Source organism: Nerophis lumbriciformis, linkage group LG15, assembly GCF_033978685.3.
Source record: "Nerophis lumbriciformis linkage group LG15, RoL_Nlum_v2.1, whole genome shotgun sequence".
Lineage (NCBI taxonomy): Eukaryota > Metazoa > Chordata > Actinopteri > Syngnathiformes > Syngnathidae > Nerophis > Nerophis lumbriciformis.
In genome coordinates, this window is record NC_084562.2 from 14,314,915 (window position 1) to 14,385,000 (window position 70,086).

Here is a 70,086-nt window from a genome sequence, read left to right on the forward strand (position 1 = left end):
ACGTATTTGGGTGTTACCATTTAGTGGTCAATTGTATGGAATATGTACTGTACTGTGCAATCTACTAATAAAAGTTTCAATCAATCAATCAAAAGGCCTAGGTGAGAAACGCACGGCCCGCCACTGATTGGGCTAAAGAAATCAGAGAAGGGGTTTACCGATACTTCTCTGTTTTGGATGGGTAAATCCTCATGTTTGTCTTTATTTAGGGATTTTCAATGGAGAATGAACCACACTGCCCACATGTCCTAGGACCCATTAGCTCCAGAGGACTCTTTAGCTGCCCAACAAAAACCTTATTTTATCTCCTATACTAAACAACACAATTATACTCGGGAATTTACAACAGTCACAACGAGACACAGTCAGCTCTTTGACCTCCGTTTATACCGTTCTATTTTTATGCCTAAAGTTCAAATAAAGGACTAATCTCACGCACTCACACCAACCGAGGAAGCATCCCCCCTTTCACCAATAAACACTGTCCCTGCTTTGATGGTAAAATGTGCATAAACAAGGCATCAATTGGCACACAGTTCAGTTAATACAGATGTGCAAGTAACCCGATTAAAAACAAGGCTGCCAGATCTCCACTGGATGTATCCAATCACGTTAAGTATGAAACACATGGTTGGGATATGCAAATATTTCAACAGCGATAGCAGAGATATGCATGGCTGCATCACTTCGTCTTGCGGTTGATGTCTTGGAGCAGTGATGTTTGCCAAAAAGAAACTAAGACCCGTGCAAATCCATTCATCGCAAATGGTTGTCATCCCTCCAATCCATTCAAATTTGATTTGGCAAACATTTGTTTTTTTTGCATGACAAAACCTTGAGCTCAAGTTCAGGGGAAGTGAGAGTGAAGACAGTGACACACCAAGCTAAATGAGCACTGCCGGAGCACCAACAATATACTTGAAGGGAACAGACAGTTCATTTAGAAACTGCACTTTACGTAATTCACAACAACCTAAGACAGGGGTCGGCAACCCAAAATGTTGAAAGAGCAATATTGGACCAAAAATACAAAAAAATAATCTGTCCGGCACCACAAAAAAAATAAAAGTCTTATATAAGTGTTATAATGATGGCAACACATGACATAAGTGACAAATTAGCTATATTAGCCTACTATCAAAATTACTATGTGTCGTAGGCTGACGCAAATCTTCGTTGACAGAAATGCCGAAATGTCAATCAATCAATCAATGTTTATTTATACAGCCCTAAATCACAAGTGTCTCAAAGGGCTGCACAAGCCACAACGACATCCTCGGTACAAAGCCCACATAAGGGCAAGGAAAAACTCACCTCAGTGGGACGTCGATGTGAATGACTATGATAAACCTTGGAGAGGACCGCATATGTGGGTAACCCCCCCCCCCTCTAGGGGAAAAATGTAATATTTATTCTACACCAGGGGTGTCAAACTCAAATACAGAGTGGGCCAAAATTTAAAACTGAACAAAGCCACGGGCCAAGGTTGAACAAATGAACCTTAAACGTACTCTACGAACTATCGTCACGTCCGCTTTTCATCCATTCTAACATCGTTCAGACCCAGTTACAAGATATGTGCGGCTTCTGTATACACACATGAGCGAATGCAACGCATACTTCATCAACAGCGATACAGGTTACACTGAGGGTGCCAGCATAAAAAAACTTTAACACTGTTAGAAATATACGCCACACTGTGAACCCACACCAAACAAAAATGACAAACACATTTCGGGAGAACATCCGCACCGTAACACAACATAAACACAACAGGACAAATACCCAGAATCCTTTGCAGCACTAACTCTTCCGGGACGCTACAAAATACACCCCCGCTACCACCAAACCTCCCCTCCACACACACACACCTTGTAGCGTCCCGGAAGAGTTAGTGCTGCAAAGGGTTTTGGTTTGGTGTGGATTCACAGTGTGGCGTATATTTTTTTAACAGTGTTAAAGTTTTTTATTCGGCTACCCTCAGTGTAACCTGTATCGCTGTTGATGAAGTATGCGTTGCATTCTAATGTTTGTGTGTGGAGGAGCCGCACATGTTATATGACTGGGCCGGCACTCGTTTGGCAGGCTGGCGTTTGGAAGACTCCTGGGAGGATCGGCGGGCCAGCTTTAGTGTTAATTTGTTATCGTCTCAAGGGCCAAGTGAAATTACACTGCGCGCCAAATTTGGCCCGAGGGCCAGAGTTTGACACCCATGCCTTAGTCGATAAGCTTTTCGTTTTCACTATCTTCTTGTTATGGGACATCCTCCCTCTGATTCTACCATTTGTAACAAAGTAGTGTAAAGTTCTAACTTATATCTCGCTATGGAAGCGCTAAAAACTACCGGTGTAGTGGGTTTACATAATTCAGACATAGACATATTATCTGGCGTTTTGTTTCACAATATTATACAAAACCAACTTTTTTTTGTTACCTTCTGGTACCTGCTGATCTGTATTTGGGATCTGCATGAATCCTGAAAAATTGTGCGCGTCCGCCTTTGTAGTCCGTGCCCACGCTGTAGTCGATAAGCTTCTTCTTTTTCACTATCTTCTTGTTATGGCACAGAAAACACAAGTACAATTTATTCAAAAAGTTACTTAGGTAACTGTAACGCGTTTGTTCCCACCTCCTTACATCTTCCAATTCTGCACAAAATAAACGGGCAGATGCATTCTGATGGTGAGAGTTCATTCCCAGTTCAAGTAATTTTGGAGAAATATTTTCAAAGCTGCTTCTTGTGCAAAATTGTCTTTTTAATTAAAACAGTAATACGTGTCCTTGGAGTCTGTTTATGGTCGCCAAATGTGAGAACAATCCACAGATGTAATTTGGTTGCAAGAAGGGGAAAAAAAAAATACAGACTAGTCAAGCGTGGACGAACACAGCTAGTATTAAAGCTACAGCGTGTTTTCAGTAGGGCTTGCGTCTTTAAATTCCAGCATTAAAGTCACATTTAAAAAAACAAAACAGACTTCCAATATTGTAGGACATATTTAAAAATAGCACGGAAATCTAATCATTTTCCATACAGTTAATTATCTAATTTAATGGTTGAGCTGCTCCTTTGTACAAACTGTCCTTTTTTTTAGGCACTGAGCTCCTGCTGGATATTTTATACCATTATTACACCTTTCTGGCAACACATTATTCCTACAAAGCAGTGGCACAGTAGGCCCAGCTGCACATGTAAAATGAGGCTCATAATTTCCCAGAAATATGCTGACCTTTCAGCATTGGAGCTAACTCCATTGTGCACAGGAATGTGTTGTATCCACAGGTCAGACAACAAGTGCGTTGGGGAAGACATTCCGAGGTGGGGGACGACGCAGAAATTGGACAAGAGCGAATTCTGGGATACGCCACCACTGGAGGTGTAGCTTTGATCAGTCCACTATATCAAAAATCGAACAGGTCTAATTCCACTATGAACATCTTTCATTGAAAACTGCTTTAGTTGTCATTATAATAATAATAAAAATGCACAAACACATTTTCAACGACAAAAAGGATACCAATAATGTATCCAATTATCTATTATTTTATTAATTTAGATTGAACTAGATTGTGCACACCCTTTTTTTGCGGCAGATTTTGGGGCATTTTCTTTAGCGTTTCAGGTGGCTGACAAGGTTCGATGTGTTAAAGTGTGATGTTTGCAGAACATTTGGTGCGAATAGCACGCAAAATGTCTTCCTCTGAAAAGTCGCCTATTGAAGGCATGTTTGTTTACAATGATCTCGGAGGACGTTTACCATAGGTCATTTACGGCACGCACAGGAAAGAGAAAAAGGAGCGCTTAATTTGCCCACCCTAACCACTACAGTACATTGCAGGTAATCTAACCTTTTTATTGAAGCTATGTTTTTTTTAATGTCATCGGATTTACCGGAATGACGGATTTATTAGTCTGATGTAATATAATCTTAGTATTAACATGATATTCTAGTTGCGTCATTTGTGCGGCCATTTATACTTTAATTGGGGGCAAAGAATGGAGGTATTATTTAGGAACACATCTTTATTATAATCCCAAAACAGGATACTTTTAAGTCGATAACTTAACAGTTTGTCATGATCCGTGGTCCGGATCATGTTTTTGTTATTTTCTGTTAGCTTTGGACTCTTTTAGTTCCTGGGGGAGGGAGGTTTTTTGGGTTGGTGCACTAATTGTAAGTGTATCTTGTGTTTTTTATGTTGATTTAATAACAAAATAATACCGATACGATACCGATAATAAAGAAAACGATACCGATAATTTACGATATTGCATTTTAAAGCATTTATCGGCTGATAATATCGGACATCTCTAATAAAAATATAGAAAAAACTACCGGCAGCGGTAAAGTTTAGATCCATGAAGGAAAGAAGAAAGTGAATGAATGTTTATAACTGAATACATTTACATAAGCATACACATTTATTTCCTTTTGTATTATTTTTTTTTCAATGAATTAAGTAACGTTTATGACAACTTTTTTCCTAAACACAATAGAATGTGAGATATAACAGGATAATGCATACATGTATCATTTGTTTTCAAAACGGTTACAAACAAGTGGGACACCAAAAATGTATTGTGGGACCCCATTTTTATGACTTGATGGGGTTCCAGGGGCCCCATCAAGTCATTCCTAAGCGCCAACACTGATGGAGTATTGGTGTTGCAAAACTGCGGTGCGGTTCTAATACTAATCAAATATCAATATAATTCATTCGTGTGCCAGATCTGGCCCGCGGGCCATGACTTTGACACCCCTGGTCTAATCCAACTTTGTACTTACTGGTCAATGCTAATAAAACAGTGTAATTAACACCGAATTATTTATTCCACTGTAACACGCAATATAAATATGAGGGTTGTATGTATGTGAATTTTTTTACGACTGTTATACCGTATTTTTCGGACTATAAGTCGCAGTTTTTTTTCATAATTTTCATAGTTTACGACTGTTATACCGTATTTTTCGGACTATAAATCGCAGTTTTTTTCATAGTTTGGCCGGGCTCCAGTGCGATTTATATATGTTTTTTTCCTTCTTTGTTATGCATTTTTGGCAGGTGCGACTTATACTCCGGTTCGACTTATACTCCGAAAAATACGGTGATTGTAGTTTTTATTTGTGCAGCACTGATGGATGGCACCTAATTCTGTTGTTAACCAGAACAATGAAGGGATTATATTCTATTCAAATAATTATTAATAAACGTGTTTGGTATTAGGACTTTTTCTGAGCTTTCACAGGTAATAGGTAGGAAGCACTTCAATCATTAGTCCTAATTAACCAAATGATTGACAGTAATGCAAAAGAGATATGACAATTATTTCTGTCTTTGTGCAAGACCTTCACACAAATGTGATACATATTTGAAACTTAGTCTGAATATTAAAAGGTTTGTTTTCAAAACAAACTGCCTACATTACATAAAGTTGAGGGGAAAATAATTGAATGCGGGTTTTTCCAGGAATGTGTTGATAGCGCTTCTTTCGCACCCCCCCCCCCCCCCCCCTTCATTTTTTTTTCTTACATTTCTATCAGCAAAGTCAGAGCATGAAAGAAAACAAAGTATGGTCTGGGTGAAAGGATTAAAGGAAGAAGAAGGCCTAGAGCAAAGAGCTGCAGCTAGTGTGATAAGCGCGCATAAGAGGCTGATTCACATTGGAAGTTGGCAGACATCAAACCATTACCGCTTTGCCGAGGACACGAGCAAACGATACATCTTTCTCAGGGCGCGGCTACGAACCTGTGGCGGCGGCGGTGTGCACCATAGACAAGCCCTGGAAATGTGAGCTGACATGTAGCCTGGCACTACGGTGCACCAATTACTCACGATCCTTGTTTTGGTTTGGTTTGTAAAGAAGTGGCTGCAAAAGCCTTTATTTGTTCATTTACTACATGCTTCATTTATTAAAGGGGAACATTATCCCAATCTCAGAAGGGTTAAAACCATTAAAAATCAGTTCCCAGTGGCTTATTTTATTTTTCGAAGTTTTTTTTCAAAATTTTACCCATCACGCAATATCCCTAAAAAAAGCTTCAAAGTGCCTGATTTTAACCATCGTTATATACACCCGTCCATTTTCCTGTGACGTCACATAGTGATGCCAACAAAAACAAACATGGCGTATAGAAAAGCAAGCTATAGCGACATTAGCTCGGATTCAGACTTGGATTTCAGCGGCTTAAGCGATTCAACAGATGACGCATGTATTGAAACGGATGGTTGTAGTGTGGAGGCAGGTAGCGAAAACGAAATTAAAGAAGAAACTGAAGCTATTGAGCCATATCGGTTTGAACCGTATGCAAGCGAAACCGACGAAAACGACACGACAGCCAGCGACACGGGAGAAAGCGAGGACGAATTCGGCGATCGCCTTCTAACCAACGATTGGTATGTGTTTGTTTGGCATTAAAGGAAACTAACAACTATGAACTAGGTTTACAGCATATGAAATACTTTTGGCAACAACATGCACTTTGAGAGTGCAGACAGCCCAGTTTTCATCAATTAATATATTCTGTAAACATACCCTCATCCGCTCTCTTTTCCTGAAAGCTGATCTGTCCAGTTTTGGAGTTGATGTCAGCAGGCCAGGGAAGCTAGGGTCGATATTCTTCTCTTGATCACCTTCGGTGGCATAAGGGACAGTAGAAGCGGTGTGAGCCAAGACATCCAGGGGGTTTAGCTCGCTCGTCTGCGGGAACATTGCTTGCCGTGCTACCAAGGTCCTTTGTCCCTGAAATGCTCACACACTCTGGGAAATTCAATGGGGGTCTGGCGGCAGATTTCTTTGACTTTATCGTTGGAAATGCATCTGCTTTGAGTGTCGCAGGATATCCACACATTCTTGCCATCTCTGTCGTAGCATAGCTTTCGTCGGTAAAGTGTGCCGAACAAACGTCCAATTTCTTGCCACTTTCGCATCTTTGGGCCACTGGTGCAACTTGAATCCGTCCCTGTTCGTGTTGTTACACCCTCCGACAACACACCGACGAGGCATGATGTCTCCAAGGTAAGGAAAACAGTCGAAAAAACGGAAAATAACAGAGCTGATTTGACTCGGTGTTTGAGAAAATGGCGGATTGCTTCCCGATGTGACGTCACGTTGTGACGTCATCACTCCGAGAGCGAATAATAGAAAGGCGTTTAATTCGCCAAAATTCACCCATTTAGAGTTCGGAAATCGGTTAAAAAAATATATGGTCTTTTTTCTGCAACATCAAGGTATATATTGACGCTTATATAGGTCTGGTGATAATGTTCCCCTTTAAAGTCATTATCGATTTGCATCTGATAGAAATGTACGTGTTTATTGGGCATTCAAAATTAATGCTATTAATCCAATTCATCATATTCATCACTACTATTAATCGGACTAAAAGTCCCAAACTCAATCAACCCATCTGCAGCACATAGCAACTCAAAATCCCGAAAACATACACTATATTGCCAAAAGTATTTGGCCACCTGCCTTGACTCACATATGAACTTGAAGTGCCATCCCATTTTGAACCCATAGGGTTCAAATTCACCTTTTGCAGCTATTACAGCTTCTCGATTGTGGTAGTTGACAATCGCACATTATTAGTATCACTAGGGATGATGTTTGATAAGAAATTATCGAGTTCGAGCCTATTATCGAATCTTCTTATCGAACCGATTCCTTATCGATTCTCTTATCGAGTCCAGATAGATTGTTGTATGTGGAAAAAAACACACAATATTTGGTTTAAAGGGGAACATTATCACCAGACCTATGTAAGCGTCAATATATCCCTTGATGTTGCAGAAAAAAGACCATATATTTTTTTAACCGATTTCCGAACTCTAAATGGGTGTATTTTGGCGAATTAAATGCCTTTCTATTATTCGCTCTCGGAGCAATGACGTCACAACGTGACGTCACATCGGGAAGCAATCCGCCATTTTCTCAAACACCGAGTCAAATCAGCTCTGTTATTTTCCGTTTTTTCGACTGTTTTCCGTACCTTGGAGACATTATGCCTCATCGGTGTGTTGTCGGAGGGTGTAACAACACGAACAGGGACGGATTCAAGTTGCACCAGTGGCCCAAAGATGCGAAAGTGGCAAGAAATTGGACGTTTGTTCCACACACTTTACCGACGAAAGCTATGCTACGACAGAGATGGCAAGAATGTGTGGATATCCTGCGACACTCAAAGCAGATGCATTTCCAACGATAAAGTCAAAGAAATCTGCCGCCAGACCCCCATTGAATCTGCCGGAGTGTGTGAGCAATTCAGGGACAAAGGACCTCGGTAGCACGGCAAGCAATGGCGGCAGTTAGTTCCCGCAGACGAGCGAGCTAAACCTCCTGGATGTCTTGGCTTACACCGTCCCGAAGATGATCAAGAGAAGAATATCGGCCCTAGCTTCCCTGGCCTGCTGACATGAGGGTATGTCTACAGAATATATTAATTGATGAAAATTGGGCTGTCTGCACTCTCAAAGTGCATGTTGTTGCCAAATATATTTCATACGCTGTAAACCTAGTTCATAGTTGTTAGTTTCCTTTAATGCCAAACAAACACATACCAATCGTTGGTTAGAAGGCGATCGCCGAATTTGTGCTCGCTTTCTCCCGTGTCGCTGGCTGTCGTGTCGTTTTCGCTTGCATACGGTTCAAACCGATATGGCTCAATAGCTTCAGTTTCTTCTTCAATTTCGTTTTCGCTACCTGCCTCCACACTTCAACCATCCGTTTCAATACATGCATAATCTGTTGAATCGCTTAAGCCGCTGAAATCCGAGTCTGAATCCGAGCTAATGTCGCTATTCCTTGCTGTTCTATCCGCCATGTTTGTTTGTATTGGCATCACTGTGTGACGTCACAGGAAAATGGACGGGTGTTTATAACGATGGTTAAAATCAGGCACTTTGAAGGTTTTTTTTAGGGATATTGCGTGATGGGTAACATTTTGAAAAAAACTTCGAAAAATATAATAAGCCACTGGGAACTGATTTTTAATGGTTTCAACCCTTCTGAAATTGTGATAATGTTCCCCTTTAATGTGGGGAAATGTCTGTTTAGAAAAACAGTTTTTTGTTAACATAAACATGATGACTAGTGAGCATCCTGGATGATGCCAGTCACCCTCTGCATACCGTTACCAGTAGCCAGAGGAGCCTGTTCAGTGCTAGACTGCTTCATCCCAAGTGCAGGACTAATAGACTAAAAAACTCCTTTGTCCCACACGCCATTAGACAGTACAACTCCTCTCTGGGGGGGTACTAGGATGACAGGGGATGCAAAACAATAACAGTGCAATACTTTTTCATAACATGGTCACTACTGCTTAGTTTCTCTTGTTATATTCTTATTTTACTGTTATATTTGTATTCTCATTGTAATATTTTTCTATTTTGTTTCCATTTATACCCCCATTATTTACTTAAAAATTCGATCTCAATTCTGTACACTGCTGCTGGAATTTAAATTTTCCTGAGGGAACTCTCCTGAAGGAATCAATAAAGTACTATCTATCTATCTATCTATGATGTTGATTCTGTAAATTCCCTTCTTTCTTCCGTCTCTTTGCTCACGCAAAACGGAACACCGTTAATATGTGGTTAATTAAAAGGAATCCACAGCAACCCTGTGATTGATCGGATTAAACATTTTAATAACACTGATGTTTATTTAAAAATGTATAGTGTAAAAGTCTGGAAGAAGAACCATACAGTCGCCCCCAGATAGAATGAAAATGGCCTCCTAGACCAGTGTTTTTCAACCTTTTCTGAGCCAAGGCACATTTTTTTCATTGAACAAATCCTGAGGCACTCCACCGGCAGAAAACATAAAAAAATGAAACTCAGCGGCCGATATTGACAGTAGAAAGTCATTCTCGCAATTGTTGGATATGAATTCAAACCATAACCAACCATGCATCACTATAGCTCTTGTCTCAAAGTAGGTGTACTGTCACGACCCGTCACATCACCCCGTGACTTATTTGGATTTTTTTGGGTGTGTGTAGTGTTTTAGTTCTTGTCTTGCGCTCCTATTTTGGTGTTGATTGTCATGGCATGTTCGCATGTACTTTGTGGACGCCGTCTGCTCCACACACTGTAAGTCTTTGCTGTCGTCCAGCATTCTGTTTTTCTTTACTTTGCAGCCAGTTCAGTTTTAGCTTCGTTTTACTTCAATGCCTTTACTTAGCGGCACTCGTCTATTGTTTATTTTCGGTTTAAGCGTTAAATACCTTTTTACATGCAAACCATCGTCGTCGTTCTCGACATCTACAAAGTAATTAGCAACCTGCTGCCACCTACTGATATGTAAGAGTATTACTCGGTTACTCTGTCGAGCTCTGGACAGCAGCGACACTCAACAACGGCACATTTGCGGATTATAATTACCGGTTTGTAAAAAAATATTTTTAACCCAATTAGGTGATATTACATAATCTCCCACGGCACACCAGACTGTATCTCACAGCACACTGGCACAGTGGTTGAAAAACACTGTCCTAGACTATACTGTGAAGTGGGAAACTGCTGCAAGATCAGTGTGATTGTCCACAGCCGCTGATAGATCACATCCCCACCGACTGAGAAGGTGCCGGACGAGTAAAAAAAAAAAAGAAACGACATAGTCAAGCTCAACTGAACACTGCAGCAACTGTTAAGCAAGGTGGTGCCTTTGTTGCTGCCAGTGGTACTGAGACATTGTATAGAACGGGTGGGATCACAAAGAAGGACATGTGTTCCATTTGGACAAATTACGTTTCTGGATTGGCCTTCACAAAGCCCCTACAGACTTGCTAAGGGATATTTAACTAAGGGGGAGGTTTATATTTATATTGAACCTGGAAGTACAGGGTGTCCATAAAGTCTATTTAACCATTTAAAAAATACATTACAAAAGGCAGTTGACTAGATTTGTTCGAATGTAATCAGTGGTTGTCAAAGTTTTTTGTTTAACCTCATTAAATACACGTCTATACGGGCACCTCTAGTTGCACGAAGCACACCAAGACGGTACTCAATTTCTCGCCGTGTTCGCAGTAGCGTAGCCTCGTCAATGGTGGCGATGGAATGGAAAACTGAAAGACAAAAGTGATCACAAACTTTAATGACACGCTGATTCAAATAGAACAAATCTGGTTAAGACATCTTGTCAACTGACATTGTGACACATTTTTTTAAATTGTAAAGAGACTTTAAGGACCATCCATCCATCCATCTTCTTAACCGCTTAACCGAGGTCGGGTCGCGGGGGCAGCAGCCTAAGCAGGGAAGCCCAGACTTCCCTCTCCCCAGCCACTTCGTCCAGCTCTTCCTGTGGGACCCCGAGACATTCCCAGGCCAGCCGGGAGACATAGTCTTCCCAACGTGTCCTGGGTCTTCCCCGCGGCCTCCTACCGGTCGGACGTGCCCTAAACACCTCCCTAGGGAGGCGTTCGGGTGGCATCCTGACCAGATGCCCGAACCACCTCATCTGGCTCCTCTCGATGTGGAGGAGCAGCGGCTTTACTTTGAGCTCCCCCCGGATGGCAGAGCTTCTCACCCTATCTCTAAGGGAGAGCCCCGCCACCCGGCGGAGGAAACTCATTTCGGCCGCTTGTACCCGTGATCTTGTCCTTTCGGTCATAACCCAAAGCTCATAACCATAGGTGAGGATGGGAACGTAGACCGACCGGTAAATTGAGAGCTTTGCCTTCCGGCTCAGCTCCTTCTTCACCACAACGGATCGATACAGCGTCCGCATTACTGAAGACGCCGCACCGATCCGCCTGTCGATCTCACGATCCACTCTTCCCTCACTCGTGAACAAGACTCCGAGGTACTTGAACTCCTCCACTTGGGGCAAGATCTCCCCCCCAACCCGGAGATGGCACTCCACCCTTTTCCGGGAGAGAACCATGGACTCCAGTGAGAGCTGAAGATCCTGGCCAGATGAAGCCATCAGGACCACATCATCTGCAAAAAGCAGAGACCTAATCCTGCAGCCACCAAACCAGATCCCCTCAACGCCTTGACTGCGCCTAGAAATTCTGTCCATAAAAGTTATGAACAGAATCGGTGACAAAGGGCAGCCTTGGCGGAGTCCAACCCTCACTGGAAAAGTCTCCGATTTACTGCCGGCAATGCGGACCAAGCTCTGGCACTGAGCATACAGGGAGCGGACTGCCACAATCAGACAGTCCGATACCCCATACTCTCTGAGCACTCCCCACAGGACTTCCCGAGGGACACGGTCGAATGCCTTCTCCAAGTCCACAAAACACATGTAGACTGGTTGGGCAAACTCCCATGCACCCTCAAGGACCCTGCCGAGAGTATAGAGCTGGTCCACAGTTCCACGACCAGGACGAAAACCACACTGTTCCTTTAAGGACACCATGTGTTATTTCAGTCTTGCTTAAAGGCCTACTGAAATGCGATTTTCTTATTCAAACAGGGATAGCAGGTCCATTCTATGTGTCATACTTGATAATTTCGCGATATTGCCATTTTGCTGAAAGGATTTAGTAGAGAACATCGACGATTAAGTTCGCAACTTTTGGTCGCTGGTAAAAAAGCCTTGCCTGTACCGGAAGTAGCAGACGATATGCGCGTGACGTCACAGGTTGTGGAGCTCCTCACATCTGCACATTGTTTACAATCATGGCCACCAGCAGCGAGAGCGATTCGGACCGAGAAAGCGACGATTTCCCCATTAATTTGAGCGAGGATGAAAGATTTGTGGATGAGGAAAGTGAGAGTGAAGGACTAGAGGGCAGTGGGAGCGATTCAGATAGGGAAGATGCTGTGAGAGGCGGGTGGGACCTGATATTCAGCTGGGAATGACTAAAACAGTAAATAAACACAAGACATATACATACTCTATTAGCCACAACACAAACAGGCTTATATTTAATATGCCATAAATTAATCCTGCATAACAAACACCTCCCCCCTCCCGTCCATATAACCCGCCAATACAACTCAAACACCTGCACAACACACTCAATCCCACAGCCCAAAGTACCGTTCACCTCCCAACAGTTCATACAGCACATATATTTCCCCAAAGTCCCCAAAGTTACGTACGTGACATGCACATAGCGGCACGCACGTACGGGCAAGCAACCAAATGTTTGGAAGCCGCAGCTGCATGCGTACTCACGGTACCGCCTCTGCGCATCCAACTCAAAGTCCTCCTGGTAAGAGTCTCTGTTGTCCCAGTTCTCCACAGGCCAATGGTAAAGCTTGACTGTCATCTTTCGGGAATGTAAACAATGAAACACCGGCTGTGTTATCCGGCACAACAGTCAGGGGGTGCATTCTACGGCGGGGATGCGTTTTACGCCACGACACCTGCCGCAATACACCGCTACCCACCTACAGCTTTCTTCTTTGCTGTCTCCATTGTTCATTGAACAAATTGCAAAAGATTCACCAACACAGATGTCCAGATTACTGTGGAATTTTGCGATGAAAACAGACGACTTAATAGCTGGCCACCATGCTGTCCCAAAATGTCCTCTACAATCCGTGATGTCACGCGCAGATGTCATCATACCGAGACGTTTTCAGCAGGATATTTCGCGCAAAATTGAAAATTGCACTTTAGTAAGCTAACCCGGCCGTATTGGCATGTGTTGCAATGTTAAGATGTCATCATTGATATATAAACTATCAGACTGCGTGGTCGGTAGTAGTGGGTTTCAGTAGGCCTTTAAGGACACCATGTGCTATTTTAGTCGTGCTTAAGTAAGAGGAAGTTCATAACAAATTCAAACTTGTGCATCCACTTTACAAATGGTATAATGATTTCGGGCTTGATTGGAAAAAAAGCTTCAAATTATATTCCGCTGCTTTGATTAATCGTTTAGTGAGTTCTGTGGTTTGACGGGTCCACATTTCAAATTGTTTTTGGAAACTGTGGACGTCGTGTTCTCCGGAACAAAGAGGAAAAGAAACATCCGGATTGTTATAGGCACAACGTTCAAAAGCCAGCATCTGTGATGGTATGGGGGTGTATTACTTTTGACCCAGCAGATTTGCTCACATTTTCAGTAGATCCATAATAAATTCATAAAAGATCCAAACTTCATGAATGTTTTTTTGTGACCAACAAGTATGTGCTCCAATCACTCTATCACAAAAAAATAAGAGTTGTAGAAATCATTGGAAAATCAAGACGGTGGACTAAAAGAGCAAACAGGTGTAATAAAAAAGTTGAAATGTTGATGCAAATAACACAAAACAGATATGCGGGCTTTTTTTTTCCTTCCTTACAAAAAATATATTTTGACTTTGGCTTGAAAATTATGAATATCAAAATAGCCCCTGTATCCTTTGCTTTTTCAATGTGCGGCCCTCAGTGGAAAAAGATTGGACAACTCTGATATATATGTTTTTCAAAATAAAGTGTAAGACACACAAAGTACCTGTACAAAGCTATTGTCTGTGAAATGACGTCACCACAAACACCACCACAAGTCTTTTGGTCTACATAAAGTTATATACGCGTCCGCAGCGGAATCAGTTTCTCTGAAAATAAGATGCGGCAGTGAGAGTTCTCTTCTCTCCTGAGACATCAGCGGCAAACACATTAATGCGACTTGAAGAGTAATTTATGGGTTGAGTGGTGCCACTACAGCTCTTGTCATACATCTCTTACCTAATTGAAAACACTTGGGAAAAATAAGAATTTCTCCAGTGCACATGATGCGTACAGCGCCAATTAATGAGCACTACCAAACACGTACACAGAGCAGAGAGTGTAAGGATAAAAAAAAAAAAAATCCAAATTTTTTAAGAAATTAGCTTTTTGAGGGAGTTCAAATAGAGAGCAAACGTGAAGGGAGGAATTTAAGACTGCGTCATTGAAGGCTTACAGGCTTTTTTTTTGTTTGTTTGCTTAAGAAAACAGACAAATACGTTAGTTGAGTCATGATTTTAGCTCACATAAGTGTTGGGTTTGACCTACTTTTTTTGCAATCGCAGCCCCCGTGCTTTATGATTATGCACTACTTGTGCAATAGGTGGTATAGAGTAAAATGTCCAATGGTCACGACTTTTTGCACAGCTTGTTCTCTAACAAGGAACTGAACGACAACATTCACAAAGGAGGTGTGATGGTGCCTCCTGATCCTTTATTCACATTGGTCCGATACCAGCAAAAAAAAAAAAAAAACATGTATCGGATGATATAAGCGCAGACACGTACAGTCCTGCAGTGCTTGTGTAAAGCTGGATAGCTTGTTAAGATCTAAATGTCCTCCAATAAGCACACAAGTGCATGGTACCTGGGCAAAATACGGCCCATTAAGATTTTCAATCCGGCATGCCGGACGTTCTACATAATTTTTTTAGACCTTTAACTAGAGAGGTCCGATAATGGCTATTTTGCCGATATCCGATATTGTCCAACTCTTAATTACCGATTCCGATATCAACCGATACCGATATATACAGTCGTGGAATTAACACATTATTATGCCTAATTTTGTTGTGATGCCCCGCTGGATGCATTAAACAATGTAACAAGGTTTTCTAAAATAAATCAATTCAAGTTATGGAAAAAAATGCCAACATGGCACTGTCATATTTATTATTGAAGTCACAAAGTGCATTATTTCTTTTAACATGCCTCAAAACAGCAACTTGGAATTTGGGACATGCTTTCCCTGAGACAGCATGAGGAGGTTGAGGTGGGGGGTGTATGGGGTAGCGGGGGGTGTATAGTGTAGCGTCCCGGAAGAGTTAGTGCTGCAAGGGCTTCTGGGTATTTGTTCTGTTGTGTTTATGTTGTGTTACGGTGCGGATGTTCTCCCGAAATGTGTTTGTCATTCTTGTTTGGTGTGGGTTCACAGTGTGGCGCATATTTGTAACAGTGTTAAAGTTGTTTATACGGCCACCCTCAGTGTGACCTGTATGGCTGTTGACCAAGTATGGATTGCATTCACTTGTGTGTGTGTCAAGCCGTAGATATTATGTGACTGGGCTGTCTTTAAGGTTTATTGGCGCTCTGTACTTCTCTCTACGTCCGTGTACACAGCGGTGTTTTAAAAAGTCATGAATTTTACTTTTTGAAACCGATACCGATAATTTTGAAACCGATACCGATAATTTCCGATATTACATTTTAAAGCATTTATCGGCCGATAATATCGGCAGTCCGATATTATCGGACATCTCTACCTTTAACATCAAAACTGTAGCCGCCATTATGATGTTCAGTGCTGTTTTTCAATGACCGTATGTCTCGGACTATAGAAAATATTTAAATCTGCACTTTTGAGCATACTTGCCAACCTTGAGACCTCCGATTTCGGGAGGTGGGGGGTGGGAACGTGGTCGGGGGTGGGGCGGGGCGTGGTTGGGGGCGTGGTTAAGAGGGGAGGAGTATATTGACAGCTAGAATTCACCAAGTCAAGTATTTCATACATATATATATATAGAGAGAGAGAGAGAGATATATAGATATAGATATCTACATCCTGAAAATATGCAAACAAAACTGTGTTTAGATCATTGATACTTCAAACTTGCATAAATAAATATTAAGGAATATAACATAACTTGGCTTCTGAGAGTTTCAAAATGTAATCAATAAAATGCTAAAGTTGTTGATAAACAATCAATTATTTTAATAATTAAATATGGTCATTTTAAATGAATTATAATGATAATTTAAAATCAATTATTTGAAATATGTTTATTTTAATGTATAATTCTATGGCTGGATGTAATAAGGAGTCACGAAAAAATACAAATAAAAATACAATTAATTTTGATGTTTTTAGCAAAATATCGTAAAAATGTATTTAGTTGTTTTTTTTTTAAATTAATAAATATATTTATTTTTCGGTAAAATAAACATAATAATACAATTTATCTCTAGTCTGGATGATTTAGTTCTTGTCACCCTGTTGTCCTACCGTCATGAAAAAAAGCTGTCCTCACTCAGGTCCGCATGGAGCTGGAGGGGGCGTGCCTTCCAGCTCCGGCTGAAAATCGGGAGATTTTCGGGAGAATATTTGTCCCGGGAGCTTTTCGGGAGAGGCGCTGAATTCGGGAGGGTTGGCAAGTATGCTTTTGAGTGTTATAGTTATCACGGTAATCTACGTCACAGCAGCTCAGACGAGGAACAACGCAGTTTGTATTCAGAGCAGCCAGCCTAAACGCATGTGTCAGGAACAGAGTACAACAAATTTCTGTATAAAAGTGGTAATATATCATATTGTAGGTGTTTATTACACTTTGCATTCATATTGTGCTGTTTTTTTTTTTTTTTTCGTTGTGTTTTGTTGGTCTGAGAAGTAAAAGAGGAGCGATGTTCATATGTTGTTAATATTCAGTGTTTTATTGTTCATAGTTAATATTGTGAATCCCACTTTCCTTTATTTTAATGGACATTTTGGGTGTCCCATTCAGTAAAAAACTGTAAAATCCCATTCCGTTTTTTTGAGGTGGTCTGTCATAACCTTTTTAGAACTCTATCGGACATTGTGACTTTTGGTATTAGTGTTCCTGGAAAAAAGGGACCAAAACACATACTGTACAACAGATTTTTACAGATAAATGTATATATACCTGTATAATTTATACACACATACACATTGGCCCTCCCAGACACATTTTATCTCTCAATGTGGCCCCCCGAGTCAAAATATTTGCCCAACTCTGCGGTAGACAATAAGAGCGAGCAGCTACACAACAGCTAAGTACACAATATCACACAAGCCATACATACGGAATAAGTAGGGCTGTGAATCTTTGGGGACCTGACGATTCTATCTGAGTCCAATTCCTGGGGTGACGTTTCGATTCAGAATCGATTCTCCATTGGACACGATTTTTGATTCAAACTGATTCCCGCAATGTATTATTTGGTATAATAATTATAATGAAACTTTTTCATAACAGGTTCCAGGTTAGAAAAGCTCTTGGACTAAAAACATATTTTTATTTAAAAAGTTATTCTGATTTGCCTGAGAAGCTGGACAGGACACACAAAAAAAAAAAAAAAAAAAAAAAAAAAAAAAAAGTGATTCTTATAAAAAAAATTATAAACTTTTTTTCAAATCGATTTTTGAAAATTATGAGTTGATTTTATAATCTGGGTGAATAAGAATCCCAATTCGGATTTTAATTGATTCTTTGTGCAACCCTTAAATGTCCTTAATTGAACAGTAATACACATTTGTCAATGTAAACAAGTATCAAAAAATGATCGTTTGATTATTACTTACGCATACAAGTAGAGGTGGGAATATTTGGGAACCTCACAATTTGATTACAATTCAAGAGCTAAGATTCGATAAAAAAAAAAGATTGTTGATGCATCTTTAATTTATCAGGCATGTGATTTGTCCACAATGAAAAAGACTGAAAACATTTCCGGGGGTCTGGGGGATGAAGGCAGGTCCAGGGCGGTGCCCTGGCAGGGGGACAAGGGGGGCGATGCCCCCCGAAGCTCCTGGTTTTTCACCAATTTAACATGCTAAAATTAACAAAGACAGCATCATTTGAAGAAAATATTTTAGTGTTTAAAGACATGAAAACATCATTAATAGAACATACATAACCCAATTATCCTGATGAATCACTGTATATGGTTTAGTCCCAACAGTATTTAGTCACTAATATTTACATCTTGTGTTCATTTCACATCCACAGGTGTCACATTGATCAGTGTTATTATCTACAGTTTATTTACAGTAATACCACATTACTTCAGTTCACTTCACACATTAGCTTTCTCGGAGAGCCCTAACATGAGCTTTCCTTGCAAATTTCTGAGCAGCCTGCATTTTCCTTTTGTAGCTTCTTACAGAATATGGGTCATTCTCAAAATTTGCCTAGGTTTTGGTAATAAGCAGATTGCGCTAAAATAAAATTTCCTTTCATATTTGAAATCATTCTATCATTACTATTAGTCAGATATTGTATATATATGGGGTAAAAAAAATTATCAGTGGTGTAACTGGTTTGCCAAGATTTATTATTATACAAAATATATTTTAAAGTTAAGACTATTACATGATATATGCTATCAGAAAGTAGCATTAATTGTAAAATACATAACCACTAATAACAATTCACAGTTTTAATGTATATGCCTAATTGCCCACAAGTTTAGTTATAACTATAACAAAATACCAAATGTAAACATTTCATTCTTTTCGCCAAAATAGGATATCCATTTATGAAAATAATTAAACATGTTTAGTATTGTTTACTCATATTTGAAAATAGAAAATAATAATGATGTGAGGACACTGACATATTGCATGAAACAAGTGTGAAAATATTTACCTTCAAGATTGTTACACCACTGACACCGACTCAGTGGCCTAGTGGTTAGAGTGTCCGCCCTGAGATCGGTAGGTTGTGGGTTCAAACCCCGGCCGAGTCATACCAAAGACTATAAAAATGGGACCCATTACCTCCCTGCTTGTCACTCAGCATCAAGGGTTGGAATTGGGGGTTAAATCACCAAAAATGATTCCCGGGCGCGGCCACTGCTGCTGCCCACTGCTCCCAGGGGGTGATCAAGGGTGATGGGTCAAATGCAGAGAATAATTTCGCCACACCTAGTGTGTGTGTGACAATCATTGGTACTTTAACTTTAACTTTAATATTGTTTCAAGAGACTACATAAGAACTTAATATTACAAAATAGTATTATATGCAAATTTATTTCAAATAAATTGTTAACTGGAATCAATAATGCGACTCTTTGAATTTCTGTAATTTCTTAATATATTTTCACGTGGCTTTTTATTTTTAGAAAAACCCATTTATATTTCGCAAAGCAATAATTGGTTAATATTTAAAACAAACATGTGTATTTCGCAAGCAAATATGTTTTAGCTTACCTCATTATTAACAACCCTGTCTTATGAGAGTAAGGTGCAACACCTGTCTGCAACTGAAATGGGTTGTTTGGGTGGATCTTTCCTCTCGATGTCTACGGCAGTTGTCGAAGTAAACAAAGGATGAAGTCCGTAAGGTTTGCTCACTTTCGGTTGACATCCAAAAGTACCAGCTGGTGAAAAGTTTGTTTTCCTTGCTTCAAGTTGTTTCATATGTTCTTGGCGTTTCGCATGTACTTCCAAAGCCTTGAAACCTCGTGATCCATAGTCAATATTATCATGACACCACGTGCACAAAACCTTTCCGGGACGATCGAATAAAATCACCGAACAAAGTCGTAACTTCCTTCTTCCCAACAGTATCAGTGATTTCCCTTTCCATCCAGTCCCATCGAAACTTATTTTAAACATGTTTATCAATTTCTTTTACTCGTAAAGCGTCCTTTCTCTCGAGAACCGACATCGTTTACATATGGTACATGGCGGTAATAACCATTATGAATGATGACGTTATTAACGTCATTGTTAAGTCTTGGCGAAAATGAGGACTCAGGTGCAGAAGAGAGACAATAGACTCAGACTTTATTTAAATGGTTTTCTTTGCTATCTCTTGGACAGAGTGATTAAACAAAGTGGCTACAAAATCTATCTATGATATACTCGAGCAACAAGAGGATGTGTAGCATAGGACATAAGGCAATAAACAGAAAATCACTCAATAAGGTGGAAAAGGGCAATAGCAAAACTTTTGCTATTGCCCTTTTCCTCCTTATGTTTTTGTTATTAGACTCGTATAGAACTTTTGAAAAGTTCTATACGAGTCTAATAACAAAAAACCAACAATCTATGATAATCTACAAAAAGGTAATTTCACTCATGAAAAGAAGTCGAGAAGCTATAAACAGAAAATATGTTATAAAGAGTAGAGAAGCCTGCAAACTAAAAGCGCTCCAGAAGGAGGAAAAAAAAGGAAGACAAGGCACTATGAAAATTGATACAAAAAGACTTGACCGAAAAAACTTTAGCAAAAGAAAATCACTCTCTCAGAGGAAACAAAGAAATCAATAAATAAAGCGAGACAATACTTATCAAACTTGGTTCAAGGCTGTGGACAAGGCTGGAGGTACATAGCGAGACGATATACTCTGGCAACAAGACAGGGGAAGACGAGGACTATATAGACATGAGGAAGGGTGACACAGGTGGGCACAATCAGGCAATCAGGAGAGACATCAGACCAGTGACACAGGAGGAAGAGCAAGTGGCCTGAAACGAGAGGAGGATTAGAATTTTCAAAATAAAACAGGAAGTTTGCCAGACAACCCCAAAACAGTTGCCAGACAACCCCAAAACAGATGACTGTCACGATGTGACAGTCATCATTCATAACAGATGTCCTGATTGGTCACAAGGAACATATCGACCAATCAACTACGGCGTAATATAAACATCGTCTCGAATCTTGATTTAGGGTCGGAAAAAAAAACGGAAAAACGGGAGATAATTTTTTTTTTTTCCCGAGATTAAAAAAGACGGAATTCCGACTTTAGACGGAAAAATCACATGCCTGATTTATGTATATTGATGCAATTTTACATTTCTTTCACTAAATCAGCATTTTTCACTTCCAACTTTTAAAAAAAAACAGTGCATTTTTAATAAGAAAGTTGTATTAATTCCCACATTTATCAAATTAATGAAAATGTGAGCAAAACTGACACATAAATGCCCTACAATAAAGGAGTTGGTGGGATCTCTCTGTGAGGTGCACAGATTGCTGCAGTCAGCCACATTTTAGAACTGTCTGCATTATTTATTTACAATAAATAAATTATTGACGTTTACTTATCAATTGTATAATCGTCCAAGTCCGAATCAGGATGCGTCTAAAAATCGATTATGTCCCCCACCTCTGCTTACGAGTCTCCAAGGCTGAAGCGCATCATAAGGTATCCAGTAACAAACGTGTCCGCATCATTCAATTTACAGCGTCATGAGATTAACCTCATGAATTACTGAGACCATTAGGTGTCGCCATGAATCTAATTACCACCTCACTTCAAAATAAAGACGACGTAAGTCAAGCCCAGTCCATAAATACATTTTTTTTTTTTACTTAGTACGACTATAAAACAATCCACCGCTGGGCCAAAGAATGATAGCTTTGATAAAGAAGGCGGGAAACACTATTGAATTCAACAAAGAACCCTCCTCCCTCTCTGCTCATCACCACTAACTAGAGTCTTGATTAAAAGTAAAAGTAATTTACTTTTATTCAGTAAAAGTCACCCGTTTAATTCGTCATCTATATGAATTTCACCTGCATTTGACCCATACCTATGTTCACCCCTGGTAGGTGAGGGGAGCAGTGAGCAGCAGCGGTGGCCGTGCCCCAATTCCAACCCTTGATGCTGAGTGGGAGGCAACAGGTTCCATTTGTTTAGTCTTTGGTATGACTCAGTCGGGGTTCGAACTCACGACCTTCCAGTCTCAGAGCGGACACTCTAACCACAAGGCCACTGAGCAGGTCTTGAAATTGGATTGATGGGAAAAATTGCTTTGATTTTCATTGGATTCTTCATCAGACCGTTGGGAATTAAATCCTATCATTACTCTCAAATCAACAAATTGCAGTTGGGTAGTGCGTTACATACTGTACCTACTATTGTTCTCTGTTTAAGTAATTTCACATGATCAGGCCTCTTCTAACATTCCACACTACAAAATAATAAAAGCATGCGATGATATTTGTGATGAGATTGTATCGGATTAATATTGGTATCGACCAATACTCCGACCAAGTTGTATCGTGACATCCGAAGTGTGTGATCAATAAGTGTAACAATGCATTCCTTGTTTCAGTTACAATGAAACAAACCTAGGCTGTTTTAAGATTATAAGAAACTGCTTAACTCTCAGCTGTGCTTTTACTTTTATGAATTCAATGATTCTTTTACACATATCTTATGGCTTAACTACATGGTCCCAGGCATCATTATGCCTCATTTGTAGCTATATTTGAGCTCATTTAGTCATCTTAATTCAATTTATATCTCATGACACACTATCTGTGTCACGACTGGGACTGTGGCGTGGTTTGTTCTCCCGAGGTGCAAAAGATTTGGACCATACGTGGCGTGAAGGGGAGTACATGATTTATTTAAACACTATAACTACAAAAAAAAGGAAGCAAACAAAAGGCGCGCACAAGGGAGGAAGTACAAAACTTGACTATAAACACAAAACTTGCACAAAGGCAGAAACTATGAACAATTAAACAAAACTTGCAAACTATGGCATGAATAAAGAAAACTTACTTGGACGAGAAACCGGCATGAAAAAAGAGCAGCAAGGGTCTTAAGGGTGTGTGGAGAGTGTGCAGAAGCATAAATGCGGGATGTCGCCAGAAACACAAACTGAAAACAATGAACTTAAACACTACAGACATGATTAACGAAAACAGGTGCGTGACTCAAAACGTGAAACAGGTGCGTGACGTGACAGGTGAAAACTAATGGGTTGCTATGGTGACAAACAAGAGTGCACAATGAGTCCAAACGTGGAACAGGTGAAACTAATGCGTAATCATGGAAACAAGACAAGGGAGTGAAAAGCCAGAAACTAAAGAGTCCAATAACTAAACAAAACAAAACATGACTAATACAAAACATGGTCACACAGACATGACAATCTGTATGTATATGGCTTTTAATTTTTTGCGGCTCCAGACAGATTTGTTTTTGTATTTTTGGTCCAATATGGCTCTTTCAACATTTTGGGTTGCCGACCCCTGCCGTAGAACATCTTTTGCCCAGACTGCCTTTTCAATAAAAGGACCACAACTACAGAACTCTTTACCTGACACTTTGAAAAGTATACCTGAACTTGTCACTTTCAAAAAACAAACAAAATTATGGCTAGTTGAGCAACAATCGTGTTCCCATGTTTAGTTTTTACTAATTTTTACGAATTGGTTTTTATCTAGTCTGCACTTTGTCTGTGTTATTATAATTATTATTGGCTTTTATCTAGTTTGCACTCTGTCTGTATTATTTCTATTATCATTATTATCGACTCATCTTTGCCTTATTCTATTTTTTATTTTCCTATTTTAATGATGTTGGATCTGTGTTGTTGTTGTTGGGGACAAGTGTTGTAAATTAGCTTTGGCTACAAACACTATGATGCATACATTGGATAACTGTTTCAGATGTCTATGTTTTTGTATCTGTGTCCCTATTTCAAATAAACCTTTATAAAAAATTAAAAAATACATTTATATAAACATTTTCTTCATCAAGCTGTTCACATTTTTAACAAGCTAGTGCATCATCAGCAGATTGGAACAGACACACACACACACACACACACACACACACACACACACACACACACACACACACACACACACGCACACAAACAAAAACAAACCCAAAGAAGTCACCAAAAAGCACGCAATTGATATTCTGTGAAATATGCAGGTCAACTCATGAAAGTGTGATATTTATATGTGCAAGTTATGCAAAAAGTACTAAAACATTGAACAGTCAGACATGTTCCCTAACTGTTTGTGAGTAGTGTATTGTATTGCTACGATAGCATGGAAATGACCTCACAATTAAGTAATTGGAAGTGCATTAATTTCCAATTTGTAGTAATAACCAATATTGCTAAAAAGGTGTCTCAAATCCCTAGTCACTTCATTGTAAGAACTTTTCGATTTTACGAGCCACTGACCAAATAAAAATATGCCTTGGTGTACAAAGATTGTCTCAGTGTTCACCCACCCGTTGTGTGCCTCGCAGCACAGCCATTTGTGCCCAGATTGCACTCTCGTGCTAATTCAGTCAGCACAGTTAGCTACTGTGTGCTTTTTAAAGGGGAACATTATCACAATTTCAGAATTGTTAAAACCATTAAAAATCAGTTCCCAATGGCTTATTATATTTTTCGAAGTTTTTTTCAAAATTTTACCCATCACGCAATATCCCTAAAAAAAGCTTCAAAGTGCCTGATTTTAACCACCTGTCCATTTTCCTGTGATGTCACATAGTGAAGCCAACACAAACAAACATGGCGGAAAGAACAGCAAGCTATAGCGACATTAGCTCGGATTCAGACTCGGATTTCAGCGACTTAAGCGATTCAACAGATTACGCATGTATTGAAACGGATGGTTGTAGTGTGGAGGCAGGTAGCGAAAACGAAATTGAAGAAGAAACTGAAGCTATTGAGCCATATCGGTTTGAACCGTATGCAAGCGAAACCGACGAAAATGACACGACAGCCAGCGACACGGGAGAAAGCGAGGACGAATTTGGCGATCGCCTTCTAACCAACGATTGGTATGTGTTTGTTTGACATTAAAGGAAACTAACAACTATGAACTAGGTTTACAGCATATGAAATACATTTGGCAACAACATGCACTTTGAGAGTGCAGACAGCCCAATTTTCATCAATTAATATATTCTGTAGACATACCCTCATCCGCACTCTTTTCCTGAAAGCTGACCTGTCCAGTTTTGGAGTTGAAGTCAGCAGGCCAGGGAAGCTAGGGTTGATAGGGGGTTTAGCTCGCTCGTCTGCGGGAACAAACTGCCGCCATTGCTTGCCGTGCTACCGAGGTCCTTTGTCCCTGAATTGCTCACACACTCCGGCAGATTCAATGGGGGTCTGGCGGAAGATTTCTTTGACTTTATCGTTGGAAATGCATCTGCTTTGAGTGTCGCAGGATATCCACACATTCTTGCCATCTCTGTCGTAGCATAGCTTTCGCCGGTAAAGTGTGCGGAACAAACGTCCAATTTCTTGCCACTTTCGCATCTTTGGGCCACTGGTGCAACTTGAATCCGTCCCTGTTCGTGTTGTTACACCCTCCGACAACACACCGACGAGGCATGATGTCTCCAAGGTACGGAAAACAGTCGAAAAAACGGAAAATAACAGAGCTGATTTGACTCGGTGTTTGAGAAAAATGGCGGATTGCTTCCAGATGTGACGCCACGTTGTGACGTCATCGCTCCGAGAGCGAATGTTAGAAAGGCGTTTAATTCGCCAAAATTCACCCATTTAGAGTTCGGAAATCGGTTAAAAAAATATATGGTCTTTTTTCTGCAACATCAAGGTATATATTGACGCTTACATAGGTCTGGTGATAATGTTCCCCTTTAAGTGTTTTTTAGCTTTTTACAGCATTTTTCTAGTTTTGCTAGCTCAATACGAGTCCAAAGAAAGTAATAGACAGGCAATGTGTGGTTTGAATAATTCAGGAAGTATCCACAGCGTTGTCAACACAGGCTCTGTCTCCTAATTTCCACTGCACGCTATGAAGATTAACCGACAAGATAAAACAGATTTTTTTTAGTTTTGATTCTTAATCATTCTTGCAACTTGGTTGTTAAAGTTAAAGGGGAACATTATCACCAGACCTATGTAAGCGTCAATATATACCTTGATGTTGCAGAAAAAAGACCATATATATTTTTAACCGATTTCCGAACTCTAAATGGGTGAATTTTGGCGAATTAAACGCCTTTCTAATATTCGCTCTCGGAGCGATGACGTCACAACGTGACGTCGCATCTGGAAGCAATCCGCCATTTTCTCAAACACCGAGTCAAATCAGCTCTGTTATTTTCCGTTTTTTCGACTGTTTTCCGTACCTTGGAGACATCATGCCTCGTCGGTGTGTTGTCGGAGGGTGTAACAATACGAACAGGGACGGATTCAAGTTGCACCAGTGGCCCAAAGATGCGAAAATGGCAAGAAATTGGACGTTTGTTCCGCACACTTTACCGACGAAAGCTATGCTACGACAGAGATGGCAAAAATGTGTGGATATCCTGCGACACTCAAAAGCAGATGCATTTCCAACGATAAAGTCAAAGAAATCTGCCGCCAGACCCCCATTGAATCTGCCGAAGTGTGTGAGCAATTCAGGGACAAAGGACCTCGGTAGCACGGCAAGCAATGGCGGCAGTTTGTTCCCGCAGACGAGCGAGCTAAACCCCCTATGGACCCTAGCTTCCCTGGCCTGCTGACAACTCCAAAACTGGACAGATCAGCTTTCAGGAAAAGAGCGCGGATGAGGGTATGTCTACAGAATATATTAATTGATGAAAATTGGGCTGTCTGCACTCTTAAAGTGCATGTTGTTGCCAAATGTATTTCATATGCTGTAAACCTAGTTCATAGTTGTTAGTTTCCTTTAATGCCAAACAAACACATACCAATCGTTGGTTAGAAGGCGATCGCCAAATTCGTCCTCGCTTTCTCCCGTGTCGCTGGCTGTCGTGTCGTTTTCGTCGGTTTCGCTTGCATACGGTTCAAACCGATATGGCTCAATAGCTTCAGTTTCTTCTTCAATTTCGTTTTCGCTACCTGCCTCCACACTACAACCATCCGTTTCAATACATTCGTAATCTGTTGAATCGCTTAAGCCGCTGAAATCCGAGTCTGAATCCGAGCTAATGTCGCTATAGCTTGCTGTTCTTTCCGCCATGTTTGTTTGTGTTGGCTTCACTATGTGACGTCACAGGAAAATGGACGGGTGTATATAACGATGGTTAAAATCAGGCACTTTGAAGCTTTTTTTAGGGATATTGCGTGATGGGTAAAATTTTGAAAAAAACTTCGAAAAATATAATAAGCCACTGGGAACTGATTTTTAATGGTTTTAACCATTCTGAAATTGTGATAATGTTCCCCTTTAAGGAGTATTGTGATTTGAACCCATAATTCATGTTTACATTGTTGCTTATGGAGAAATGTGCTTCAATATACAAACTTTTCCTGCTGAAGACCAAATTAGGTTCATAAATGGATAGTACAATTGTGGATAGGCTTCATGAAGATGTGGTAACCCACATATTGCTCTCAAATTCTGCAGTTTTGAAACTGTACCGTACTGTTCTAAACTCTCAAAAGTCCCATGAAGTACATTCCACAGTCCTTTGTAATGCAGGAGTTGTTGAAATAAGTCATAAATATGAATGTCAACAGATAAGGCGTATATTAAAATTTTAAATGCACATAATCACTGACAGGGAAGCCTGACTTTGTAATATCTGCACGCTTGAGGGATTGTCTTTTTCTCTCTCTTCTAAATGGTTGTGTGCTTTAAATGATAATTCCTTAGCAAGTCACCCACGAGCACAAACACATCAAAGTAAACAAAACTGCGACAACTCGTCGTTTGTTTTTTGTTTTTTTTATTGGGCATCACAATGTCATTTCAATTTATGAGCGAGTGTTAAATCTCTTTTGGCATCCCTCATCAATACGAGTTTAGGGAACATTTCAAGATTCGAACAATTCAAATAAGCCGGTGACATATTTGGCTGCGGTCTGTTTGGAGCAGATACAGTGGCGGAGGAAATGGAAACGGGAAATGCAGACGGAGCTCAGTGAAGGGACAACTGTAGTTTGAGTAAGCAGGGGATTAGAGGCATGCTGTGCAAGGGGATACTTGCAGTTGTCGAGGCCTGCACAAGAGCCACTCACCTACAAGTGACACGGTGTTGTGCAACAGAAAAGCCATAATTTAGGTCAAGCCTTGTTTACGCATATTGTGTTGATCTATGATACATTGGTGTATGAAACCTACACACAAACTGTATATACAGTACATCCTTTAATTCCTCATTAAATTTAAAAACACAATTTTTTTAAATCAATGTTTTTACTGCATACATATATACTGTATTTCCCGGACCATAGGGTGCACCGGATTATAAGGCACACTGCCGATGAGCTGGTCTAGTCAGGTCTATTTTCATACAAAAGGCGGACCGGATTATAGGGCGCAGTAAAGGGGTCATATTTTTTTTTTTTTTTCTAAATGGAAAACACTTCCTTGTGGTCTACATAACATGTAATGGTGGTTCTTTGGTCAAAATGTTGCATAGATTATATTTTACAGATCATCTTCAAGTCGCTTTCTGACAGTCGCTTCAGGATGCGCCATTTTGTGTGCGGTCTTATTTACTTTCGGCAGCGTCTTTTCTCCGTCATCTTTGATGTAGCGGTGTAGCGTGCAAGGACGGGAGTGGAAGAAGTTTCAAAAGATGGAGCTAACTGTTTTAATGACATTCAGACTTTACTTCAATCAATAACGGAGCAGCATCTCCTCATCCGTGGCTCAACAACGCCGGAAATGTGTCCCGTGACAAAACGTCCGACAGGAATTCTCTAATAACTAAAGTTCCTTGGGTGAATAATGTAAACTCACTACACCGGTATGTTTTAGCGCTTTCATGGCGAGTTTACTGACAGACATAAGTAAAAACTTTACACTACTTTATATTAGAAATGGCAACAGCGGAGGATAAATGTCCCATAACAAGAAAATAGAGAAAAAGAAAAAGCTTATCGACTGCGCTGTCGTCACGGACAATTTTCAGGACTTATGCAGATCCCCATTACAGATCAGCAGGTACCAGAAGGTAAGAAAAGTTGATTTTGCATAATATTGCGAAACAAAACGCCAGATAATATGTCTTACCTTATACACACACCATAATAATACTCGTATGTTGAAGCACAGTACAATCCATCAAGCGGTGTGGCTTCATAGCTTACCAAAGTCGTACTAAAACATTTTGATAGATTTTTGAGCGCCGTGTGTAATGTTCTATATTTTCAATGGAACATATACAATTTTTGGTGTTGTTTACTTGAGTCATTTTGCAGTCTACATGTATCTCTTATGTGTGACTGCCCTCATATTGCAGTCTACACGTATCTCTTATGTGTGACTTCCATCTACTGGTCACACTTATCATTTCACCATGTACCAAATAAAATAGCTTCGAGGTCGGTCAGCACAACCAAAATTATTCCATACATGAGGTGCACCCGGTCATAAGGCGCACTGTCGAGTTTTGAGAAAATGAAAGGATTTTCAAGTGCGCCTTATAGTCCGGAAAATACGGTATATATATATATATTCATTTATTTATTAGGTCTGTCAAAAATAACGGGTGAACTTGTGATTAATTACAAAAAAGTATGGCATAAATCATGTATATACACAGATTAATCACACAATTTATTTTGACTGTGCATATTCCTTTAACTTAACCAAGGATGGTTACCTGAAAGGTGTGTGTGTGTGTGTGTGTGTATATATATATATATATATATATATATGCACATTTGCTGAAGAAAAGACCTGAATATTTGTACGCACATGCCATGTTACTGTCAGAATGTCATCCAGTAACGTATTTTAATGTTTTGCAAGTATTTGCACAAAACTTAGTCACAGTATTATCTTTGGTTCTTTAAGACTGTAATTTTGGAGTGAATTTACCAGGAAGCACACCAGTTGGAGTCTCTTCACTCTATTTTGCACTGACGTATGTGTGTATTGATCTGATTACTGACGATATAGCGGTTAAAGTAAAAAAGAGCTTGTACAGTCAAAATAAATTGCACGATTAATCAAAGTGTGTTCATGATCAATGCGATGATTATATTTTTTTGTTCATCAATGTAGGTAAATGCAAGCCATCATCAGCGCAGATCAACTAACTTATAACAGTATGTTCACGCTGAAGACAGTGATTTTCCCCACAGTGCGCGAGACCATAACCCTTCAGGTCCTTCCGGATCACATGCCTTCAACTCTGAATCGGCAATCACCATTAGAATGGTGGAGGGCTGACGTGAAAGGAAAATGATTAAAATCTGCTCCATGATTGAAGTTCACTGACCTTTTTTGAACAAATGTCTCTTTAAAAAGGTGCCAGTAAATGTCAAACTATTCCTTTCTCTTCTACTGGAAGCGCTGAAGGGTCCAGTCCACACTGCTTCATCTGGACAGCGATGTCAAACAGGTAGTCGTAGCATTCACACCTACAAAACACAGACAATGACATGCAAATGCTTGAAGTTAACAAGATTCTCAAAGTTGAAACTACTGAGCGGTAAATGCTCACATGGTTTTGGCCTTTTCCCAAGACTCGCCCCACACATAGACACCATGTCTCCGAACGAGGACGGCGCATGAATCAGGGTATTCGTCCATAGCCTGAACCATTCGTCCTTTCAAGTCCTTCTCTTCCGGGGTATTCTCAATAATAGGCACCACCAGGGTGTCATCATAGCTGCAGCACACAATAAGACATTTCACCCATCAGTAAGTGTCAGCCACACTTGACAGCAATTCACCTCGAAGCTTGACACTGTCCTGTCACACAGTCAGTCAAGTGAAGAGATCAAATCACATTTTATGGTTCGATATGAGAATGAGACCAAAATAAAAATTCTTGAGAACTTTATGCAGATTTGATTTTAGGAGGGTGGAGTAGGTCATAGAAAAGCTGTGAAGTAACTGATCAGATCAATGCCATACCTCCCCTCAATCCTCAAAACATCATAGAGTGAATAGCAACACTTGGTTATGAGCCAATGTTGTAAAAGCTCTGTGAGTACCTTAAAAAAAAGGAGAACGAAAAGTGCTTTAAATGGAGTCCATTTATTATAATTCTATTGTGTGTGATGGAAATAAAACGAGCCTAGTGCACCACAACACTAACTTTACTGCAAATACTTTGAAACGTCAAAATACAGAAATGGCGTGTGGAAATATTACCAATGTTGGCAGCAAGGTATTTGAAAAAGGTAAGACAAGATGTGGCATATATTTAAAGGAATCTAACAGTGATGTGATCATATCAAAGCGTGAGTGTTCACTCTGTCTGCGAGTAGGAGTTTAAATAGTCAAAACTGATTTGGCCATAGTCGACTATCAGTCCAACTACGGCAGTGGTCCCCAACCACCGGTACCGGTCCGCGGACCGATTGGTACCGGGCCGCACAAGAAACAAAAAAAAAATAAAAAAAATAAAATATATATATATATTTTTATTTTATTTTTATTTTTTTCTTAATATATATATATTGAAAAAAATATATATATATATATGTATATATATATATATTTTTTTTTTAAATTAAATCAACATAAAAACCACAATATATTATAGATCAATACAGTCTGCAGGGATACAGTCCGTAAGCACACATGATGGTATTTCTTTATGAAAAAAAAAAAAAAATAAATAAATACTCCCCCCCCCGGTCTGTGGGACAAATTTTCAAGCGTTGACCGGTTCGCAGCTACAAAACGGTTGGGGACCACTGAAATATCAAATTTTTTTTAAGAGAAAAATAAATTGTGATTAATATGGAGTACTTCTACTGACTGCACGAGGTGTCTGAAATGTCACATGGATGTAGCTCAATCGCCTATACAGTGAATCTGTCACAGTTAATTCAGAATACTTATCAAAAGAATACAGTCTTTCATTAATGTTAACAAAAAGGAGATCTAGTTTGTGACTCTTTCCGCCTAAAATTTTTTTTAACCACTCTAATAAACAATCAAGGATAGAGATTGGATAGTTTAGCTCTGGCGCAGCATCGAGAAGACATCAAACTTGACTAAATAGAGGATCTTAGAGTCGCAACAAAGTTTCTGAAAGTGAACCTGTTCAAGGATCATTATCTTTGCCAGAGGAGAGCTACACCTTGCCTCGCCTCGCCGCACGCAGTGTCCAATTTTCTTAGAGTTCCACCGGTGCCGACAGGAGTATTTGGCCAGCCAGAGGCGTGTGGTGGCATGGTGAGCTCTGCCTCTGACAGCGGCACGAGCCAACTAGCCTTGCGTCTCTGATATACAAACATCCCCCCCAACATTATTAGTACAATTCGTGTTTTCGGACAAATAGATTTTGGAGGTCAAAACACGGCCAACTGTTTTTGGACACGTCACACCAGGACAGGGAATGCTGACGCAACAGCCAAAGTTGTAACAGGTAAGAGTTCTCTCTTATTCTCTAAAAACTATTCGTCTGTACACAAAAATATTTTACTAATATTTAAAGAAGACATGATAAACGCAATTGATCTGTTACCCCAACACCTCAGCAGGTACTCAATCTCAATCTGTCTGAAACAGACACCTCCGAATCAAATTTTCGACTATTTGAAGACAGCCCGAGTGTACACTGACCATCAACAACATCAGGGGTTAAATCAAATGAAAGCCAATTTAAAAGCTTTATCAAAAATGGCATTTATAGATAATATTGCTCCATTTTGATTGATTTGATTTGAGGCATTAAATTGTGTTATATTACTGTGGTGGCACAGTAGTCTGGAGTTAATTACAAGCATATACATCTTTAAAGATAATCCTAATAAATTTAGAGTTGCCATTGTCCAGTGCGGTACTTTGTACTTTTTCAATTGGTAACCAAAGTAGTCCCTTTGTGTAATGTAAGACTACAATTACACTCCAGGCCAAAGTGACCCAAATCACATTTTTTTTAAATCTGATTTTTTCTAGCTGACTGTTAACACTGCAAGTAAAATTTTATTTTTATCAGACTACAGTGTAAACGGGCAGAGGCCTCATTGTGGCCCCAATGTGGCCACGACGTCACTTGCATGCACACTTCGATAAAGTGAAAACAAAGGAAGTTGACCGGGGGGAAGTCGCTACTACTACAAAATAAAATAAAAGTCGCAACATCTTAAAAATGTGTGTGTTTTTTTTACCTCAAAGTAAATGAAAGTAATATAATGTATGAATGGATGCATATAGCGTAATACATTTGGGAGGGTTGTAATCTTTTTATGGCTTTTAAGTAGAGGTGACACAGACATCAGCGTGGATCTACAGGAGCTTTATTTTTCAACTCACATGTAAGCAAATGCGCCACAGCGTCAATTCCAGTCTTTCAACAATCGCTATTTCTTTGGAATTAAAATATATATTCATACATTTAACCTATTATTTGCACACTATTGGCAGATTATGCACCAAAAATTCAGTCGTCTTAAATAGAAACCGAAACCGAGTGTTGTGGTGAAATATCAATTTCCGCTGGTGACAGCGGCTTTCTGGTGCACACGAGTGACGTAGCTTGCCCAAAACTGACGGAAAAAAATCGCATTCAGGTCACATACAGGTCGGATTGCGTTTAGACTAAATTCACATTTGAAACGATCAGATTCCAATCAGACTCAGGACTACCTCCTGATGTGGCCTGAATCTGATGCCATAAAATCAGATTTGAAGCACTTTGGAGCATTTAGACTGGTAAAAAAAAATCTAAGCGATGTCACTTGAGGGCAAAAAAAATCTGATTTGGTGTGCAGTGTAAATGGGGTTTAAAAGGCTGTGAATACAAGATAATCCTTCACTGACCAACAAGTTAAAAAAAAGCCTATTTTTTCCATCTTGATTACATACCGATAGTTGGTGCCTGTGGTGCCCTTACGGATCCCCTTTATCATCTCCTGGTGTGTTATTCTGAACTCCTTGCCAGTGTACAGCAGTGTTGCCATGACAGCAGCTTTGGAGTGGGTGTGGATAACTGCCTGTGCCCCTGTAGAAGAGTTAAGATTTTGAGTTTGAGGGTGTTCCATGCTTGAAAAAAGAAAAAAAATATATAAAAGAACTTAAAGGGGAACATTATCACCAGACCTATGTAAGTGTCAATATATATCTTGATGTTGCAGAAAAAAGACCATATATTTTTTTAACCGATTTCCGAACTCTAAATGGGTGAATTTTGGCGAATTAACCGCCTTTCTATTATTCGCTCTAGGAGCGATGACGTCACAACGTGACGTCACATCGGGAAGCAATCCGCCATTTTCTCAAACACCGAGTCAAATCAGCTCTGTTATTTTCCGTTTTTTCGACTGTTTTCCGTACCTTGGAGACATCATGCCTCGTCGGTGTGTTGTCGGAGGATGTAACAACACGAACAGGGACGGATTCAAGTTGCACCAGTGGCCCAAAGATGCGAAAGTGGCAAGAAATTGGACGTTTGATCCGCACACTTTACCGACGAAAGCTATGCTACGACAGAGATGGCAAGAATGTGTGGATATCCTGCGACACTCAAAGCAGATGCATTTCCAACGATAAAGTCAAAGAAATCTGCCGCCAGACCCCTATTGAATCTGCCGGAGTGTGTGAGCAATTCAGGGACAAAGGACCTCGGTAGCACGGCAAGCAATGGCGGCAGTTTGTTCCCGCAGACGAGCGAGCTAAACCCCCTGGATGTCTTGGCTCACACCGTCCCTTATGCCACCGAAGATGATCAAGAGAAGAATATCGACCCTAGCTTCCCTGGCCTGCCTCAACTCCAAAACTGGACAGATCAGCTTTCAGGAAAAGAGCGCGGATGAGGGTATGTCTACAGAATATATTAATTGATGAAAATTGGGCTGTCTGCACTCTCAAAGTGCATGTTGCCAAATGTATTTCATATGCTGTAAACCTAGTTCATAGTTGTTAGTCTCCTTTAATGCCAAACAAACACATACCAATCGTTGGTTAGAAGGCGATCGCCGAATTCGTCCTCGCTTTCTCCCGTGTCGCTGGCTGTCGTGTCGTTTTCGTCGGTTTCGCTTGCATACGGTTCAAACCGATATGGCTCAATAGCTTCAGTTTCTTCTTCAATTTCGTTTTCGCTACCTGCCTCCACACTACAACCATCCGTTTCAATACATGCGTAATCTGTTGAATCGCTTAAGCCGCTGAAATCCGAGTCTGAATTACAGATAAGATCCTGTGCACACATGTATCTCATTTACAACCATTGCAATTACTCCAAACACTATTTGTATAACTACCCCACACATCAAATTACACATGCAGTGTATTCAGTTTGTCTCAGTGGTTAATGTCACCAATTGATACTTATGTAGAAACAATCTCACTTCTCATCGTATATGCGTTCATAAAGAGCGGAGTGCATTGGCTCTTCTTGAGTTTTTTCCAGACAGGTGGACAGCTAATGTCTCTCTCCTCCACATCGCAGACAAACATGTCTTCTGGCTGTGTAAACACACAAAAATCAGATCGATTCTGGCACATTTTCCACAAAGTATGCTGGCATGGAACATTAGATTTTCTACAGACCTGTATTCTCTCTTTCTGAACCCCTGAAGGCGCAATGTAGATGTGCTCTGTGCAGAGGAAAACAACAAACAAGGCTGTGTGTTAAAACGGATATACAAGATAAGATAGCAGAGATCACAGTGAATATTGTCGCAAACAATCAAGAGCTGGACTCCTGTCAACATTTGTTGAGATTTCAGCCTCGTTCAGAAGCTTATTCGCGGTGCTCAGGAAAAAAAGATAGGTATTGTTGACATTTGAACCCATTCTAATACCAAATCTGTACTTTATGAAACAGTGCTTGACCTGGTACTGAACAAATGGATAACATACTCATTTTGTTAGGGAAACAAAACTTTTTTTATTTTTACATATTTTTTGGACATTCAAGTTTGACAGACTAATAATTTAAATACTTCAATAATGGTAATAAATTGAATGCGTTCAAAAATAAGAAATACAATCCATAACAAATTGTCATTATTATTGCAGGAAAACCTACAACAATACAGAACACAGAGAATGTTCAAACAAAAAACCTACTTGCTTGTCTTGTAATGTTAATGCTCACAATTCTGGGATTCGTGAATGCACCTCGAGGAATGAGGAAATGCTGTGTTGTTGTGTTAGGCCTTAGGGCTGTAGGTGGTTTGTTAATGTCGGCAATAAAGTTCAAAAATAGCGTCAGACTGTGTACCTACTTACTAGATGTTACTTTCTTAATATCAGCATCAGGCACTTGTTGCAGGCGGCTGAGTCTGCATTCATTTAGCACCGAAATAAGGCACCAATAGGTACTTTTTTCAGTCTGATTACTACCGTTTACTTTGATACCCATCTCTTCTCAGGAAGGGACATGGTAGATCTCCAGCAAACAGTCACAGTTCTATGAATCCCAATTGTTAGGTATACATTAGGGATGGAAAGGCTTATGAAAAAAATCTCAACCGTTCAGTTGACCTGAAGGTTTGGAACATGTGTGTTGCTCGGATCATATGTTCTCACTAATCAGTTTGGAGCAAGTGCTTCTGATCGAAATAGTATGATTCCTGCTTTAACAGACTTGTGGACGGAATTGTGGGTTTGGCCAATAAAAACAGTATATACTGTTTAATGCTGAATATAATGGCAATAAACATAATTGTAAAAAAGTTCATTTGTATGGGAAGTACATGCACCAATCCTCTTCCAGGAAAAGCCCATACTTTAATTATAAAAGTCTAAATACCTTCTTTTTTGTCTAAAAGTCCACTTTGGAGACAATTTTGAGCTTGCTTGGATCTTACAGACGTCAAATCTGGCTCACGTCCCGCTCATTAAATATCTCTGTTGTCAATGGGTACTAGGCGCCGTTTAGCCTTTCTCGAAGGAAAAATGCCCTGTGCTTGTGTTGTTTCCGGCTGTACGAATCGATCAAATCGCGAAAAGGGTAAATGTTTCTTCAGAGTTCCTCGAGAGGTAATCGAAAAGGGCGGAAGACTGCAAGATTTTACGAAACATCGATGAGAAAAGCATGCAGCTCACACTCCAGTCCAAGGGAGCAGAGTCAAAGAATGTCTGAGTTTGCAGTGATCACTTAGATCATGGTGTCAAACTCTGGCCCGCGGGCCAAATTTGGCCCGCCGTGTAATTTCACTTGGCTTTTTGGGGCGATATCAAATTAACACTAAAGCTGGCCCGCCGATTATATTCAGCGCATTCACCACTAATTATCATACTTGCCAACCCTCCTGAGAGACTCCCAAATTTCGGTGCCCCTCCCAAAAATCGTCACATCCGCTTTTCACCCAGTCCAGCAAATCTGTCCCAGTCACATAACATGTGCAGCTTCTGCATGCACACACACGTGAATGCACTGCATACTTGGCCAACAGCGATACAGGTCACACTGACGGTGCCCGCTTAAATAACTTAAACACTACTAGAAATATGCGCCACACTGTGAATCCACACCAAACAAGAATGACAAACACATTTTGGGAGAACATCCGCACAGTAACACATCATAAATACAACAGAACAAATACCCAGGATCCCATGCAGCCCTAACTCTTCCGGGGGGTTTTGCTGGTAGCGGGGGGGTGTATATTGCAGCTGGGTATTTGTTCTGTTGTGTTTATGTTGTGTTACTGTGCGGATGTTCTCCCAAAATGTGTTTGTCATTCTTGTTTGGTGTGGATTCACAGTGTGGCGCATATTTCTAACAGTGTTAAAGTTATTTATACGGGCACCGTCAGTGTAACCTGAATCGCTGTTGGCCAAGTATGCGTTGCATATACGTGTGTGTGTATGCTGAAGTCGCATGTTATGTGATCGGACCGGCACGTTGTTGGAATGGATGAAAAGCAGACGTGACGACAGCTCGTGGAGGACGATAAACGCAGTGCCTTTAAAGCACGCCCCCAAGACTGTGGTCCGGGTGGACTACGAGGTATAATGACTGATGAACAACTTCGTTCGATAATGAAAGATGCCTCAAGTCAAAGCCTGAGCCCCGACACTAATGAACTAGCATCCAAGAAAAGATGGCAGGTATCTGGCTTGGGCACATCAGATTAGATCAGTGTGTTGCAAACTGAGCAGTTTATAGTCCTGAATGGTTGGTTTATTCATTGTTATTTTATTTTCTAATTTATTAGCCTGTGGAAAAAGTTAATGTTGATATTTACCTCAGAAGGCTGCAAATAGAAAAGAGGCATTACATTTTTATTTAAATTGTATTTAATATGCCATTGATATTTTTTAACTATTATTATTATTATTTGAAACTCGATTTTGCATGTCACTATAACGTTATATAAGCCTTGCTTGTTCAATATTCAATGCAAAGCTTGTTTGGGTCCCTATTAAAAGGTTAATTTGTTCAACCTTGGCCCGCGGCTTTGTTCAGTTTTAAATTTTGGCCCACTCTGTATTTGAGTTTGACACCCCTGACTTAGATAAAGGTTTGTTTGATATACTTTTAACATTTATTATTTCCCATTTTAGTGTTATCTTGATATTATTTGTATTTCCTAAACACATGTTTGCTACGAGTGTTTTAAAAAGCACCAACTCTGCGAGTCCAAATAAAAGAAAGCAAGTGTTAGCAAAACATTCAATAGTTAAGCTTTTACCAAAGACAACAACCATAAATGAAGCTTTCAGCATATACACAATGTTGACATTGTTGCGTTTTGGACCAGTTGTTCCTCCCAGGGAATTCAAGTCACAAGTCGCTCCCAAGCTGTTTACGTCACTTAAAGCTGAGTTGAAAAACCACCAGAGACAGAATAGGTATTTTGTAATATATTTGCAAAGCTTTGCAGATATACATTCAGACCAGTCCAGCATAGAACATTCAATTGCGCCCCTAAGATCGTCTGTCTTCCCGACCCCAAAACCCTCTCCCCTCTCTCATCTCTAGTCAAAACACATTCCAAAGAATTCAAGGTTAACACACACAGTTTACTTGCAGAGAAACAGAAAGAGAATAAATGGAAAAACACGAGCTGTTTTCAAATATGACTATGAAAGAAAAGAAGTAACACTTAAATTCGGATATATGTAAATATCTGCCTCCGACAACATCTATAGTTATATTTTGATAAAAAACGAGGAAAAACATGCTACTCGTAAACGGCGCGTGCAACAGCAACAAACATGGCAGCTTAGACGCAAAGTTAAATCATGAAATACAACCTTACCCGGACAAAAATGATGCACATTTGTTCGGGAGAGTCTTGATACTAATTTTCTTGACCTAGCCACACACAAAGACGTTGTAGACCTCCATGCTTTTCCAAGTTTCCATCTGTTTTGTCGTGTAGAATGGCGTCCCAAGCACAATAGTTCGATACGTCTGGGAACACGACCAACGTATAATCCTTGCTATCACTCGACAAATCTTTTTTTGATAACCTTTAGGGATCTATTCCATTGCATGGTTTAAATTCCTTGCTCGTATCTGCCTTTTGCAGAAATATTTAAACTTATTTTGTACTCAGATAAGGCCCCCGGTGCTTGCCGTACAAAAGCCATCTTAGCTTGGTTGACCACCACTGGTTTTCTCTTCTGGGAAGAAGTCACATGTCGGAATACAAGCCATACAGTACAGCATAATCCTCATTTTTTTGTAGTCACATTCATTCATTCAGCACAGCATTACAATATATTTAGTTTATTTTCTTCTGTGTGAATAAAGTATTTTTAAACAAAAGCCGATGGTAGCAACAAGCAGCTGCTAGCTCACGTACACCAACACAATTCATAACGACTGTCTGAGGGTACTACAGCGTACCTCAGTAGGATTTTGCTGTATTTATATTCCTATTAGTAAGAATAAAGACCAGGAAAATAAATAATTAAAAAAAAATATTGTAATCATACAGGAAATGCATGTATAATGCAGTTCAATTAAAAAATATTAATATTTAGTTATTATTCTGTTTTTTTTTTTTTTTATCAATACAAGTGAGGCTTTACCTCGCCTGCCTACCCAGTCACCGCACGTCTCTGGTACAGTTTATTGTTTACACATTAAATGGTCATAGAGCTTCAGGAGCAAATTTTTACTTTTATTTTACAATATATTTTTGTAAGAACCACAACAGATAAATAGTAATAGTGGATTATGGGGTTATTGAATATTTAAAAAGAACAACAATGTACATCGAAACGAACCAACAACCGTGTCACAAAACCGTAACAAGATCCAAACCGTAGATTTTGTGAACCGTTCCACTCCTAAACCACAATGGATGTTTTAAACCTAAAATCCTTCTCAAAGCCGTGACCCACAGGCAAATTCTTGCCGTTCTCCTTGCTGTAAAGTGTGCTTAATGGTGTGTGAAAACTATGATTCAACACAAATACACTTTTCAAGGACATTATAAAAAACACTTTTGATACTTTGCTTTGTTCCAAGTGAATGCAGTGGAATGGTGCAATGTAAATACAGCTCAATGACTGCCTGATGAGTCATTTTCCCCCTGAGTATATGGTCAAAGTTGGAAATTGCTTTCATGTTGAAAGCCCTATTAACGTAATGGGTAGTAACAAGTTATAAAGCCTACGCCACAGGTTTTAAGTGTGAATTATCCCCGTATGCGCAGTACAAAACAATACAACATTAAAACTATCAATATTTCCTGTCCTTAATATCACCCTGCTTTATTCACAGAAGAAATAAGCTGTCAAAAGTTTGGTGTAAAATATTCATATTTCATTTACAAAATCACCCCTTTCATTCGATAATGTGTTTTTGCCATTACCACGGCATTATGCACAGCATAATGGGGGGGAGATTGAAAAAGTCTTTCGAGCTTTGATTAGATAAAACCAGCTGCTAAAACACATTTTAAAGCCGTTACAAAAATCGGGATGTTTTTCCTTTGGTGCAGCACACAAGCCATGGAAATAAAAGAGGCAGTTTAAAGAAACCAGCCACTGTCCCTGATGTAACACGTATTGAATAAACAAATGTAAAACTAATATTTTTAACATTGTTGCGCTCTACTACAATAATGGCTTTAATGGCAGGCCGAGTGATCTAATTACTTCCACTAACCTTAGAAGCACATGCTTTAAGGGCCCATAAATTGCTTGTATTCCGACGCGTGACTTCTTCCCGGAAGTGAAAACCAGTGATGGTTGACCGAGATAAGATGGCTGTTGTACAGCAAGCAGCGCACAAACTATCTGAGTACAAAAGAGGCTTAAATCTTCCCGCAAAAAAGCAGATTTATATGTGTTTTATGTTGCACGATTGCACCAAGATTCCTAGTCTGTGAACCCGTTCTCAAACAATAACAATACAACTATTCTGATTCTGATTCTGAGATACAAGCAAATGAATCAAACTGCAATGGAATAGATCCCTTTACCTTATCAAAAAAAGATTTGTCGAGTGATATGAAGGATTTCGTCGGTCGCGTTCCCAGTCCGAGTCAAATCAGCTCTGTTATTTTCCGTTTTTTCGACTGTTTTCCGTACCTTGGAGACATCATGCCTCGTCGGTGTGTTGTAGGAGGGTGTAACAACACGAACAGGGACAAATTCAAGTTGCACCAGTGGCCCAAAGATGCGAAAGTGGCAAGAAATTGGACGTTTGTTCCGCACACTTTACCGACGAAAGCTATGCTACGACAGAGATGATCAAGAGAAGAATATCGACCCTAGCTTCCCTGGCCTGCTGACATCAACTCCAAAACTGGACAGATTAGCTTTCAGGAAAAGAGAGCGGATGAGGGTATGTCTACAGAATATATTAATTGATGAAAATTGGGCTGTCTGCACTCTCAAAGTGCATGTTGTTGCCAAATGTATTTCATATGCTGTAAACCTAGTTCATAGTTGCTAGTTTCCTTTAATGCCAAACAAACACATACCAATCGTTGGTTAGAAGGCGATCGCCGAATTCGTCCTCGCTTTCTCCCATGTCGCTGGCTGTCGTGTCGTTTTCGTCGGTTTCGCTTGCATACGGTTCAAACCGATATGGCTCAATAGCTTCAGTTTCTTCTTCAATTTCATTTTCGCTACCTGCCTCCACACTACAACCATCCGTTTCAATACATGCGTAATCTGTTGAATCGCTTAAGCTGCTGAAATCCGAGTCTGAATCCGAGCTAATGTCGCTATACCTTGCTGTTCTTTCCGCCATGTTTGCTTGTATTGGCATCACTGTGTGACGTCACAGGAAAATGGACGGGTGTATATAACGATGGTTAAAATCAGGCACTTTGAAGCTTTTTTTAGGGATATTGCGTGATGGGTAAAATTTTGAAAAAAACTTCGAAAAATAAAATAAGCCACTGGGAACTGATTTTTAATGGTTTTAACCCTTCTGAAATTGTGATAATGTTCCCCTTTAACAAGAAGAAAATTATTCGAATATATCTAGCCCTGTATGAAAAAGTAATTGCCCATTTTCTAAAACAAGCACATCGCTGTGGAGATATTTTGGCCCATTGTTCTAGGCAGAATTGTTTTAATTCAGAAACGTTGGGAGGTTTTCGAGCATGAAAAGTCAATCAAAATCAATCAATCAAACAGCATTTTAGGGCCATGCCACAGCATTTCAATCAGATTCAAATCAAGACTTCGACTACGCTACTGTAAAACCTTAATTTAGTTTTTGTTAAAGCCATTCAGAAGTTGAATAACTGGTGTGCTTTGGATCATTGTGCTGCTGCAGTACCCAAGTGTGCTTCAGCTTGAGATCACGAACTAATGGCCGAACATTCCCCTTTCGGATTTTCTGTTAAAGAGCAGAATTCATGGTTCATCAATCACAGCAAGTGGTCCAGGTCCTGAAGCAGCAAAGCAGCCCCAGACCATCACACGACCACCACCATGTCTGACTGTTGGTATGATGTTCCTTTTCTGAAATAATGTTACATTTACACCAGATGTAACGAGACGTACAGTCAGTCCAAAGAATATTCTTCCAAAAGTCTTGGTAATCATTCAAATGTTTTTTCTTTCAAAAGTAAGACAAGCCTTTATGTTGTTTTTGGTCAGCAGTGGGTTTCGCCTTGGAACTCTGCCATGGATTCATTTTTTTCCCAGTCTCTTCCTTATGGTTGAGTCATGAACACTGACCTTCACTGAGGGAAGGGAGGCCTGCAGTTCTTTAGATGTTTTCCTCGGTTCCTTTTTGACCTCCTGGATAAGTCATCACTGTGCTCTTTGGGTAATTTTTGTGAGCTGGCCAATTATAGGAAGGTTTACAATTTTCCATGTTTTTTCCATTTGTGGATAATGGATCTCACCACGGCTTGCTGGAGTTCTAAAGCGTTAGGACCCATTCCAGACTGATAGATGTCAATTACTTTGTTTTCTCATCTGTTCTTTGAATTTCTTTGGATCGTGGCATTTTGTTGCAGCTTTTTGAGATCTTTTGGCCGACTTAATTTTGTCAGACAGGCTATGTTTGAGTAATTTCTTAGATGAAAAGGTCTGGTAGTACTTCTGACTACGGTGGCCAGAAATGCTCGGTGTTCCATCAAGCGGTGCACATATAACATATATATATATATATATATATATATATATATATATATATATATTGCAATAGTTTATATGTGGTTCAAATAGAGTTCGATATGTTACCATGGTCAACAATATTAAATACACTTGTTAAAGGGGAACATTATCACAATTTCAGAAGGGTTAAAACCATTAAAAATCAGTTCCCAGTGGCTTATTTTATTTTTCGAAGTTTTTTTTTTTAATTTTACCTATCACGCAATATCCCTAAAAAAAAGCTTCAAAGTGCCTGATTTTAACCATCGTTATATACACCCGTCCATTTTCCTGTGACGTCACACAGGGATGCCAATACAAACAAACATGGCGGATAGAACAGCAAGATATAGCGACATTAGCTCGGATTCAGACTCGGATTTCAGCGGCTTAAGCGATTCAACAGATTACGCATGTATTGAAACGGATGGTTGTAGTGTGGAGGCAGGTAGCGAAAACGAAATTGAAGAAGAAACTGAAGCTATTGAGCCATATCGGTTTGAACCGTATGCAAGCGAAACCGACGAAAACGACACGACAGCCAGCGACACGGGAGAAAGCGAGGACGAATTCGGCGATCACCTTCTAACCAACGATTGGTATGTGTTTGTTTGGCATTAAAGGAAACTAACAACTATGAACTAGGTTTACAGCATATGAAGTACGTTTGGCAACAACATGCACTTTGAGAGTGCAGACAGCCCATTTCAGGCGCGCTAAGAACATATATTTTTCCACGATTTCAGCACTCAGGTTAACCATACCTAAATAGACACAAGATACTGCATTACACAAGACTACACAAATGTACTCGAATGATTGAAAAAAATAAATGTTTTTAAGCTAAATTATTGGTAGACACAGTTTATGTATAATAATTTACGTAAAACCGCGAGTAATGAATAAAGTTTTCATCAATTAATATATTCTGTAGACATACCCTCATCCACTCTCTTTTCCTGAAAACTGATCTGTCCAGCTTTGGAGTTGATGTCAGCATCTGCTTTGAGTGTCGCAGGATATCCACACATTCTTGCCATCTCTGTCGTAGCATAGCTTTCGTCGGTAAAGTGTGCGGAACAAACGACTGACCATTTCGTCGGCTTTCCCCAAACCCTCGTATTTTGAACAAATTTCGTCCAATTTCTTGCCACTTTCGCATCTTTGGGCCACTGGTGCAACTTGAATCCGTCCCTGTTCGTGTTGTTACACCCTCCGACAACACACCGACGAAAGTGAGAAAATGGCGGATTGCTTCCCGATGTGACGTCACAACGTGACGTCATCGCTCCGAGAGCGAATAATAGAAAGGCGTTTATTTCGCCAAAATTCACCCATTTAGAGTTCGGAAATCGGTTAAAAAAATATATGGTCTTTTTTCTGCAACATCAAGGTATGTATTGACGCTTACATAGGTCTGGTGATAATGTTCCCCTTTAAATAAAACCTCCGCTTTGTTTTTAATGAATACTTATGCCTACCGAGCTAGTGTATATTAATGTTGGCCATTATACTGGTACTTGGAGAGCCAAGTTTTTTCTGAGGTAGTACTTGGTGAAAAAATGTTGAGAAGCACTGGTATTACCTGTACAGATGAACAGACAAAAACTAATACTGATCCATGTTGCATGTCTTTTCCCACTCCCTCAAAGTTAAGCTGGGAAGAAGTTTATGCTGTGCACCTTTGTCAAAATACATAAAAGGATGAGATGATCATTACTGAGGTCACACAGTAGAGAAACCACAATGATCACCTGCAGAAAAATTATTCACATTGAGGCTAGGTTCCGTCGATTCCATCCATTTTTTTTTGCATAGTTTGTCGAAATAAATAATAATAAAAATTTGTACATAGTGCCCTTTGTCACCGATTCTGTTCATAACTTTTATGGACAGAATTTCTAGGCGCAGTCAAGGCATTGAGGGGATCCGGTTTGGTGGCTGCAGGATTAGGTCTCTGCTTTTTGCAGATGATGTGGTCCTGATGGCTTCATCTGGCCAGGATCTTCAGCTCTCGCTGGATCGGTTCGCAGCCGAGTGTGAAGCGACTGGGATGAGAATCAGCACCTCCAAGTCCGAGTCCATGGTTCCCGCCCGGAAAATGGTGGAGTGCTATCTCTGGGTTGGGGAGGAGACCCTGCCCCAGTGGAGGAGTTCAAGTACCTCGAAGTCTTGTTCACGAGTGAGGGAAGAGTGGATCGTGAGATCGACAGGCGGATCGGTGCGGCGTCTTCAGTAATGCGGACGCTGTATCGATCCGTTGTGGTGAAGAAGGAGCTGAGCCGGAAGGCAAAGCTCTCAATTTACCGCTCGATCTACGTTCCCATCCTCACCTATGGTCATGAGCTTTGGGTTATGACCGAAAGGACAAGATCACGGGTACAAGCGGCCGAAATGAGTTTCCTCCGCCGGGTGGCGGGGCTCTCCCTTAGAGATAGGGTGAGAAGCTCTGCCATCCGGGGGGAGCTCAAAGTAAAGCCTCTGCTCCTCCACATCGAGAGGAGCCAGATGAGGTGGTTCGGGCATCTGGTCAGGATGCCACCCGAGCGCCTCCCTAGGGAGGTGTTTAGGGCACGTCCGACCGGTAGGAGGCCGCGGGGAAGACCCAGGACACGTTGGGAAGACTATGTCTCCCGGCTGGCCTGGGAACACCTCGGGGTCCCACAGGAAGAGCTGGACGAAGTGGCTGGGAAGAGGGAAGTCTGGGCTTCCCTGCTTTGGCTGCTGCCCCCGCGACCCGACCTCGGATAAGCGGAAGAAGATGGATGGATGGATGTTTGATACACTATTTAACTGTACGTGAACAAAAAAAAAAACACAGAAAATACGAACCCTCTTCTCAAGCTGATCCCTCCTCCTGTCCCCGTCACCCATCCCAGCTGGTAGAAGAGCCGACAGAGTTCGGGAATGAGTACACGGGGATGCTCCTTGTCCTACAACAGTCAGAACATTGTACAATAAATGATTATTGCTTTGCTTTAACAGTTTTTGAATAGTAACTTTCAGTTCAGTGAAATGGTGCAGAAGTGGTGAAACTTAACAGTCCATACACAATTGCGACATTTTAGTGAATTATTAGTGGGGATTCATTACATCGACCAAGGAATTTCATTGTGTACAGCTTTACCAAGACAAGCATTAATTATGTAATTGTAAAGGGCTTGCTATATATTACTCCAACAATGCATGTGACACTAAGAGTATACTCGACCTGAAGCATACTAAGTCATGTCGAGGACTATCTTTTTTATAGAGTGGCTGTGACCATTATTAACTGAACAATTGTGTTAATGACATAACAAGTCCACATTGCGCCTTTGTGTGCTTGTGCGTGATTATAGAGCTGTACTAATAAACATTATCATCTTGGATTCGATTACAGCGGTGATTAAAACAAAACAACTTGTTTATTGTTTGCTAATATGCAACTGACTATTTTAAATTTACAAGGCATTATTCCAAGCAAACGCTCGCCAATAACGATGAATTTGCAGTGTAATGGCCACATGTAACCCATGTCTTAGTTCAAGGAGCATTGATTTTTTTTGAAGTCACAAAAGTTTTAGGTCAGACTAAAGGTATTTTGCACTTATTCTTTGTTGGATATGTTTTAATATGTGCTCTCATTTATTTTACAGCATTTAAAGCAAAACATGTTTCCACTCTTTAACTGTCAAGTGATGATGTTTACCTCTTCTTTTGCCGAGCCTCGACCTTCAACGTGGTCATCATTGTTGGTGCCACACAATGATGACATTTCCTGTCAGAAAACATCCACATGGAATTAAACATAGCAAAATATTAAAAAAAAAAAGTCTTGCAAAAAGCATAACATGGTGTTTATAGTTCTGAATAACTCCTCTCCTTCATCATCCTTTCAGTCTATTGATTACATTGTATGGCAATGATCTTAATGGCGGTCTTAAACACAGCACGTAACTTAATCTAAACCCTAATGATGCAGTATTGTTCTTTCAAACAAATATAAACGTAATAAATACAATCATGATAGAGTGCCTACACAGTAATTTTTCAACACACTAAGTGCACATGTTTCTTTTTTCGAAATGGAAAGTATACATGGGAATCAGAGTATTTTACTATGGTATTTTACCTACACTAACAAGCCTGTATACTATTAATGGTCATTTGAATGGGCTTTTGTGTTGTAACACAAGCTTTTACAAGTATAGAAGCTCATCTGCTTCTACATAATCACTACAGATGTGTCACTTTCCTTAAAATGCTTATTGTATATACCTTATTTTTCGGAGTATAAGTCGCACCGGAGTATAAGTCGCACCCGCCGAAAATGCATAATAAAGAAGGAAAAAAACATACATAAATCGCACTGGAGCCCGGCCAAACTATGAAAAAAACTGCGACTTATAGTCCGAAAAATACGGTATTCAATAAAGGGCAATGATTCAACTACACTAGGGGTCGTCAACCCAAAACATTGAAAGAGCCATATTGGACCAAAACTACAAAACAAATAATCTGTCTGGAGCCGCAAAAAATGAAAAGCCGTACATAAGTCTTGTAATGAAGGCAACACATGGCCTAAGTGTCTATATTAGCTATAATAGCCTACTATCAAAATGACTATGTGTCGCAGGCTGAAGCAAACCTTCGTTGACAGAAATGTTGAAATGTAATATTTATTCTACATATTTTTACAACATTAGAAACCATTAGTAAATCAGAGGCTACTCAGAGGGTGAGATAACTCCTGGAAATTACGGGCTTTTAAAGGCCAAATGTATGGATGTGTATGTCCAAGTTAAAGGAAACAGCATTTATTACAGTCGTTGGCAAGCTAGGTAAAGTTTGCTGTGGTCTGGAACAACATGGCACACAAACAACTATCTGAAATACAGCCTATATTACATACAGATAATGTGTCATGAGACATGCAAAACTAAATTATATACCAAAGAGGATAAAAGTAAAGGATATTAAATGAGCTCAAATATACCTACAAATGAGGGATAATGATGTAATATGTACATACAGCTAGCCTAAATAGCATATTAGCATTGAACAGCTTGCAGTTATGCACTGACCAAATATGCCTGATTAGCACTCCAACAAGTTAATAACATCAACAAAGCGCACTTTTGTGCATTCACGCACAGTATGAGACAAAGAAGGAGTGGAAGATTTTACATGTAAACAAACTGTTGTGTCACAGTCCACACTATGGTGAGTTCAAAAACCGCCGGAATTAGTAGGACAAAACGATGTTCAGTTCACCAAATACTCTCATCAGTGAAGCATACACACAAACATATTAAACAGTGGGATTTCTAACAATTTGTGTCATGTTTGTCCTCAAACAAAAAACATACTAAAACAAACAAAACAAAAATTCCCCCATCTTTTTCCATTTTCAATCCTAAAGAGCCGCGGGTTGCTGACCCCCGATTTACACACTTATTACAAAGTAATAGACTTGGGTCCTCATCATTGTAGTGCAGGGTTTCCCAACCTTATTTCCACCAGGGACCGGTTTAATGTATGCATTATTTTCCTGGACCGGCTTTCTACGTGTGGCAGATAAAAAGAGCAAAAAAATTGACAATGAAAAATGTGCCTTTGGCTACAGTCTGGCACGTTAAAATTGTTATATGTCCATTAATGTACATCTATTAACAAGCTTATTGGTGTGTTTAGTGGGTCAGGCGGAAGTTATGTCGGAGAAAATGCAGTAGTTTATAAATTAACTTGATGAGGACATTCCTGAAGGAATTGATGTGAATGCTCCAATGCTAAAGTTGAACTGAAATATTTTGAAGTTGGAACAGTTTGAATCAGATGACAATTGTGGAAATTGTGGAACTTTGAAGAATGTCCCATTGATTTAAATACAATTTTTCCAAAAATGTGGGAATTTCGGGAAAAGCGAGAATTTTTTTTAAACGGTAAAAAACTTGAATGTTCTGAAAAAGTTGAAATGGTTGGTGTTGGAATTTTTCAAATTGGTCGAGAAATGTTGAAGTAGTAACATGGTAGTGGGCGGTATAGCTCGGTTGATAGAGCGGCCGTGCCAGCAACTTGAGGGTTCCAGGTCTGATCCCCGCTTCCGCCATCCTAGTCACTGCCGTTGTGTCCTTGGGCAAGACACTTTACCCACCTGCTCCCAGTGCCACCCACACTGGTTTAAATGTAACTTAGATATTGGGTTTCACAATGTAAAACGCTTTGAGTCACTAGAGAAAAGCTCTATATAAATATAATTTACTTCACTTCACTTGAACATATTGAACTGAGAAATGGTAATACGGAATTCCTGGAATTTCGGGAAGTTTTCAAGTTCAAAAAACAACTTTGTTTTTTGTCCTAATTAAGAGGAATGTTTTGACGGTGGAAGTGGGTTGAAAAACGTGAGAGGAGTAGTCGCCAGAAAAATGGGTGGAAATAGGGCTTTAGAAAACCAGGAATTCTGGAAAATCCTGGAATTTTTTTGAACTTGGAAAAAATGATAGTTTGAATTTACAGGATGGTGGAATGTGTTGAAGGTAGGATGGTTTGAATTGGTTGACAAATGTGGAAATGGTGGAAGTTTAAAAAATGACCAATTCATTTTGAATGGCAAAAAATGTCCCAGAAAACCTGGAATTCTGGCAAATCTAGGAATTTTTGGAATTTGTTAAGGGAAAGCCCGCGATTCCCGAACAGTTTGAAGTTGGAACGGTTTGAATCGGATGAAAAATGTGGAAGGTAGAGCGCGCCAAAATAAGGAGAAGAAGAAGCTGTTGAATAAAAACAATAAATAGATGCATTTTGGTGTAGAAAACCGTATGTGTGAATGCTTTGGAGCATTCAAACAATTAATGTTTCTGTGCAGCCTGGTAGCAAACGCGTCACGGACCGGTAGCTGTCCCCGGTCCGGTGGTTGGGGACCCCTGCTGAAGCGGGTGAGACTGACAAGCCTTTTTTTCATTGGCCAAAAAAGCAAATTCTGCCTAGCAACAAGGGTCTGCTGAACTACACGTGTTGTTAGCAAGAATGCATCAGCTGTCAATTGTTTGTCATAAATTACGCAAATACATTGCCGACGGTCGTTGGCCGGTTTAGTTGACCCTATTCAAACTACAGTGAGAAAATGACGCCATGGAGCACCCATATTTTAACCCATAAGCGGTAGAAATGGATGGATAGTGTATGAACACTGTAGCGTACGTCAATAGTGACAGCAGTCGCAAGTTTTTGCTTACGTTAATGACGTAAAGCGTCTCCTAGTAAAGTAATTAACTCTGACTAAAAGCAGCGTTCACAAAGCAAGAATACGAAACCAGTTTGCCTGGTTTCAATTCTGTTATGGACATTAATGAATATGTGAATGTTTACCTGTTTATAGCCGCACTAGCTGTAAAAGAAATACAAAAAATTGCTATGAATGCGCATGCGCTCAGCAGCTTCTTCTTCTTCATTTGTGTTTCCAGCAAACCGGATGTCTTCCAGCAGACTGCTGCTATCTACAGGTCAGTGTTTAGTACTACATGTCTGGCAGATTTTTCTATTTGAAGTGTGAACATTTTGCTGCTGTGTATTTGTTTGTATTAGTATGTTGTTGTATTGTTTTTATTCGGAAGCCTCCACACGATAAAAGTAAAAACACCCTCAAATTATGTCGTTTGACACCTTTTTTAAAAATTGATTAATCTGTTTTTTTAATCAAATTATTATGTTGCTATAATCCCAATGATTTATTAAACTCCGTTATTAACAAGATGAACCCTTAAAATGTATAGTTTAGATGCCTCATTGAGTATATATTTGTAGCATATATAAAATCATTGTATTTTACAAAGATAATGATTCTGGTTTTTACACCGTTCGTTAAGTATTAATTTAACTGTAAGTTTATTCAATTATTATATTATTCTTTTCAATTTGCATTGTTTCCAATTAATTTTAGCACCTCTACAAACTCAACTATAATAATAAACATAACTGTAGTTTAACAATATCAATATAAAAAATATATATATATATTTTGTGGATCTATATACTGTAGTACAGTAGTTGTTTACACACAGGACACTGTTTGTCTGTATTTTCTTACTGTATTAAATATCTATGTTTGAAATATTTTAATTAAAAAACAATTAATACATAAATTATACAAAAATTCTAACTAAATAATAGATACATGATAATAATAAAAAATCTGAAAGCTACCGCAACCAATACATCTAAATCAGTTCAATCATTGCATGATTGATATAGTTGGTTTAACAATCATTGATATTTACATAGTGATAATTATACTGTATTGAAATGCAGGCTAAATTAGGGCCCTAAGCAGAATACCATTTTGAAACCCACCATTACAACATTTTTTTTTACACTTTGTTATTTAAGTGAAATTATTGTTATACTTTCGAAATCAAACTCAAAGTTAAATTGATGAATGGAAAGCGGTCAAAAAGTCCTTAGGATTACCCAGCTGGGGTGAGCAACCCTTGGCATGCAAGCTTGGGCAGTGTTTCAGTGACATCGTGACCAACCATCTACCGGGCAAGATTTTACATTACTACCCATTTTCTACACTGAGGAAAATCGAATGACAAGTGGGTCACTCTTGTTGTTGTGGGTCAGCATCGAGCGTTCACACACAAAGGTAATAATAGCTTCTCCTTTTTCTTTTGTGGCACATTGTTGCCTCTCATAGGCCAGTACAGGTAGGATATCTGGTCTCTGATTGGTGGACAGATAAGTGCATGTTGGGCTGTTGTCATCTACATTACACTTTAACAACAATATGAATTATATATATATATATATATATATATATATATCAACAGTGAAGTAAAAATAAAAATAGAATACAATGATTTGCAAATCCTTTTCAACTTATATTCAATTGAATAGACTGCAAATACAGGATATTTATTGTTAGAACTGAGAAACCTTTTTTTTGTTGTTGCAAATAATCATTAACTTAAAATTTAATGGCAGCAAAACATTGCAAAAAAGAACACTTTTCCACTTTGCATCAGTCCATCTTAGATGAGCTCGGGCCCAGCGAAGCCGGCTGCGTTTCTGGGTGTTGTTGATAAATGGCTTTCGCTTTGCATAGTAGAGCGACCAACTGTAGTTACTGACAGTGGTTTTCTGAAGTGTTTCCTGAAACCCATGTGGTGATATCCTTTACACACTGATGTCACTTTTTGATGCAGTGCCGCCTGAGGGATTGAAAATCCGTAATATCATCGCTTACGTGCAGGGATTTCTCCAGATTCTCTGAACCTTTTGATGATATTACGGACCGTAGATGGTGATTTCCCTAAATTCCTTGCAATAACTCGTTGAGAAATGTTGTTCTTCAACTGTTGGACGATTTGTTCATGCATTTGTTCACAAAGTGGTGACCCTCGCCCCATCCTTTTTTGTGAATGACTGAGCATTTCATGGACGCTGCTTTTATACCCAATCATGGCACCCACCTGTTCCCAATTAGCCTGTTATATATATATATATATATATATATATATATATATATATATATATATATATATATATATATACATATATATATATATATATATATACTCTATATATATATATATGTGTGTATAGCACCAAAGTCTGAGGCCCCATACCCTACCATAAACCAAAAATCCCCATACACACACACTTGGTATTTTTACATGCATTAAAAACTACTTCTGCATAATTTTGTTTGAAACCAATTTTTAAAACACATGTAAAAACCTGAATTAGGTTTATGACTTTTACGATATTATTTTAAAGTTTGATGGTTGTTGTTTGCTCTTTTTACAAAAAAAGTGCCGAAAAATGTAATATAAATATTAAATATAACCATATAACTTGTAGTTATTCACTCAATTAAATATAAATGTGTGAAGTTGCTGGCCCGCAGCATAATGTCGAAATGAAATCACACCGAAAAACAGTAAAAATGTATGACAAAAAAAACAAAAAGATGAATTTTTGATACTAGTATCGGATAATAACACTTTTTGTAACTTACAATACAAACCTGACACAATGTTTTGTCCAAACATACATGTTTGTTTTAGCATTTTTTTAGAAAATGAAAAAATATAAATGTCTTGACTTTTCAGTATGTGGCCTTTGGTGGCAAAAGTTTGGGCATCCTTGTTTTTTTGGTTTTTTTACCCTTGACTTAGAGGTTTTTAATTCAATTCAATCAACCTAATTATTGAACATTTACCGTTGTTTATAATTAACAGTCATAACATTTAATCATATTTAAACGACAGAAAAACATATTCTGAACGTGATAAAAGTCATTGTATCATTTCAATTGGGGCAGAACTGTCACAACTGAGTATGGTAGCTGGTGGCATGACCCCAGGATGCATAGACGGCAAGCAATGTGCAGGTAAAAAATATTCTTATTTTACTTGGCAAAGCAAAAAATGTACCTGTGCTTGCAAAAAATAAAAAAATAACACAATGAAATAGTGTCATCCCTCTGATGATTCTGGGTAGAAAAAGCCAGGTGCAATGATCCCTCAATTGCGCGCTCTGTGTAAAACACGATCCAAAAATCCAACCAAAACTCGGAATACAAACACATGACAATTAATTCTGTACGATTTTGCGATGCAACTCTGTGACGGGTGCCTTCAAGCGGCCTCGACAGATAAAACAATGTCTGTCAACGCTGTTCAATAATTGTAACCTCTGTCGAAATGCTTTAAGGAGGACAGGAGGTCCATCGATAAATATATTGAGCAAAACTTTTTATTGCCGGCAGTAACCACATCAAAAATCAACAAAAACAAAAACGAATAACTAGAAAATTGGTCGTTTTCTACCATACAAAGCAGGCCAAAACCAACTATCTGTCATGTGTCCAAACAATCACTCAATCTATCAATCAAACTTTATATATAAAGCGCTATTTATACATAAAAGAAATGCAACGCAAAGTGCTTTATAAAGTTAAAAACAATACCCCGGTGACCCATACCCCCCATTATCACATACGTACGCACAGATACAGATACCGATACCAAAAACACACACACAACATACACACATATGCAACTATATGGACAAATGATTGCATGGCTGAGTACAGAGGAGCCATGTGAGTAAACACTATCACAGGAGCCATCTGCACCAGGAGGTCATCAGACCATTGCCACCAGGACACTGACACAAAAATGCCCCCACAAGCACGTCCGATAACCCCTGAGACAGATGGCTCATCTGAGGAACGTTAGAAAATAAAAATAATAAAACTTGTAAAAATAGTAAGAATCTTGAGTAGAGATAAAGAATAAAATAAAAGTAAAACATACAGTATGAAGATTAATAAAAAAATAAAAAAATAAATAAATAATAATAATTAAAAATAATTAAAAAAATAAAATAAAAACTTACAAATAAAATTAAGAAACAGTAAATAAATAATAAATAAATATAACTAAATAAAATATTGCATAACTAATAGGATAAAAAGTAATACACAAATGACTTCAATAAAATAATTAATATCACGTAAAAGCCAAATCAAAAAGGTGGGTCTTAAGCCTGCTCTTAAAAACATGAACGTTCTCCGCAGCAGGGGCTCTCTCCCCTTCGCACTTGCCCAAACAGACACACTCATTAGACTCAGCCACTTATGCGTTCATGACCACACAAAAAGAAAAGAAAAAACGCTAACACCACACATAAACTGTAAATGCCAGGTCATCCTAGAAGAAACACGACATTGATACAATGTTGATTATACGTACACGTCCTTTAAAAACTGACTTTGAAACAACGTTGCAAAATAGTTGTATTTGTAAATTGAGACAACGTTGGTTGGGAAAATGACCAAAGGTCATTGGTCAAATCAACGTCACAAGATTGAATAAACGTCGTCAAAAAGATAGTTGTTTCAACGTTGTATTTGTGTTGTGTGTTATGCGTGCGTGTCCCAGTTGTGCTAGTTAGCTTATAGCTAACAGTGCAGCAGCCTAAAGAGAGGTAAATGTTTATACCTCTTAATCACAAGTACTGCAGATCCGATGTGTGCTTAATCATTTATTAAAGGGGAACTACACTTTTGGGGGAATTTTGCCCATCATTCACAATCCCTATGTAAGACAAGAACACGTATGTTTTTCTTTGTTTTATGCATTCTAAGTCGTAAAATACTGCAAGTACAATGTGGCTAACAATGCAACTAATGGGAGTACAATATTCCGCCCATAAAGCCCTCTAAAAAGACATACAACATCTAATGGGTCGGTAAAAGTTAATTCCATATCAGTGATTCTCAAAACTGTGGCAATACACGGGCTACAACTAGTGGTACGCCTAATAATCACTTGATTAAAGTACAGTGTTCTATTTTGCTATATTCAAACACAGTGTTACTGTTTAATCTGTGTGTAATGTTACAGTGGCCAACAATATTAAATATACTGGTTAAATAAAACTTAAAGGCCTACTAAAACCCACTACTACCGACCACGCAGTCTGATAGTTTATACATCAATGATGAAATCTTAACATTGCAACACATGCCAATATGGCCGGGTTAGCTTACTAAAGTGCAATTTTAAATTTCGCACGAAATATCCTGCTGAAAACGTCTCGGTATGATGACGTCAGCGCGTGACGTCACGGATTGTAGAGGACATTTTGGGACAGAATGGTGGCCAGCTATTAAGTCGTCTGTTTTCATCGCAAAATTCCACAGTATTCTGGACATCTGTGTTGGTGAATCTTTTGCAATCTGTTTAATGAACAATGGAGACAGCAAAGAAGAAAGCTGTAGGTGGGAAGCGGTGTATTGAGGCCGACTGCATCAACACAAACACAGCCGGTGTTTCGTTGTTTACATTCCCGGAAGATGACAGTCAAGCTTTACCATTGGCCTGTGGAGAACTGGGACAACAGAGACTCTTACCAGGGGGACTTTGAGTTGGATGCGCAGACGCGGTACCGTGAGTACGCATGCAGCTGCGGCTTCCAAACATTTGATCGCTTGCCCGTACGTGCGTGCCGCTATGTGCATGTCACGTACGTAACTTTGGAGACTTTGGGGAAATATATGTGCTGTATGAACTTTGGGGAGGTGAACGGTACTTTGGGCTGTGGGATTGAGTGTGTTGTGCAGGTGTTTGAGTTGTATTGGCGGGTTATATGGACGGGAGGGGGGAGGTGTTTGTTATGCGGGATTAATTTGTGGCATATTAAATATAAGCCTGGTTGTGTTGTGGCTAATAGAGTATATATATATTTTGTGTTTATTTACTGTTTTAGTCATTCCCAGCTGAATATCAGGTCCCACCCGCCTCTCACAGCATCTTCCCTATCTGAATCGCTCCCACTGCCCTCTAGTCCTTCACTCTCACTTTCCTCATCCAGGAATCTTTCATCCTCGCTCAAATTAATGGGGAAATCGTCGCTTTCTCGGTCCGAATCGCTCTCGCTGCTGGTGGCCATGATTGTAAACAATGTGCAGATGTGAGGAGCTCCACAACCTGTGACGTCACGCTACTCGTCTGATACTTCCGATACAGGCAAGGCTTTTTTATCAGCGACCAAAAGTTGCGAACTTTATCGTCGATGTTCTCTACTAAATCCTTTCAGCAAAAATATGGCAATATCGCGAAATGATCAAGTATGACACATAGAATGGACCTGCTATCCCCTTTTAAATAAGAAAATCGCATTTCAGTAAAGGCCTTGTTTTTAATGAATACTTAGGACTACCATGCTACTGTATGTTAATATTGGTCATTATGGTGGCACTTGGAGAACAAAGTGTTTTCTGAGGTGGTATTTAATGAAAAAAGTTTGAAAACCACTGATCTAAATTGTAAATAATGTCTCTCACCTGGATAGTAGAAGGATGTGGACATAAACTGAGAAGATGGTTAACTTTGACAATAAACATTTACCTGGAGATAGCGAGAAAGTCACAAAAAGACGCTAGACTTAAAAAAAAAAAAGTATTTTCGTGAGAATTTAGATGTAATCCTTCATCTAAACGGGAAGATATGAACATCCCATCAGTCAGCATCCCAGTGAGAGCAGACATTGTACCGTGAGCGATTGTTTTATTATGTTGGTATGTTGGCAATACTGCTGCATGATGCTTAGTCTTTGTTGTTGAAGGCAAAAGTGAATGGTGTGATACGTCAGTGAAAATAATATGCAGCCGAATGCTTAAATCAAGCAAAATATGTAAATAGTATCAATCAATCAATCAAGCTTTATTTATACAACACGTATCATGCAGAGGCAAATGGCAACACAAAGTGCTTTACAGAAGAAGAAAAAAAGAAGGAAAAGATGAAAACACATACACACACATATACACACACGCGCACACACACGCGCACACACATTGCTATTGATTAAAACAAAACATGGCATGGCACTGAGGATGGATGCAAAATGCCACCTTTGAGGCGTCCACACTGGAGAATAACTCAAATTAACGGTATCTAAAAAATAAATAACCAAATAAATAGTATGAAACAAATTCATATCTAAAAAAAAAAAAATGAAAAAAAATCCACCATGTCCCTTTAGGGGCTCCATAGAAACATATTGTAAAATACATGTAAAAATAAAATACAAATAAGACAATAGTAAAAAAATATACAGTATATCATTGAGACAATAATAACAGCAGAAAATGGATGGATGGAATAGAAAAAAACACACAAAAACAATTTAAATGAAAAATATATACTAAAAAAACAAAACAGGAAAAGTTTAACATGATCAGTGAAAGGCCTGATTAAAAAGGTGTGTCTTTAAACTTTAAAAAATAAAATATTAACAGTCTCTGCAGTCCTGAGGTTCTACCACAGGTTGTTCCAGAGGTGGGGGCCATAATGGCTAAATCCCGCTTCACCGCGAGTCTTGACATGTTATTACGGATGTGCTTGTCACTACATGGCAAATATACTTACAACATGTGTATAAAACGTTGATGGAGGCTTTTCAATGTTTTTTAGAGCGCTTTATAGGTAGAATAGCACAAATCCCAGTACCTCCATTGTTAGCTGACTTTTGCTTTTATTTATGAGTTAGAAGGCATAAAAAAGAAAACTATTTGTTCTTTTCTTACATAAGGATTATGAATGAATGACATACTTGCAAAAAAAGTGCAGTTCCCTTTTAATAATGTTAATTTACGGATATGAATCATTAAATATTGTTACAAGATTACATAAATGCTAATAAAACGTTTAATACTATATTTTACAAATAGAAACGGGAATATACATGTTGTCTTGTTCTTGTGCTACAGCAAACATCTCATTGTGCAACATGGGAATGTTTTAAGGGAAACTTGATATAGAAGCTGAAATGAGTCCTTTTTTTAAAGTACTGTATGTGATAAAATAGAAACTTACTTGTTTAATACAGAATGTTTCCAAAGAAGAACATGACATGATGCCAGCATGCCATGTAAATAAATAAATGATAAATGGGTTGTACTTGTATAGCGCTTTTCTACCTTCAAGGTACTCAAAGCGCTTTGACACTACTTCCACATTTACCCATTCACACACACATTCACACACTGATGGAGGGAGCTGCCATGCAAGGCGCTAACCAGCACCCATCAGGAGCAAGGGTGAAGTGTCTTGCTCAGGACACAACGGACATGACGAGGTTGGTACTAGGTTGGGATTGAACCAGGGACCCTCGGGTCGCGCACGGCCATTCTTCCACTGCGCCACGCCGTCCCTGTAAGATAACACAAACCTTATAGAAGACGTATTTTGACACAATTTTTTTTTTACACACAATAGAATTAATAAAAAAATAAGGTGTATGTTTCGTTAGTCAGTAGGCAACAACAAATAAATAAATAACAGTAGATCACATATCACATACAATATCCCAGATTATCCACAACAACATCGTTATTAAAGTTAAAGTTAAAGTACCAATGATTGTCACACACAGACTAGGTGTGGCAAAATTATTCTCTGCATTTGACCCATCACCCTTGATCACCCCTGGGAGGTGAGGGGAGCAGTGAGCAGCAGCGGTGGCCGCGCCCGGGAATCATTTTTGGTGATTAAACACCCAATTCCAACCCTTGATGCTGGGTGTCAAGCCGGGAGGTAATGGGTCCCATTTTTATAGTCTTTGGTATGACTCGGCCGGGGTTTGAGCTCACGACCTCATACTTTATTTATTCATGTAAGAATTAAACGTCCAAATACAACAGTTTAGACCATACTTGCCAACCCTCCCGGATTTTCCGGGAGACTCCCGAAATTCAGCGCCTCTCACGAAAACCTCCTGGGACAAATTTTCTCCCGAAAATCTCCCGAAATTCAGGCGGACCTGAGTGACGTGTCGACAGCCGCTTTCACACAATATAAACAGCGTGCCTACCCAATCACGTTATAACTGTAGAATGACCGAGGGCGAGTTCTTGGTTTCTTATGTGGGTTTATTGTTAGGCAGTTTCATTAACGTCCTCCCAGTTCGGCAACAACACACAACAACAGCAGTCACGTTTTCGTCTACCGTAAAGCAGTTTGTCTGCCATAAACAGCTATGTTGTGACACTCTTAAACAGCACAATACTGCCATCTACTGTACATGCATATGTGACAATAACATCTACGGCTTTTAAAGAGTGCAGTGCACAACTGCGCACACAACAAGGAGACGAAGCAGAATGCATCATCAGAGAGGGTGTTCAGCATGGTTAGAAAAATAGTGACAGAGAATAGAACAAGGATGGACAATTCAACCCTTAACTCAACAATGAGTAGATGAGTGTTATGTGTGTGTGTATATGTGTAAATAAATGAACACTGAAATTCAAGTATTTCTCTTATACATATATATATATATATATATATATATAATAAAATATATATATATATATATATATATATATATATATATATATATATATATATATATATATATATATATATATATATAGCTAGAATTCACTGAAAGTCAAGTATTTCTTATATATATATATGAAATACTTTACTTGGTGAATTCTAGCTGTAAATATACTCCTCCCCTCTTAACCACGCCCCCAACCACGCCCCCGCCCCGCCCTAACCACGCCCCCCCCCACCTCCCAAAATCGGAGGTCTCAAGGTTAGCAAGTATGGTTTAGACAATGTTATTGACTTGTAAACCAGTAATTTAAAATAATTCACTGCATAGTTTGTACTAATATTAAATACTCGACCAAAATAGCGATCGTTTTTGTATTAATCTGGTGATACTAATAACCACGAGTGCATTAAAACATTACCAACATTACCAATATCCATTTCTCTGTTCTCAATTGTTGATGACTGATGATAACAACCAAACCTACCCCCCCCCCCCCCCTTTTCACACCCCGAATTATAAATAATGTAAATAATTCAATGTATACACCTTGATGATTATCTTGTGTGATGACTGTATTATGATGATAGTATATCTGATAGTATATATCTGTATCATGAATCAATGGACCCCGACTTAAACAAGTTGAAAAACTTATCCGGGTGTTACCATTTAGTGGTCAATTGTACGGAATATGTACTTCACTGTGCAACCTACTAATAAAAGTCTCAATCAATCAATCAAAACCAACCACACCAAATAGCAATGCAAAGTTGTAGTTAGCTATTAGGTCCTAGCGCTAGCTTACTAGCGTGTAGCATTCTCTTCTTCGTCTATAGTGTATTAAATATTCCCACATAGTTAAACAAGCTGAAATGACCACAATCGCCCCCTAGTGTACGAGAGGCACACTGCGGATGGCCAACAGTCATATTAAAGATAAAGAGCATGGAAACTACAACTTCCCATGTCCGTGTGAAAACCAAGAAACTAACTAATTTCGTGCATGGAAACGTACTGACTGTAAAAAGCGATATGACGTCAGGCAAGGCAGCACAAATCTTCAATGATTACTTAATTAAAAACTAGTAAAAAGAAAATTATATCATGTGCTGTCATCTGTGTCAGTAGAAATTTTCACTTTTCAGCCTACACACACACACATTCTAAAGTTACTCACAAGTTACTCAATACTTGAGTAGTTTGTTTACGGAATACTTACTCTTACACAAGTAAATATTTTGATGACTACGTTTTACTTTTACTTGAGTCATATTACTCTAAAGTAACGGTACTCTTGCTTGGGTACAGTTTTTGGGTACTCTACCCACCTAGATAGACAGATAGTACGTTATTGATTCCTTCAGGAGAGTTCCCTCAGGAAAATTAAACCTAATTTTAACCTCTGGTTAAAGTAAACTCAAGATAGTGATGAAATAGGTTTTGTGGCTCCAAGTACTATTTTTTATTTTTTTGGGCGTAAACGGGCCCAAATGGCTCTTTTGATACCAGAGGTTGTCGACCCCTGATCTAGTGGTACGTTAAAGAATCACTTAATTAAAGTACAGTGGTTATTTTTCTATACTCAATCCAGGGTTGTACGGTATACCGGTATGATTATAGTACCGCGATACTAATGAATCATATTCGGTACTATTCCGCCTCTAAAAAGTACCGGTCCCCCATTAACCACCCCCCCATTTTCGGCAGCGCACACACACGGAGTACTTACAAGCAGACACATTGTGTAGACAGAAAAGGGAGAACGGACGCATTTTGGCTTAAAAACTAAGGAAGAGGTGCTTTAAAACATGGCTCGCTAGCGAGCAGCTAAAGTCCATCCGCAGTCTGCAGTGTTGTAGTCACTTCTAAATCACTAATCCTCGCCTCCATGGCGACAAATAAAGTACGTTTCTTACAAGTATCATCCCTGCAGGACGAGGAATAGCTAAATATTCACAATGTAAACAAACGCCATTGGTGGATCTACACCTAACATCCACTGTAATGATACCAAGTACAGGAGCGTATCTAGTCGATACTACTATGATTACATCGATATTTTTAGAATCACAAAATCTTATTTCATTTAAAAAAAAATTATATTATGTTTATAAACTCAGGAAATACGTCCCTGGACACATGAGGACTTAAATTATGATTAGAGATGTGCTTTAAAATGTAATATCAGAAATTATCGGTATCGTTTTTTTATTACCGGTATCGTTTTTTTGTGTTTTTTTTTTTTTTTTTTTTTTTATTAAATCAAAATAAAAAACACAATATACACTTGCAATTAGTGCACCAATCCAAAAAACCTCCCTCCCTCATTTACACTCATTCACACAAAAGTGTTGTTTCTTTCTGTTATTAATATTCTGGTTCCTACATTATATATCAATATATATCAATACAGTCTGCAAGGGATACAGTCCGTAAGCACACATGATTGTGCGTGCTGCTGGTCCACTAATAGTACTAACCTTTAACAGTTAATTTTACTCATTTTCATTAATTACTAGTTTCTATGTAACTGTTTTTATATTGTTTTACTTTCTTTTTTATTCAAGAAAATGTTTTTAATTTATTTATCTTATTTTATTGTATTAATATTTTAAAAAAGGACCTTATCTTCACCATACCTGGTTGTCCAAATTAGGCATAATAATGTGTTAATTCCACAACTGTATACATCAGTATCGGTTGATATCGGTATCGGTTGATATCGGTATCGGTAATTAAAGAGTTGGACAATATCGGAATATCGGATATCGGCAAAAAGCCATTATCGGACATCCCTAATTATGACCATTGTATGATCCTGCAACTACTTGGTATCGGATCGATACCCAAATTTGTGATATTATCCAAAACTAATGTAAAGCACCCAAACAACAGAAGAATAAGTGATTATTACATTTTAACAGAAGTGTAGATAGAACATGCAAAAATAGAAAGTAAGCAGATAATAACAGTAAATGAACAAGTAGATTAATAATTAATTTTCTACCACCAGGTATGGTGAAGATAAGGTACTTTTAAATTTCTTTTATAAAATAAGATAAATAAATTAAAAACATTTTCTTGAATAAAAAAAAAAAAGTAAAATAATATAAAAACAGTTACATAGAAACTAGTAATTAATGAAAATTAGTAAAATTAACTGTTAAAGGTTAGTACTATTAGTGGACCAGCAGCACGCACGATCATGTGTGCTTAAGGACTGTATCCCTTGCAGACTGTATTGATATTTATTGATATATATATAATGTAGAATATTAATAACAGAAAGAAACAACCCTTTTGTGTGAATGAGGGTAAATGGGGCAGGGAGGTTTTTTGGGTTGGTGCACTAATTGTAAGTGTATCTTGTGTTTTTTATGTTGATTTAATAAAAAATAATAAAAAAAAAAACGATACCGATAAAAAAATAACCTGATACCGATAATTTCCGATATTACATTTTAACGCATTTATCGGCCGATAATATCGGCAGGCCGATATTATCGGATATCTCTAACTGACTGATGATGATGATGAGTTGGAGTGTGTATGCTACTCTAGGTGAATGGTGCAAGACGATGTGTAGAATTGACCATGAAGTTGTTGTATGTGCGTGTTGGATGAATCCTTCGTCAGATCAGAGGGGCTAGGCAAGAAGGCAGTCCATGGACAAGCAAGCGGTCGGGGGCTGGAGAGAGGTGAGGAGGTCCGTGTCCAAGCGGGAGTCGAGGATCGAGGGAAGCAGTCCAGAATCCGGTGGATGTCGAGGCACACAGCTCGATCACGGGAAAACAGAGGGAACACTGCGTGGAACACAGAGGACATAAGACACGGGCACAGGGAAAGCACAGAGAGAGCAAGTACGCGGAGGGATGCTTACTACGAGGAGGGAACTACGTTCTGGCACTGGATCTTCGGGTACGCTGGTCTTTATGCTGTCTGCCCTTATCAGACCCAGGTGTGCTGATTGCAGATTGCTTGCAGCCGTGGCGCGTGGCCGCGATGCAGGAAGAGCGAGCAGGGGCTTGCAGCAGATGACATGAGGGATTGCGCATGCGCCGTGACAAAAAGGCAAGATGTTTTGTATGTTCATTATTTTATTTAAGGACAAAATTGCTATAGGAAACATATGTTTAATGTACTCTAAGATTTTTTTGTTAAAATAAAGCCAATAATGCAATTGTTTGTGGTCCCTTTTATTTAGAAAAGTATCGAAATGCATTTTGTTACCGGACCGGTACCAAATTCAAACACAGTGTTACTGTTCAAACTGTGTGACCAAAAATATTAAATCTACGTGTTAAATAAAACCTGTAACTTGTTTGTAATCAACACTTGGGCCTACTACGCTACTGTATTTAAATGTTGGTCATTATGGTGGTACCTGGAGAGCCCAGTGCTTCCTTAGGTGGTATTTGGTAAAAGTTTGAAAAACCAGCGATCGAGTGGAAATTACTGCTGTCATTTGACTATATTGTTATTATATCATGATGTTTGGGACAGGTGTGCACGTCCAATGTTGCTCAGGTGTGGTTGACTGAATGCTCAGAGAGTTTGTGTGTTTGCTCAGACACTTGATAAATGAGGGGAACATTAAACAGGTGTGTCTCTTGATTGTCAATAAGGGGCAGGTGAGGGCAACAGCGCTCTAACCAGAGTTCAAGTGGCAGAAACATAGGAAGCAGGACTATGTAAACAGTGCTGTACTGGAAAAAAACCCTAAAACATAGGTAAGTTAAACATAAGCACAAAACTGGGGATGATGTCACAGAGCATTTAACCGTGCTGAAGGAACCTAATATTGTGATATAATTATTCGAATATGAAAAGTAAAAAGTGTTGCATTTATAATACTAAGTTATGTAGTTAAATTCCGAGTGTTTACAAGAGGATAAATATGATACATCAATGCTTCTTTGAGGGTGTTTGTGATATATTCCATGGACTAATCTAACGTAACATAACGAGACTTTCTAAGGTGTGGATGGCAAGACTGGACAAGTGTCCACCGCTCGTATTGAGCAACTCAAACCAACTTCACCAAAACCTGATTATGCTCGATAGCCCGAGGCGGCACGCCTGCGATGCCTCCGTCACCATTAAATTGCAACACCCACTCACGCTGCACAGTGTAAACAACTGCCTGTTGAGCAAAATATGCCCTGACTTCAAAATGAACTGGCCAGTTTCCTCTCTGGTGAAATCCCGGTCCCCTCGGCAAGACTGAGGCAATGAGGAAGATGTCATTTCATCTTGATAATAGCCGCACGTCATATCACTTTAGTTCCTTCCATTTGGTCATTTCATTATCATGTTGTTCACCACATTTGTTATGATTCGATTTATACAAAAACCCAAAACCATTGAAGTTGGCACCTTGTCTAATTCGTAAATAAAAACAGCACGTGGCTTGGCATTGTCTTGCTGAAATAAGCAGGGGCGTCCATGATAACGTTGCTTGGATGGCAACATATGTTGCTCCAAAACCTGTATGTACCTTTCGGCACTAATGGTACCTTCACAGATGTGTAAGTTACCCATGCCTTGGGCACTAATGCACCCCCATGCCATCACAGATGCTGGCTTTTGAACTTTGAACAATTCGGATGGTTCTTTTCCTCTTTGTTCCAGAGGACACAACGTCCACAGTTTTCAAAAACAATTTGAGTGGACCGACACCAGCAGATGACATGGCACCCCAAACCATCACTGATGGTGAAAACTTTACACTAGACTTCAGGCAACGTGGATCCTGTGCCTCTCCTGTCTTCCTACAGACTCTGGGACCTCGATTTCCAAAGGAAATGCAAAATTTGCATGGTTGGGTGATAGTTTGGGGTGCCATGTCATCTGCTGGTGTCGGTCCACTCTGTTTCCTGAGATCCAGGGTCAACGCAGCCGTCTACCAGCAAGTTTTAGAGCACTTCATGCTTCCTGCTGCTGACCTGCTCTATGGAGATGGAGATTTCAAGTTCCAACAGGACTTGGCGCCTGCACACAGCGCAAAATCTACCCGTGCCTGGTTTACGGACCATGGTATTTCTGTTCTAAATTGGCCCGCCAACTCCCCTGACCTTAGCCCCATAGAAAATCTGTGGGGTATTGTGAAAAGGAAGATGCAGAATGCCAGACCCAAAAACGCAGAAGAGTTGAAGGTCACTATCAGAGCAACCTGGGCTCTCATAACACCTGAGCAGTGCCAGAAACTCATCGACTCCATGCCACGCCGCATTAACGCAGTAATTGAGGCAAAAGGAGCTCCAACCAAGTATTGAGTATTGTACATGCTCATATTTTTCATTTTCATACTTTTCAGTTGGCCAACATTTCTAAAAATCCCTTTTTTGTATTAGCCTTAAGTAATATTCTAATTTTGTGACACACGGAATTTTGGATTTTCATTTGTTGCCACTTCAAATCATCAAAATTAAATGAAATAAACATTTGAATGCATCAGTCTGTGTGCAATGAATAAATATAATGTACAAGTTACACCTTTTGAATGCAATTACTGAAATAAATCAAGTTTTTCAAAATATTCAAATTTACTGGCTTTTACCTGTATATATATATATATATATATATATATATATATATATATATATATATATATATATATATATATATATATATATATGTATGTATATATACATATGTATATATATATATATATATATATATATATATATATATATATATATATATATATATATATATATATATATATATATATATATATATATATATATATATACAAAGCAGTACATATATATACATATATTTACGGACAAAATGAAAACAATTTTGTGAGAAAATATTAAGTACTTTATTGACACATATCATTTCCAGGTGTTTGCGGGCCAGATAAAATGATGTCGTGGGCCATATCTGGCCCCCGGGCCTTGAGTTTGACACCTGTGCTCTAGAACATTGTGGGTTTTACCACCTGGGGAAACACGGAAGGAAATACTTTATATTCATCAAATACAATATCACAGACCAGTATTGAATGTTGACCATGGATTGGTGGGAAGTCATACATTTTCTTTGTTTTTAGACTTTTATTTTTGGAGGTACCGCTGTATTTGAAACGTTTTTCTGTGTGACGTGGGGACATTCTACACCAGACTTGGGCAACTTAAGGCCCGGGGGCCACATGCGGCCCTCAAGCTTTTCAATTTGACCCGCCGGACATTCCCAAATATTTTTTTTTGATGTTTAAGATGGAAAGTGTAGCTGCCATTATGATGTGCAGTCATGTTTTCTAAGTCTTGAACAATACAAAGTATTTGAATTGTTGGAATCTGCGCTTTTGGGTGATATACTAGTTACTATGGTCATCTAATTAGTTACTATGGTCATCTAATTAGCATACTTGCCAACCTTGAGACCTCCGATTTCGGAAGGTGGGGGGCGGGGGGCGTGGTTAAGAGGGGAGGAGTATATTTACAGCTAGAATTCACCAACTCGAGTATATATATATATATATGTATATATATGTATGAAATACTTGACTTTCAGTGAATTCTAGCTATATATATATATATTTATTTATTTTATTTTATATATATAAATAAAATAAATACTTGAATTTCAGTGTTCATTTATTTACACATTTACACACACATAACACTCATCTACTCATTGTTGTACTTGAAAGTACAATGCAATACAATTTCGGGGCAATGGCACCTATCAAATACACAGTAATGAAAACACAGTTGTTCTACTAACTGTACTGTGTGTTATGAGAGTAGAGTACGTGTGTGGCCCTTTAATAGGTGACAGCATGTGAGGTGAGTGACGTCAGTGAGTGTGTGGGCGAGAGAAGAGAGGGAGCGGTAGCGAGTGCGGGGAAGGACTAGTTGGTTTTGTGTTGGATTGGCTGTGTGCAAGCAATCAATAAAGCAAGATTTGCAACTAATCGCTGGACTCATCATTCACCCTAAAGTCGTCCGCTGTGGAGACCCACTGCCGGGTAAGGTGAAGGGTGTTGCCCCGAGCATACATCGGCGCTGGAGAAGTGTCTCCCCTGCGCTCTTCGACTATGGTCTCGTTCTTCTGCTTCGTCTCCTTGTGTGCGCACACTGGACTCAGGTCCGCATGGAGCTGGAGGGGGCGTGGCCTCCAGCTCCGGCTGAATTCCGGGAGATTTTCGTGAGAAAATTTCTTCCGGGAGGTTTTCGGGAGAAGCGCTGAATTTCGGGAGTCTCCCGGAAAATCCGGGAGGGTTGGCAAGTATGAATTAGTTACTATGGTCATCTACGTCACAGCAGCTCAGACGAGGCACCAAGGAGCGTTGGGCGGGAAGCGTTTCCACAGACGCGGAAGGAGATTTTCACAACAAAGTTCTAAAGCTTAGTGATATATCAGATGTATCAGATTGTAGGTGGGTTTATTTTGTACTCTTTGCGTTCATATTTCACTGTTTGTTGCATTTTTGTTGCGTTTCACTTGATTGTAAAATGTGCCGATCGAAAGGGGGTGTGACGTTCATATTTTGTCAATATTCAGTGTTTTACCCTTCATAGAAAAATGTAAAATTCCATTTCGTTTTTTAAGGCGGTCTGTCATAACGTTTATAGCATTCAGTCAGACTTTATTGTGAGGTTTTGTATTAGTGTTCCTAAAAATAGATATACCGGCCCCCAGACACATTTTTTTCTCTAAATGTGGCCCCCGAGTCAAAATAATTGCCCAGGCCTGTTCTACACCATTGTAAAGCTTCACCACAACGTGACATTTTGGGTGTGCTGCAGCTGTGCTTTACAAAGGAGGAAATGGACATGTACAGGGAAGGTGTTAGGCAGAGGGTGTGTTCAGAGGTGGGGAAGTCTTTCTGCACGTCTCGACAGTTGCTGTGTCATCGCACATAAACCTGGTCTATAAAAGGCAAAGGCGGGATTTATCAGATAGAAAGATTCGGCTCAGGGTGCATACAAGTTCAGCAGCACTGCTAATAAGCTTAAATTAATTGCTTGATTTTGAAAATGTTGAAAATTCCACTTCTTTTTGGTTTTCTTGGACTTTGGGCCACGGTCAACTCGATGCTAGTTAATGGTAAGTGGGATTATATAAATAAATATATATATATATATATATAAAATAATTTTTTTATGTATGTTTATATGTTTTGGTTGTTTCTGTTGTTCAACATTTTGACAGGTGAATGTTATGTTTTTGATACCAGTTTTCTCATTTTAACTTTAGTTACTTAAAAAAATGCATACGGTAGATCAAGTAGTAGTTTGTAATACGCCAACAAAACACAAGCCGTTTTTTAATAGATCAACACATCTAATAAATAGTTTTTTGTTTTAAAATAATCCATTTGAACGCTTGTACATCAGTGGTTTTCAAACTTTTTTCACCAGAAAAAAAACTTGGCTCTCCAAGTACCACCATCATGACGGACTTTAAAATACGGTAGCGTAGTAGGGCCGAGTGTTCATTAAAAACAAGGCAGAGGTTATA

The 70,086-nt window shown here is 39.2% G+C and overlaps 2 protein-coding genes across 5 annotated transcripts in view; one reads left to right on the plus strand and one right to left on the minus strand.

Annotated features, from left to right (window-relative positions):
- Positions 1 to 9,661: 9,661 nt before the first annotated feature.
- apip (APAF1 interacting protein) lies at positions 9,662 to 51,194 on the minus strand. 3 transcript variants are annotated; one of them, XM_061974812.2, is made up of 9 exons: positions 51,124 to 51,194; positions 47,462 to 47,530; positions 46,603 to 46,703; positions 35,788 to 35,836; positions 35,586 to 35,703; positions 34,105 to 34,240; positions 30,782 to 30,949; positions 30,557 to 30,698; positions 9,662 to 11,069 (listed from the first exon to the last, which is right to left on the minus strand). In XM_061974812.2, the coding sequence occupies exons 2-8, from the start codon at positions 47,525 to 47,527 to the stop codon at positions 30,599 to 30,601; spliced, it is 738 nt and encodes a 245-aa protein (XP_061830796.1). In that variant the 5' UTR covers positions 47,528 to 47,530; positions 51,124 to 51,194; the 3' UTR covers positions 9,662 to 11,069; positions 30,557 to 30,598. The 3 variants fall into 3 exon arrangements, with proteins under 3 accessions (XP_061830796.1, XP_061830795.1, XP_061830794.1); XM_061974811.2 differs by lacking the exon at positions 9,662 to 11,069 and adding an exon at positions 20,470 to 21,104; XM_061974810.2 differs by lacking the exon at positions 9,662 to 11,069 and having other exon boundaries at positions 29,973 to 30,698.
- An 18,340-nt stretch (positions 51,195 to 69,534) lies between these two features.
- The window catches only part of LOC133615923 (uncharacterized), a 14,429-nt gene continuing 13,877 nt past the window's right edge, over positions 69,535 to 70,086 (plus strand). Inside the window, exon 1 of one of the 2 annotated variants that reach the window (XM_072914787.1) lies at positions 69,535 to 69,672. In XM_072914787.1, coding sequence (XP_072770888.1) covers positions 69,603 to 69,672 — 70 coding nt within the window. In that variant the 5' untranslated portion in view covers positions 69,535 to 69,602. The remainder of the gene's footprint in view (positions 69,673 to 70,086) is intronic. The other variant, XM_072914788.1, reaches the window with a different exon arrangement.

Excerpts from the sequence above, each read along its gene's own strand:
- apip (XM_061974812.2), bottom strand. The coding sequence starts at position 47,527 with ATGTCATCATTGTGTGGCACCAACAATGATGACCACGTTGAAGGTCGA. Across the intron at positions 35,837-46,602 it reads GGGATCAGCTTGAGAAGAGG|AGAGCACATCTACATTGCGC; the intron begins GTTCGTATTTTC and ends TTTCCTCTGCAC. Across the intron at positions 34,241-35,585 it reads GAACGCATATACGATGAGAA|GGGCACAGGCAGTTATCCAC; the intron begins GTGAGATTGTTT and ends ACTCTTCTACAG.